The following is a 72,089-nucleotide window of genomic DNA, read 5'->3' on the forward strand; positions in this document are numbered from 1 at the left end:
TTCCCCATAGGTGAAAGGCTATAGTGTGGAATAGAACTCAAAGTAGAAATTTGAAACCAATAGCTTGACTGATGCAGTGGACATGAAACAAGCCTTAATTTTCTTCCTGAAAATAGATTATACCTGTTTGTCACATTATATTTGTTACAGATCTATGACGAATATGGTAATGGGGTATAAAAGAAGTGGCTTTGAGACGTTATCTTTGAGTGATTGATACAAGTGCATAAATATATGAATAGGTAAGCAGAGTGTTAAAAACTAGGCATTTGAAAACATAACTGGCTTTTAACATGATTTAGGGGATTAACTTGCCCTAGGGCATGCAGGACATTTAACTGGAATTGCCTGAAGTATGTAACAGTTGAAAGCTCAGGAAAAACTCCTTGATGGCTTATCCATGGCCTAAGGAAACTGTTCAGTCGTAAGGTAAGTGACTTCCATCCTTAGTAATTGAAGAGGAATTAACAAATTATATTTTTAGTTTTCAAGGAAATACACTTTAAAAATAAACTTAAATCCAGGGATAGGACAGACTTCTGTAAAGTGCGTGCATGAGAATGATAATGCTTTCAGCAAATCATTATTAAAACAAGTTATGGTTTGACTGTCCTCAGGACTTAGGGATGGCAGTGAGCTGTTTTTAGTTTTCCTATGGAAAAGCAACTGCCTGGTTGGAGGCTGATTCCTAAGCACTTGGCAAGTGCTGGGATGTCATGTATGATACAAATACCAAAAGCATCCTTCCTTCAGCTGCTGAGGAAGAAGAGTTGGCTTCCGATTTTGGTGTAGTCGCACAGAGGGAAGCAATATGTTGTGGTCTGTGTCTTTGCAGAGTTTTATGAATAAGGTTTTTTGAATATTCAGGGAAAAAAACCCTTTAGAAGATGGTGTTAGCTTGTAGCAATAAGTTCATAACAGATTGGTTGTCTTTGTTTTATGTGTATTGGAAAGTCCATAAGAAAGCAAGAAGAATGACTGTACATACAGGCAGTTTGTCTTAAAACATGACTTCAGATGTGTTAGTGCAGGAATGCTTCTGCAGGAACATTGTTTATCTCCTCAGGACAGCACTGTGGAGTCTTCCAGGAGAATAAGAGTGTTCTGACATGTGACAACAGTGTCATTTGAGCTCTGAATGTGATGCTGTGAAAGTGTGGCTGATACATCAGTGGCCCCTGTAAGCAAGTAAATGTGTAGGCTTAAAATTGCTGTGCAAAAGTTCCAGAAATTACAGTGGAGGGGGAAGAGCTGGAAACTACTGGAAACTACTTATTTAAGATGAGCGGCTGAGCAATTTGCACAAGTCTTTGCATATTGAGACTTCAAGGTTGAATGTCATGGTGATTTTACCAAAAAGAAAAGCATTCCTGGAAGAGAATATTAAGATGATGAAAACCTTCAGCTGTGTATAGCCTGAATGCAGAGAAAGAACAGGGCAAATGGGTCAGCAGATGAAAATATTTTTATCCCCCAAATTTTTCAATTTATTTTTTCATTTTGTTGTACACTTGTACTGGAAACTTCTCATGGAGAAATTATTTATCTAATTTGATTAAGCGCAGGAGATTATTTGACAAGGGAACATATTCCTCTACAAGTGGTTACAGTGACATCCTTGGAAGGCTGATACTTAAGATATGACTGAAACTACTCTTTAGAATTTAAATCTTAAAGTATACTGAATTAGGTTTGTATTGTGAACTATTTTTTTCTTTTTCGTTAAGACTGTTTTTGTGCTTTAGGTAAAGGCACTGAAAGAGAAGATTGAATCAGAAAGAGGAAAAGATGCCTTTCCAATAGCTGGCCAAAAACTAATTTATGCAGGTAATGGATATTCTGAAAATACCTTATATGGATCTGCCTTATTTTATGTTGTTCTTTGACTTTGATGTGAATTAAGTTTGCTAAAGGTTATAAGAATTGAAATGTAGACAGGTTAAAAAACCCCACAAACTCAAAAGCAAACTCATTGTCAAAGGGCACTCTTAATTTTGAATTAGAATTTTTCAGATTTTATTACATGTGCGTCTGTTATCTTTACTCGTATAGCATGATGTCTTGGGGGTAAGCTCGGTGAAGAAGAAATAACTTTTGTTACAGGAAATCAGGATTTAAGCAGATCAAATCACCTGTTCTGGGTTAATTCTTTTGTTTTGTTCAATTTATTATGTGTATAGCTGAAGCATTTCTGTATATACCTCAGAGAATTAAAAATCAGATTATTTCTTTTGTGTTGACAGAAGAAACTCACCACGAAATCATTGCTGTACAAAGGTACTTCCAGTACTCTTAAGCTCTGTCACTAGAAATGAGTATTATTTACTAGGAAAAATCAGGATGTCAGAAAAAACCCCAAACATGAAATTAACTTTATTTGAGCTTTAATTGACCTGGTGTATTCATTCTACCAGTTATACAGAAATCCATTTTTATTCCTTACTTCATATCAGAACTTAAGTTCTATTCCAGTACTCCCTCTAGTGTTTTTTTCTTCTAAAACCAAGCTTGAAAGAAGCTTTGCTGTTCTTTTCACCTCCTTAATGTACTGCTTTGTAACTAGTGTTGTTTTTCCACTTCTAATAAGTCACTAATTTCAGTAGAGAGAGGGTAATGGCAGAGAAGTTGTCTCTCTTTGTTTGTACAACTCCTCAGGACTATGTTTCTGAGCAAGTTTTATGTCCCTTATACTTCAGTGAAGGGAATGCATACCAAGAACATGAAGGTAGAAGTTGAATGTATAATCAAGAAATGTGAACAAGGCAGAAGGCTTTATGAGATATGTATAACACTCTTAATATTTTGTTTCTATAATTGCAAAAATCAAGGGCTGCATAAGATTGTATGACATGAGTGTTTTCTAAAGCCAGAATGTATTTGCAGTATTATATAATCCTCTCAAGGAGGACATACAGGAAGTAAGATGTAGAATAGAAGCCTACCCAAAGATTGACTGTAATTTTTTTTTCCCTGGAGAAGAGTTACAAGGGTATATTGATGACGTTTTTCCTTTTGTTAAAATGAGCTATAGAACTTTCACAGTTTGGTAAAGCAAAGTGATACCCCAAGTGGACCTGATTAGAGAGGCAGATCTGCTGTGTTGTCCTCTGTATTAGGGTAAAGTCTAGACACCCTGAGGATGCCTCTATATATTTAATATATATATATAAAAATCTATTATATGCACAGGATAGATAGATACACACACATACATTTATGGAAGCCTTCCCCAAAATGCCTATAAACCAGAAATCTGTAAGTAAACCTGTCTAGTTGTGAGTCAGATGCTACAGGTGTTGCTGTAACTGCAGTACATGTAATACTTCCTTGCATCTTTGACTATGCAGGACTGGTGGAACCAGTAGGGAGTAGGACAGTGCCACCACCTCTTTTGTGTTCCGGGTACCATAATTTGTATGTATTGCTTGATTTCCTTGCAATCATCAGGATATAGCTATCTTGCTAGTTATAGCCAAAGGGTGTGTTCCGCCCTCATTGAGAAAGGTTATGAAAATGTGTATTTTCCTCCTGAAGTAGAGAAGTGGTCTGTGGCACATCTTCAAAAAATGAATCAATTTAAATTGTAAAATATTTTCTGAAAATTCTGTAGTAGAAGTAGATTATATGTATCTTGCAGAAACACTTTTCTGATTTGTGGTACTGCCTCTAAACCAGCTTATCCTAACAAAAAAAGGCAAAAAAAGCACATGGCTTACTTTGTTTCTGGGTTGTTGTAGACATGATGCAAATCTGCTTTGTCACAGTACCACCTCTGCTTGTGAAACATCAAAAGTGGTAGGATAACAAATGTTTCTGGGTTTGTCTGATGGCTTTTTTATCCTTCTGGCAAGGTAGCAAGTTATGGAATGGTTCCAGCTTTTCTAATGTTTTAGCCTTCTTTTAAGAGCAAATTGTTAAAGTTGCAAGGTCACAAATTTGTTTATTTCAGGTGGGTAATGTTCTTATCTGAAGGCCAAACAGAAGATAAGCAGAAAGGAGTTTTCTTACTGTGACTTGAGTGTGTAAGCAGGCATAAGTTATTCAGTCAAGCTTTTTATATGCTATGGCCTTTTTTCTACATTACTTTTATCTGTGTTAAGGGTCCAGTAAATCTTACAAGATTTAACACTTCTATTTTAAATGTTCTGAAGCATCTTCAACACTTAGGGCAACAGCCTTCAAGCTGATTAGTAGTGTGGACATCACAGGAGGAAAACTGTAGCTCCACTGCCAAAGGTTAATAGCCAAAACACTTTTTGTAGGATTATTTAATATTTATAAATCTGCATAAAACATGTTTTCATGGGGTCTTTGGAATTGTTTTTATGAGGAAATCCCAAGATTATCTGTTGATCTGCTAAGTAACTTCTTAGTTTCTGTCTGTTCAATTTGCCAGGTAAAATCCTTAATGATGAGACTGCTCTTAAAGAATACAAAATAGATGAGAAGAACTTTGTGGTGGTTATGGTGACAAAAGTGAGTAATCATTATTTTTTTAATAGGAAACTTCATTAATTTCATTTTGTTTTTCTTTGTGCTAAGTGATTGTCTATGCTCATCCTTAAAACCAGTGAAATTGGATCATGTGCAAGTTTTGGTCAACAAAACTTTACCTGTTTTTGCAAATAGATAAAAAATACTGCTTCACAGCCCTAGTTTGCCTAGGCTTACTGTTGTTGCTGTTCTGTGCTGAATGTTTATGTCAAAGAAAAAATATCCTAATGGCTGGTCTTACTGTTCATTCTTTCTCTCTGTTATTTTTACACTTACATTATTAACAGGAAGAGGGGAACCTAGGTAGTTTATTGTTAAATCCACTGAATGGAGCTCTTCCAGTCTTGCCATGCTGCTTTTCATAACTCATGGTGGTTTCTTTTGTCAAGCTCAACAGCATAAACCAGTAGAGGCAGGATACATATGCCAATCAACAAACCTGTGAGTTTTGAAAGACTGCAGTGGCAATTTATAGGGAAAGGCTGTGACATGTATTTGAAGCATTTCTTCTCTGAACCAGTTGCCAGATTGCTTCCAGGAATCAAGCCATTGATTTTTTTTAGGCATTCCAGAGCCTTGTGATCTGAATAAAATTTGCTTCATCTCTGTCTTGAGATACGAAGTTAATTTTGGAGTTAGAGGTTCTCCTTCTGACAAAGAGAAACCTTTATATGAGTTTTGCCTGCCCTTTACTTCTGTCTGGTATTGGCTTATTGAATGTAATTGTTGCTGTCTTCTTGAATAAACAGCTTTATAGGCTGTGTTTTGCCTCAGAGGCATTTATCAGTACAGGAAAATAGGTGCAGATGGATTTCAGAGTCCAGTTTTCATTTTGTTGATAGCAGAAGACTCCAGGGAAGTTGTGCAATTGCCATTCCTGGAAGTGTTCAAAAAAATGTGTGGCTGTGGCATTCGGGGACGTGGTCTAGTGGTGGGCTCAGCAGTGCTGGGTTAAGAGTTAGATTCAACCATCTTAGAGGTCTTTTTCAACCTAAACAATTCCATGATTCTAAGCACAGACCTCTGTGAGAAACTGCTAAATGCAATACTTTCTGATCTAAAGGACCTATGTTTTGGGCATTTCTTCAGCCTTACAGTCTTTTTGCAAGTCTTTAAGCTCAGTTTCCCTTTTCTGATTCTATTGTGGATAAGACATGACTAGTCATGTATGCACAACCAACTATGTCTGATGCTCAAAACGTTTTTGTGTTAAGAGTATCAGAATCTAGCAGAAAATAAAGCCACTTACATTCCAACTGTAAGTGTTTTTCTATGAATGCTTATTAAAATGTTACTTGTTGTGCTTGTCATGTTGGAAGCTGTTCATTCTCAACCTCACCTCTCCTTTCAGACAAAAAGAGGAAATAAATGTTTCCTACTTCAAGAAAGCATTGTCTGAAAGTGTTACACCTTGAATAAGTAGTTGTCTTTTGTTAAAGTTCAGCTATTTTGTCTTGGAAAGGCAGGGACTGAGGTCAGTTTTGTCAGCTCTTAGGGATATTCACGGGTAAGGAACTACAGTGAAAATGTAGTTCCATCTCTTATCTGGAAGTTACATACATTGTCAAGAGCTGAATTTCTGAATAATGGGATTAATACTGCATCCAAGCAAAATTCATGTTTCCATTAGAGATGTGAAGATTGAATCACAATTGCATACAAGTATTAACTGCTCTAAATTTGTTGCTGTAGATTTGGTACTCTGTGATTCTGCTGAATCCTTGCTGCTCACTACAGAACTTCTGAAGTAAATTTCTGAAGTATGTGAAATGATATTTATTGTAGTGCTTTGAATGTAAAGACTGCATAACTAAAACTTGTTGCAGGCGAAGTTTTGGGGTTTTTTAATCTCATTTTCCATCAAACAGCATTCATAATGAAATGTGATTTCTCTCTTTATCACTTTTTTCCAAACCTGAGTGGTGAGAAAACCTTATGCTTGTTACACCTGTCAGATGTTTTTTGACAGTGCTCTTGGTTTCTTCTTGAAAATGTGCTTTTGTAAAACACAAGATTGTTTTCACATTTAGAGTATTGTGGTCTATAAATATTTAGATCTTATCTTTGTATTTCGCTTTATACTCAGAGTGTGAATCCTTAGGTGTCTAAATAAGTACTTCAGTGGTGCTCCTAGATGCTTACCAATGAAATTCTGTTTAAATTGCATTACAGATTTAATGTCCTGCAATGTTTTAATGTTATGCTTGATGTCGAGGCAGCAATATCAAACACAAATGGTCTTAACAGAACCTAATCAGTGTGTTGCCTGCAGAGAGCAGGGGTTTGGGAGTTTTGTGCTGTGTCTGAACTCTTTTCCTCCTGTAGCCCAAAGCAGCAACTGGAGTCACTCAGCAATCAAATGCCACCTCCACTGTTGGCTCAACAACTGCAGCTCCTACACCAGTTGCTGCACCAGCCCCTGCTCCTGCCCCTGTGCCAGCCCCTGTGCCAGCTCCTGTCTCTCCACCACCAGCACCAGATGAGGCTGCCTGTGAATCTGCACCTGTGAGTGCCCCTCGAGAAGAGAAGTCAGAAGAAAAACCACCTGAGGCAGCAGCTGCTGTCAGTCCATCATCAACTGACAGGTATGAATGAGCCTCCAAAAGTGAGGCTGCTGCTTCTAGTTTTGATTTGAAGTTTCCATTACAGTGTTAGTCTAGTCATTCTCTCAAATCTACATAATTTTTCTCCTTTCTTGACTGTAATTTCAGTCTCTGACTCAAGTATAACATTACTGATCGATCCTAAGAAGCACCCCTCCCTGCTTACACCTTCTCCCATGGGAATTGTGGTCTTGGGAATAAACCCGTGGAGTGGAGAGCTAAATGACACAGGACTTGTGCTCCCATTAGGCATTTCAGAGTTACTATCACACAAGTTTCTTTTCAGACTGAGGATATTCACCTGTGTGGGAATATAATTTTCATGAAGCTCTTAAAGGCATAAGAGGAATGTGTCCTGTCCTGTTCATAAACCTCTTTGTTTTGAAACATGTTGGCTAGATTTGAACCATAACTTCCTTATTGCTCTATGAGTTTCTTAATTTCTGGAAAGAGCTTTTTCTTCCAAAATATAGGATATGGTATTGCTCCTTAATCATGTAATGCCTTAAAGCTACAAGTTTATTTTTGGCCCATCTGCAGATAGTTGGGGGAATTGGAATAACTTTTAACCACAATTCACTACATTCAAGAAAATCAAATGGAAGTTAAGTTACAGGTTTCATTCGTGTTATATGCTGTGGCCTTTTTTTGATCACTTTAAGTTGCTTAAGTTTTGCATGGGATAAAAATGCTAACTGGAATTTCGTGGCCCTTGAAGTGCTGCATAGCATCAAATCTTCATTTTTCATACACTGGTTTTTAGTTATTAGTGTGTTATTTATGTGAATACCGGTGCATAAGACATTAATTTTTGAAATGGTTATATTTAAACACCATCAGTTGGTGTTTAAACCTTGATTTGACAAGGAAGCAAAACTTGCAATTGCTTATATCTTGAAAATGTCATCATAAGTTTTTTGCACTAAATACGCCAATTGGTTATTTAATTTTGCAATTATGATAAACGGATATCTCTTAGAAATGGAACACAAATGAAGCTGCCTTTATCAGTCAACTTAATTTTTTAAAAATTTTAATAAGTGAGTTTCTTCTCATTTTTTTCTGCTCAGTTAGTCCAGTGGGTTCAAAGATTAATCTTTGATACCAAAATAGTGTTTTCCCTGTACGGATTGCAGTGTTTTAAACTGCAAAGGGAGCCTCAGTGTACTAAACAGGAATCAAAAAAATAATTTAATACGACTATTAAGATTATCACCTGCCTTGATTTCAGTGAGTACTGCTTGTTTCTGATTTGCTTTAGAAGTCAGATAACTAAGGCTGGTGAAGATTTATTGAGCCATGGCCAGGCAAGCTGGTGTCCTGTTTTGCCTTTGGTCTTTTTTGGTTGTTAATCTCACTACTGACAGATGCTAGCGAAGCATTCCTGTTGGAACAAATTTTTTCTTGCATAAAAACACTGATCTCTTAAATGCCTTGTTAGATTTTTTTTTTTTTTTTTTTAAGTGGCATCTTCTGAAAACTCATTCAGATTAATCTGATGATCTTTCACTTGCTGATAGGAGTTGCCAGCTCCGGCAGCCTGATAAAAGTGAAGCTGGTGCTTCATGTCCCCAACTCTATCACATATCAAGACTGAATATGAATTTCCAAAATACACACACAGTATGTATATTCCTGTATATATGGCTGGCTGCTTAGGTCAACTCAGGCAGGAAAAAGACCATCACTCAAGTAAGATACAACACCAGCAGCTTCATCCTGTTCCCCTCTGACTATTTTAGGACAAAGCCCACTCCTGCAAGATACATATGTACTAACATAAAAGTGAACAATATTAATTTCTCCAGCAGCTGGCATTAGAGAGACTGTTTCGGTAGCAGGCCCCTGGAGTTTGCTACGTTTTTGGCACCTGGGCATGTGATTGCCTTGAGCCCTGCAAGGCTGTTGCAGGCCCTGATACTCAGATTCCCTTTGACCTGCATGTAGCCAACCCCCCATTGGGAAAAGTAGTTAGAAATGGAATTTAATAAGGAAGGAGGATGGACTGGGGATGAGGTTCAGGCCACGGCCAGGCGAGTGTGTTTATATATGAATCGGCCCTTTTTCTCTTTTTTTTTTTTTTTAAAACTCTCTTGACCCATGCATTTCATCTGCAGGGTGCCTTGATGCTTTCCTTTCCCTACCTTTGGTTTTTCCCCTAGATTTCCCTTAGTAAATCTCACACAGTCTCTTTTTCCCGGCACCCCATGGTGGGTTGCACTACCCTGTAGGCAGTACTGCCAGAAGGAGTCCTGTTGACCCATCAGGGGTGTCACCCTGAGACCAAGGGGCTGATGCTTTGAGTTTGCGGCCCTGGGATAAGTCAGGAAAAGGGCACCCTTGGCTCTGACTGAGTTAACTGGGATTCTTCTGCCTGGTGGTGTTGCCTCTGTGTTCCTCGCTATTGATGGATGTGAGCCTTGTAATGTAACAGCTTTGATAACTTAAGATGGAGTAATTGCAAATGTTAGCAGTTTATATTCCTGGGAAAGCAGGATACTGAGATTTTAATAAGTGCTTGGCACTGACCCACTTGGAGGTCAGACCGGTGACTGTGGGGAAGCAGTTAGTGAGACTGCTGTGTGCTTTTGAAAATCCACCTTGTTCCCCCACCCTTTAAAGCATTCAAGAAAGCAGATGGCTAATCCCTGAGCAGATGGGCAAGAGCCAAACTACTAGGGGTAGCAGGGGGGAGGTTGGCCTTGTGTTAAAAATGGTAGCATTGTAAGTTTGTAAAATCTGGTCTCACTATAGGACCAAAAGAGAACTCTTTGGAAAGCTTTGTTGGTTTTTTAGAAACAAAAGGGGCTATTAGAGTTACAGCTGCTGCTGCCTTTTTTTTTTTTTTAACAGGAAATTTTTCAAAGTTTTGTAATTACCATTGCACTTGTCTTCATCTTACAGTACAACAGGTGATACATCTCGATCAAATCTTTTTGAGGATGCTATAAGTGCACTTGGTAAGTGGAATGTTTTTTTTAATGTAGACATTATTTTGGTGCAGCAGAGACATGACAGATTAGCAGATGTTGACATTTTCTTCTATATCTGTCATTGTTAAAATTATAATTAAAGTACCCCTCCGTAAGACCTGATATCTTGGAAGCAGCTTCAGGAGCTTCTTTACTGAAGAATACTTCCCTCCATATATTTTTATTGTGTAAAAGGAAGATCCTTATCATCCCTGTTTTTCCCCCATTTGCCTTAATTTCTCTTCTAACTATTCACTTTGAAGTGGCTTGAATAGAGGACCACATGTAAATAGATATATGCTTTTCACTTTTGCTCCCCAGAGTGTAGGTTGGATAAAATGGCTGCCTATATAATTCACTTGTTCCAGCTTTGAAAGTACTTTATCTTTTGACACATTTAGATTAGATAAATTCACCAGATCTGCTGCTATCTGGGCTAAGGAATGAATGCCTCCCTGTACCTACAGTTAATTCACTTTTATTTTGACAGTTTAAATGTCCTTGTTTCTCAGTAGAACAGACAGAATAAAAACAATGGGAGGGTCTGCTCCTCATTCATGCTGATTCTGGTTGCTAGGAAATTTAGGCAAACCCACAACTCCTTACTCCTACTTAAATTTTTGGATTGTTTTAGAGTGTAGCAAATTAAGGTACAGAAATGAGGAGGAGGTGTCTTTTGTTTGTTTGTTTTGTCTTATGTCTGTAAATATGAAGCTGCAATTTGGTACCAAAGAGTTTAAGAAAAGAGTTTTACTTACATTTTTGTGTATGGTTATGTGGGTATATTGGATGCAGGTGTTGTGATTAAGCAGCTCAGAGTGATCTAGGTCAGTAGTAATGTTTTACGTCTATTAGTGATAGTGACTAGATTCAGTCTGTCTAACTGCAGCTTAGGTGATATGTTGTTTTAGAGCTGAAATAGCTGATAGATACTGTAGGAGACAACCAGTTGAGTTCTGTTACATTTTTGAAGTGACTGCTGCTACCAAAGGTGCCTCATTAACCATTTGTTGTACCTTGGTGGCCAAAGTGTGGTCATCACAAATACTCATATTAACAGTATTGATCAACAAGTTAAATTAAGGTGGTGGTCTTGATTCAGGTCTCATCAGAAATTAAAAAAAAAATCCCATATCAAGAGTGTTGCCTCACTGTCTATTTTATGTGGAAGTTCTGTGATTGTTGTCTGGTTGTAAAACCATGTGTCCCTGACAGTTTGGAAATAACAGGCATTGAGTGTAATTTTCTGGGTAAGCAAGCTGGTAGTGTTATAGGCCAAAAAATTTTCAAAGGCAATAGGCGTGAACTGTGTCATCCTTTTTCTTCAGAAACTGTCCTAAAAGGAATATGCATAAATTCATGTTGTATGTTTTCACATCCAGAGTTGGATCCTAGACATATTCTAACTGTGGCTTCTCAATTACATTGTCTGAAGTTAATTGACTTTGCTTTGAAAACAGAGATTGCTTTCTACTGATTTGATTTTGTTTAGATTCTGAAAACTGATGTGGCTTTCTATGCTTCGTGAAGATCTACATGTTTTGCAGTTCTTGTGCAACTATATCTTTCACTGGAGCAGCCTGAGCTTTCTTTAGGGCATGGGATGAGAATTATTGTGAGGAGTGTGATGAACTGGATTTGAGAGTTAATCCAGCTTTAAAATGTTATTTGAAAGACAAAAGCAAGGAGCAGAATCAGTTCAGCACTGACCTCAAACATTTCCACTAGCACTGTGTAGAGATAGGCCTGACTCTCTATCATGACATTGCTGGTGTGCAACTTCTGAATTATTATTCTTGATCTTACTTTTGCCCAGCTTGTGTAAGTAGTGTGTATATGGAGTACACATGTCTAAATTAGCAGTGATTCTGTTTCCTCCTTTGGCTTTTAATTGTGGCTTATGTAGCAGTCTGTGCAGAGCAAGTCAACCTTTTTGCATCTTTTTTTCCTGTATCAAATCTCTTATACTGGTTCTAGTCTCTACCTAGCTTATATTGAAAAAGCCCTACAGAAGTGTTAAGTAGTAACTACCTATATCAACAGGTGTTCTGTCTGCTGTTGGTTTTCTGTCTGCTTGATTAGTTTGTTAGCAATAGTAAGGGTAAACAAACTAGTCCTGCATAAGAAAGAATGTGAGCAGAAGTTCAGCAGAATCATTGTGTTGGAACAATTGTTGGCTGAACTTTTTTTGCATCTCTAGGTCAAAGTTTAGATGATAGGGTTTTTGGGGGTTTGGTGTCAATTTTTTTTAATATCTGAAAAAATGAAGGTAGGTGTAAAGTAGTTCTATACGAAGACATGAACTTACCATTCCTTAAACTTAGGCTGGCACTATTACTTTGAAGCCCAAATAACAAATACTCAGATTAGTCAAGGGTTGTAAATCCTTTATTTATGGATAATGCACAAGTGTCCATGGGCTAGGGCTTTTCTTATTGTTTGTTCTTGAGCATAGTGCCCTAAGCCATACATCCACTGATTATTTAGAAGCATTTGTTAAAAACCAGGCCAGTGGCATTGTGTTAATGTTGCCTTGAGTTGAACACCCTCTCCCTAAGGGAATAAAACTTGATGGTTTTGTTGGTTCTTTTAATGGTGACTTACTTGTATTAACAGAGTAGCTCTAGCAGTATTTGTTTTCTCTGTGTTTTTTAATTAATCAGTTGTTTTTTATGACTGTAATTATTTTACTCTCTTACCACTAACTTGCTAGTTGGAGTCAGTCAGTAGTAATATTCCACTGAGATCAGGAATACCTTTATCCAGGGAAGGAGATAGTATTTTAATGTCTGGGTTTGTTTTTTTCTTTTAAGGAAGGAAAATTAAATGGATTATGAAAAGAGATAATAATCTTCCCTACAGTGAGATTAGTGTAGTGATCAGTTGCCCTTAAATTGCTCATGTATAGTGTGGGTACCCATTTGTCTTAATGGCTGCAGGTATGGGACAGTTCTTGTCCGTGTACGAGACGGGGGGTTTGATGTGATGGATGTCTAGTCAAATAATAAATTGAATGAGATATGAATTAAATTAGGTAGCTTAGTCTCACTGAGGTCTTGAGTGGCTTTCCTAGATACAACTTTAAAGTCTTCTGGCTGACTTGAGTTGGTCCGTGTTAAGTTGATTAGAGTACTTTGGTCATCATCACCAGCATGTAGCAATGTATAGTTGTAACTTGGTCATCACTGTCATCAATCTAACAATAGCATAGCAGAAAGTCTTTATTTGGGAAAACCTCAATGGCTAACAGTTTAACAGGCAGGTTTCTGCCTCAAAAGTTTTGATTTCCAATTTTATGCTGCAGGAGGCTTTTCTTGATTACATGAGGAATTATTAGCTGTGATGATGCCCTTGACCTTAGGTGAAAATTTGGAGAGAGAGCATTATTTCAATTACAAGTACAGAAGTATCACAAGTGCTGCTTTTGTCAATAGAGGTTTACACTGTGTTCATTACCCTCTCCTATTTCCAGTCAAATTCATAATGAAACCACCAGAATATATTTGGAATTAAAGCCACATGGCATATTTAATGTGAGCTTCTCTTTACTTTTCAGTGAATGACTCAAATTTGGGTAGAAATGAGGTTTATCAATTGAAACATTTTTGTGATTTTTTTTTTTTTTTTTGGTCTTATTCCCCTAAAATTGTGGTCATGTGACTTCTAGTGACAGGTCAGTCCTATGAGAATATGGTGACTGAGATCATGTCAATGGGCTACGAACGAGAGCAAGTGATTGCGGCACTGAGGGCCAGTTTCAACAACCCTGACAGAGCGGTGGAATACCTCTTGATGGTGAGCAGCTGCTTTACCAACACCTTGTTCTTTCTGATTTTATGTTTTCCACATAGCTTTCACTTTGATTTACATGTTATTTTGAATATTAACCAATCAGTGAGAGTAATATGTTTTCACAGAGGAACAACTTCTCCAGGCAGAGCATCTGGAAGGATGAGATTCAGACTTTGGGGGACATGATGTGTTATAGAAAACACCAAAGTCATCCCTAACCACCTCTTTGCTTTTACTATTTGTTATATGGATATGTATGTAAATTGTGTTCTGTTGCAGTGATAGTTCTAAATGCCAATGGCTGACTCAATGATTTTGCATCACATCTTAGTGACATGTGTTAGTTGATCAGTTGTACTTTTAGATTAGTATCTATAGCATCACCTAGGCATTTTTTAAGTTCCAGTTCACTGTTTTTGCTAATAATGCACAGTGTTCTTAATATACTTTCCAAACAGCAAATTTTGAGAGTTTTTTTAAGTGTGCTTAATTTAACCGATGTTTTAATTTAAGCAGTGTTCTAGAGAAGAAACAATTTTTGTTTGATAAATACAGTTTGAAGGGTGAAATGAACTTCACTGATGTGAGAGGAAATAGAAGAGTAACTTCACTTTAAGGGAAACCATGTGTGTTGTTTTAGGGCTTTTTTGGATTATTTCTCATTGTATACCTCAATCTGACAGGTGAATTGTAACCACCGTAGAATCTGTCTGTGATCTTGTTACTTGGTCAGTATTTCCAGTGCATTTAGTTTTCACTCTAGCATATCATTCTTTTCCCTGATGTGGTTTTTCCTTTTTTCTGGACAATCTGAACTTTATTAGAATTGGAAATCAGATATCTTGGACAAGTCCTTGCAAAATATCTGTGGATTGAATTTCTAATCGATTGATGAGAAAACCAGCATCTTTACCTCCAGTTATAAAACTTTGCTTTCGTTAATGAAGTTTTTCTTCAGTAGCTACAACTACAAGTCACTGGCATGCTTACTACTTACATGAGGGTACTCAAGACTTTGTACCCTTCAGATTTTAAACTGACAACAAATGTTTTGAGTACAAGAATGTACAATTCTCATCTAGCATTAGGCCACAAGGGTGAATGGAGTAGCTCCCAACTATCTGCCGTAAGTCTGCAACCTCAAATTTTTGTTTTTCATGTCATAAAAATGTTGATTTTAGTGTTCATCTAGTCTGTACATACACTATAAATTTGGTGTCTCCCCTAAGTGTTGGGTTTGCTGTGTGTGTGCGCAGTTCTTGTACACTCAGTCTGATATTTCCCTCCTCTGTCTTATTTCTGTTCAGGAAGTCAAGAATAGAAACAAAACATCGCTATGATGGAGTTCAACATGTCACATCTGCCAAATAGATTTTCTGACTGGCCTGAGCAGTTAATTTCTGCTCCTTCAGTAGGTTCTGTGTATACAATAAGTTCTTCTCTTACATAAGGTGGTCCCTTTATGTTTCATGTTGTCCTCTACTGAGAATACCTTTTCTCTGTTCTTCCTCTTCTTCCTACTGGAAAAGGAAGTGGGGAGGAACAGTGTTGCTCTTGGAGACCATATTAGCTGACCTACTTCTGTTCCCCTTCTAGGAGAATCATGTTGCTATAAATGGTCTTTCTAACTGTTCTTGATCTGCTGTGTTCTAAACATGTTGCTTACTGTCCTGCTGCATTAAAAAAAGCTTATTTTTGGTTAATACAGGTCCATTAGTGACACTGTTCTTTGATACTCTGTTACCTGCCTCCAAACTATCATCAGTGTTATCTTTGTTATAATCTGCAGAATAGGATTTAGGGTGTTGAGGTCTCTAAGTGTATACAATTGTCCAGGTTTAAAGAACAAGTACGCCAAAGGTACCTTAGAGTGTTGGAAAGAAAACATCAAGAGACTCCCTGTGCTTAAAGCATAGCTGTTCCTCAGGTGAGCCCTGAAGATTCTGCTTATTGTCCACAGTTCAGGTGACAAGCTGTTCTGTTTTCATGGCTTCATCATTGAGGATCTAGGTGTAATCCTGTGTCTGAGTGTGGTCATGGAAGGAGGTCTCAATTCCAAAAGACGCTCTTTCTATACGCCAGACTCATCTCTGGAGGCATTTACATTCAGATTTCTTTGACCCCAGGATTTTCTAACCCCTAATTGGGAAGGAGTCCTGTCATCTCATCAACGACCAGACCACTGCTTGCAGCCTCTTAGTTTGGAAATTTTTAGGAACCATTTTTCTGTGAGGATAGTCACACACTGAACATGTTCGCTGGAGAGATGGCCAGTATCCTGTGCCTGTCAGTGTCTCAGAGGGGTTTGAACAATGCCCTTTACAGGCTTTAACTTTTGGTCAGCCGTGAATTGGTCAGGCAGTTTGACTAAATGATCACTGTAGGTACCTTCCAACTGGAACTGTTCTGTTCTTCATTCTGCTCAGGGGCCAGACCTGCTGTGATTGTTACCCTTTGGAGAGCAATGTCAGCTAAAAACTGCTGTAGTGCTCAGTTAAACAGTAAACAATTATTTCATCCACTGTAAGGCACCCCTGGACTTTTTTGCTGCCCAAGAAATGTGTATATTCAATATGACTTGTGTGTGAATTGATACCACATTTTATTCTTTGGGTAGATGCATGAACAAGGTCCACATGCCTCACTAGTCTTGTCTGATTACAGCTGTACACAGTCTCTGTTATCTGGAGAGTGACACCTCAGGCTTGTATTTAACAGTTAAGGTGATGTTCAAGATGACAAATAATTTCTAAGTGAATTTGTTTGAACTAGTTTACATAGTGCTTCTACTCAAGAGCAAACTTAGGGTTTGAACAAGCACATTGTTTGATCTGAGCGCAGATTACAGACTTAGGCCTGTGAATAGGTGAAATCAGCTAATAGTTTCATAAGATTAACCCAAGTTGTTACATTATACTTAGTTTCCCAGAAATGACTGATTTGATGGGAAGTTATTTAAGCGGTGCTCTGTAAGCCACTGATAAGAAAGAATTACCTCAGAATTACACTGTGAATGGAATTTTCCTTCCTGTCTGTGGAGGGAGGAATGTATAGCAAGGTTACTGAACCATATAAAGGTAATGAATGAAGTGTGTGACAGGGAAAACTTGCATTTATTCCTCTGAGTGGCTTAAACATGTATGTGATGATTAGGTGATTTATACCTTGCTGTGCTTCTTATCATACAAGTAAGGCAAAGTTTTGCCTGGAGTGCACTGTCCATTTCTCCCTTTCTAGATGCACCTTCCATATTAGCTGTATATTTGTCCTTTTTGTTCAGCTGTAGTGTTGAACGTACCATGTTGCAGCAGGATTTTTAATCTGCCTTACCTACCAGGCTCGTGTTGCCTAAAAGACCGCAGAGAAAAAAGTCTCCAGCCAATTCAGTGTATAAGATAAGATAAAGAGACCAGGTCCTTTAATCTCAGGCCTAAGGCCCAGGGAATACATACCACGTGCACACCCTCAGACAGTGGTTCTATGATTTTATAATAAGGCCGAGGTTCTGCTCCCTGACATGTCCCTTCAGGAATTGGGTCTGGGGGCGTTTGGGACCCCTTCTTCCTCATCCTCATCTTCTTCATAGCGCGCACAGTCCTTGGAGTTCTTCCAAAGTTCTGGGCTTCAAGGTTGCTGTGTCTGTGTGATATCTTCTGGCCCAGGCCTTAAGGTATTTTTCTACAATTCTACCTTGAAAAGAAGACCAAACAAGCTAACGGAATTTTAGAGGGATCGATATGAAATGGGATAATACGGTTGGGAATGTGTAAACATTATGCTACAGGGTAAGAGATATAATACAGCTACATTCACTACACATCTACTTCTAAAATCTATAAAAGTTTAAAAATCAAAAAAAAAGCTCTGAGGCATCAGTCTCCCCTTTAGAGATGGACAAAACTCAATCTTGTCCAAACTCTACCACTTCCACCTAGCATTATACCAAAGGGATGACCAACATCTGCAGCATCGGGTCATGCAATGAGCTATTATACAAACTCTGTGTACATCACTAATATAAACAGTTCTTTTAGCCAGTTCCAGTTTGGTAACCATGAAGTAAGTTTGTGGAGATATCCCTGTAAACCTAATGAGACATCTTCAGGAATTGTCCAATGTAGGATTTAAACTTGATGCCAAATTTTAGTGGAATCCATAGTGCAAATCCAGCACTCACTTTCATGAAGAATATTGGGTGCATTTTACTAAAGCCAAATGTAAATTTTGGTTCTAAACCCGAATCATAGTTACTGACTTTACAGATAACATATAGAGAAGAAACAGTCTAGGCCACATCCTCTTCATCAGTGTCAGGCTCTGATTTGCTAGTAGTTCCAGGAACTGAAGCTTTCTTAACTCTGGAGTAATGAAACCAGGGTCCTTTGCCAGCAATTTCAACTGCACTGAGGGAAGTCAGCAGGACTTGAAATGGTCCTCTCCACTTGGCTTGCAATGGGTTACTGTCCCACCATTTAACATAGACCCAGTCTCCAGGCTGGAATTGATGAGCAGGGGCGTCCAATCCTATGGGTCTGGATAACTTGATGAATCTCTGGAGTTTCTGTAAAGTAGAGCCTAGAGCCACTAAAGACTTCTGTAGATCAACTTTCCCCCTCGTGTGAATGTCCCCTGGAATGTGCAGAGCTTGATATGATCTCCCATATAATATTTCATAAGGACTTACATTATCTCTCCACCTTGGTTGCTCCACCTTGAATTCTGAGCAGAGCTAGAGGCAAAGCCTGAACCCATGACATGGATGTTTCCTGACAAATTTTACCAATTTGCATTTTAAGAGTACCATTAATACGTTCTACTTTCCTGCCTGCCTGAGGTCTGTAGGGAATATGCAGGTCCCAGACAATTCCCAGGATGTGACAAACCTCCTTCGCTATTGTTGCAATGAAATGTGTCCCTCTACCTGATGATGTTCTTAGAGGAACCCCAAACCTTGGAATTACATGGTTGAGCAAAGCTTTTACCACTTCCCTTGCTGTGTTAGTGCGACAGGGGTAAGCTTCAGGCCATCCACTAAAAGTGTCAACCAGTACCAGTATGTACTTATATCTCTCCCTGGGTGGTAACTCAGCAAAATCTATTTGCCAGTAATCTCTGGGAAGGTCCCTGGCCTTTGTTACCCCTAGCACCACTCTCTTGCTTGTATCAGGATTGTTTTGCCTGCAGATTTCACATTTACTTACAATGGATTGCTCAGCTCTGGTCATACCTGTCCCTATTACTACCTTCTTCAAATGTTTTAGAAGGTTTTCTGTTCCCCAGTGGGTAGCCTAATGTTCCCGCAGAACTATCTCCCTAAGGAGTGGGGGTGTGACCACAACCTGTCCTGTAGGTGTAACAGCCCATCCACTTTTTGATTTCAGTGTTAAGGGACTTAATTAACTGGTAGTCTTTCTCATGATATTTTGGGGTGAACCCTGTCAGATCGATTTACTTCTGTGGTATTACTGTTAGGATACTATTTCTGCAGCCTCTTTTGCTGCCTGGTTGGCAAAATGATTTCCCAGTTCGGGAGTTGTTTTCCCCTTTTGATGTTAACGTGGTCAATTAGGTATAGGGGTTGGCCACTACTGGATGTATATCCTCTGTTATTTTGTTGACTGCCCTTAGATCCTGCACCAATCGATAGCTCTTACCATCAGCCTTTTTTACTGGTAGGACTGGGGGTATTGTATTTGGATTCACATTCTACCAATAACCCAAATTTAATCCTTTACAACTTTCTAGCTTCAAAGGGTATTTACTGGTTTGGTCTTACCAGTGTTGCTCCTGGTTTGAATGTGATCCTTACAGGTTCTGCTTGCTTGGACCTCCCAGGACAATTGCTAGCCCACACTATAGGGATGACAGCATTCTCAACCTCTGCAGGGATCTCTCCGTGGTTCTCCTGTATGCAAAAGGCAGCTGCCTTGATATATTTAGTGTCAGAAATTATGACTTTTATTCCACGCCCCTTGCAGAATTTAATTTTGGCTTCAAATTTCTCCAATAGATCCCTACCCAGTAAAGGCTTGGGAGAGTTTGGCATATAGAGGAATTGATGAGTTACCCTGTGCTTTCCCAATTTAAATCTCAAAGGTTTAAAGAAAGGCTTTGTTTTGCTTACCCCTGTAGCACCAACCACCATTACAGTATGATGACTCAGTTTCCCTTCCAAAGTGTTTACACAGAATATGCTGCCCCTGTATCAACCAAGAATTCCACTTCTTCCCCTCCCAGCTTAGCTACAACGAGAGGTTCTGCTGGGGAAGAATCTTCCAGTCCCTTTCAGACACCCTGTCCGTCCTGGTCCACAGCCAGTTGAGGGACTGGGTTTCCACTTCTCTTCAAATCTGGACAATCCCTTCTCCAGTGCCCTTTCTTTTTGCAGAAAGAACACCGATCATTCCCCTTATTATGCTGGCAGTTGCATTTACAACACTTGCAGTGGGCATTGTGCTTGTGGCGTCCCTGGCAGTTACTGCATTTGTGGGGTGTGTGGCAGTCATCTGCCTCCACCTCCAGCACTTTTGCCTTGCCTTTCTGATCCCTATTCCAATACACTGTCCAAGCTATATCCAATATCTCACTGATCTCTTTCTTCTCACCTGCCTTTTGCAACTTTTTCCTTATATCATCTGCAGACTGACCTATGAACAAATAGATCAAATGTTTTTTCCCAAGGTTTGAACTGATGTCCACATCTTTATACTTTCGTAGGACATCTTTCAGCCTATTCAAGAAGTCTGTTGGGGATTCATTCTTGTCTTGCTTCACCTCATACATTTTTGTCCAATTTACTGCTTTTGGAATACCATGTCTTAAACCATACCCCACCCAATCCTGATAGTGTTTCAATGCTTCCCTCTTTTCTGGTGAATTGGGATCCCATTTTGGGTCCTCTGGGGGGGAATATATCCTTAAGTTCCCCTGTGAGTTTTCCAGATGCTAGTAGTAGCTCAATCCCAGACCAGGCAGCTTGCTTAACCATTTTCTTCTCCATACTATTATGCAATGTATCCATCATGACTTTGAGGTCATACTAGTCCGGATTTTGTGTTCTTACTGCTTTTTCTACATAATTAGCCATTTTTTCTGTGTTTTCTCTATATACCTCCACTGAGCCCTTCCATTGTTGTAACTCAACCAGAGAAAAAGGAATTTTTATCAAAACTGGTCCTTGGTTACCCATGGCCTGTCTCAGGGGAGTCTCTATGACAGTTTTCTCCTTTCTTGTTCTTGTTCTCCTAGCCATCGGGCTTGGATCCGACACAGCCTCACACACCCTTCTCCCACTTCCCTTCGCAGTTGCCGAGGAAACCTTCGCCTTTGTTTTTGGTTTTACTACGGGAGCTTTTTCCTCCTCCGAGGTACTGACTGATTCGTCATCAGAGGCTTCTGTACCTGTGTCAGTGAGATCATTATCTCTAGTTTTTAATTTCATGCTCGAGGGGTCAAAGAGGGGGAAAACCTTGCCTTTTCCTCCTGTCGGGGGCCAAGAACGATCTGCTCTTCTTTGGTGGAGCCGTTCGCTGATGATATGGGGTAAAAGCTGGAAACGCCCCTGGGCTGCTCTTTTAGAATGGGAAACCCTGCATACCAAGGGGGGGCAGTCGGGAATGACCGCGCCCCCCCGAGTACCCCGTGGGAGGGTAAGGACCATAAGGGACTGGGAGCGCTAAAGGACAAGAGGCGGCTCCAGCTCCGCCCACAATGGTGTCGATTGGGGCAGTGACCCCGGCTGCAGGCACCGCCTCCATTCCTCCTCCTCCCACAGCTCCGGCGGGAATTTTGCCTGTAGCTGCTGAGGTATCGTGGGCAGCCGTGTCTGGGCCGGTCGCAGCCGGGGGCGCTGTGCCTGCGCGCTGCCGCCCGTCCGTCAGCCGCGCCTCCCTGCTGTCGCGTCCCGCTCCCCGCGTGTACCCGACTGTGGCAGCTCCCGGCCCGCAAGCGCCCGTCTGTTTCCGGCGCCGCCGCCTCCCCCGAGCCTGGCCCGAGGCCTCTGCGCCTCCCCCGCTTCCGAGTCGTGTCATCCCGCCGGCGCCGCGAATCGCGCGTCCCCCGCCAGTCACAGCCGCTGCTCGCGCATCCCCAGCGTACGCTGGCCAGCGCCGGGGGCAGCTACGTCCACTGCAACCCCTCGGCCGTCTACCAGCGTGCAACCACCCCGCCGTCTTCGCCCGGCCCGGTGACTCGCCCGCTGCGCCTTGGCGGTCTCGCCGCTGTCCCGCAGAGCCGGCCGCACCCGCTCCAGCAGGAGTGGCTCCTGGGTTTCCCCCTTGCAAATTGGGGGCCGTTAAAAGATCTAAATCCTCGTCTATCGGGCTTTTAACGTAAATTTGACTGATGGGATCACCTTTACCACGATCTTTCTTCTCTCCTCTCTCTAAAACCATTTCTGAGAGCTCTGCCTCTGCAGGGGCTTTATCTAACTTATACTCTCTCTTCCATTCTGGTTGGTTTAAAAAGGCCAAAAACAATTCAGCATACACTACTTCGTTCCATCGCTCCTCCTTATGAAGGTTTGACATAAGCTGTAACACTGTATTCATTTGAAAAGAGCCAAACTTCGGCCAAGTCTCCCCTTTGAGCAGCCTGTGCAAAGGCCACATATTTATAGAGAACCTGCATAACTCTTGCCTCTTTAAAGATGTTTCAGGGCCAGTCAAATGCCTCCAGTGCTGCAAAACCAAGGCTAAAGGAGATCCTTTTGGGATCTCCTCCTCTTGGGACTCGACACAACCCATGATGACAACTACCAGGCAGGAAAAAGCTTCCCAGCACCAGATTTGAACTCGCGACCTCAGGATTACCCCACGAGCTCCCTCTCTGAACACCACCACCAACTTCAAGCCAGGGCAGGCAGGGTATTTTAATGCAGAGAAAGGCATCCCTTTCCTTCTGGCTATACCAAGCCAATGCAAAGCCCCTGAGTAACCACAGTGGTAGGCTTCACTGTCCCTGCCCTGCCTTTATCGAAGCTGCAAGGGGGGGTTCCTCCACCCACTTCCCTTTAATTGTCCTGGTCTTCTGCCCACAGACTGGAAAACCAGCAATTTATGCAACAACACGGGCCCAAAGTCTCACTTCCTGGCCTACCATATTCCCCTGTTTCCAGGAAAAACCCCTTTGCAACTTTAGCAAAATTACCCAAAGGAGCTGCTCTTTTATCTCACCTCTGTGTGTGTGGTTGAGGAGCTGGGCTTCCCAAGATTGGTGCGGGAATTCTCCAAAATATGCTGGCAGAAGAATAATTTCCTGCAGGATTATGTTTCCTGATCCGGAGGAGTTACAGGTCCCACTTTTCCGCCTTTCAGAGTGCCAAAACTGTTACCTAAAAGACTGCAGGGAAAAAATACTCCAGGCCAGTTTAGTGTATAAGACAAAGGGAGCAGGTCTGTAATCTCAGGCCTAAGGCCCAGGGAATACATACCATGTGAGCTCACCCAGACAGTGGTTCTATGATTTTATAATAAGGTCCATCCAATCCCAGATCTGTCCAGCCTCAGTTCTGCCCAGTTCTACCCCCTGACACGCCCCCTGAGGAATTGGGTCTTGGGAGTGTTTGGGACCCCTTCTTCCTCATCCTCGTCTTCTTCACAGCATGCACAGTCCTTGATGTTCTTCCAAAGTTCTGGGCTTGAAGGTCACTGTGTCTGTGTGATATTTTCTGGTCCAGGCCTTAGGGTGTTTTTCTACAATTCTACTTTGAAAAGAAGACTAAACACACTAATGGAATTTTAGAGGGATTGATATGAAATGGGGTAGTAGGGTTGGGTATGTGTAAGCATAATGCTACAGGGCAAGAGATATAATACAGCTACATTAAAATCTACATTCACTACACATCTACTTCTAAAATCTATAAAAGTTTAAAATTCAAAAAAAAGCTCTGAGGCATCACTTGACAAACCTCTTTGTTGTCTGGCTAAACTGAAATTTTGTAATATTTCCATCCGCCCCATTCCTTATGTTTTGTGCTTCCCAAACTGAAGGATGGCCTTCTTTTGGGTAACTTCTCTGGGCTTGTTGTCATACAGGATTCTTTCCTGGTGTCTCTCCCCTGGCAAGCTGTCTGAGTTTCCAGGATTCAGGGAGAAAGGCTGAAAGGACAAATTTGGTGCAGGAGTTCAGTGACAGTGGGGAAGGCAAGGCTAGGGTAGGAAGTCTGAAGGATTCCCATGCAGGAGTAAGGTAGTAGAGTAAGGTGTGTCTTGGTTGTATAACCCACATTCTAATTCACTATGATTGTTCTTTTTAGCTTTGTCTATTTCACCCCCCTGAGCAATCAGTTCCTTTATAAAGTTTTTTGCATGGAATATAAACAAAAAGCAAGTTAAGTTTTGTTGGTTTTTTTTTAACTGCTAACACTTGACGACATAAAGACCTTTTCACACTTGAGATACAGTAAAGGACAGTTTTGCATTGAGGAAGGAGGTCCCAGGAGCAGTGCTCTTACATCTCTTCACAGTTTCCTCCCAAATTGTATGCCATTGATAATCTCAGTTAGCATTGTGTACTGCAATTCTGTTGCTGTAATGTAACTTCTTTTGCATAACACTATAACATATTGTAACTATATTTGGGTTAACTTTTTCACTCATATGAAATATCTTGGAGCAGAATTCAAAGCAAGTACTTTTTATGGAGTAAAACATGTTTTTAAACTGATGCAGTGAATGCTTTACTACCTTGGTGTACAAACCACACATTTTTCTCATTTTTTTTCTCAAAAAATAAAATTGCTCTTTTCACAGTGTTCTTTCTTCAGTTGTAAGTGCATACCTATCACAGTATCTTGCTTTGTATTTGCAGTGAAAGCATTAAAGGGTTTTTTGTTCCCTTCATTCTGGAAAGCAAATATTACATGCAGTTGAAACAAATATTTTGTAGCATTCTGTAGGTAATTGTGTGAACTGTGGCTTTAGGGTATACCTGGAGATAATCAGGCTGTGGCTGAACCCCCTCAAACACCAAGCAGTGGTGCCTCTCAGTCTTCAGCAGTGGCAGCAGCAGTAGCAACTATACCAACGACTACTAGCTCATTAGGAGGTAAGAAAGGTTATGTTTGAGAGGATGCGATAAAAACATTGCGCTTAATCAGTCTCTTCTTCAGTCAGTTTTAAATTCCTGGTGCTTGTGAACTGATCAATGGAGCTGGGTAAGAGCTGCATCATGGAAATTCCAAATGTGGTACTTCCTTGGAACATGCAGCTTGATATGTGTTGATACATCTGCAGTGAGGTTTCAAAAAATGCAGTGAACTCACACAACTCCTTTGATTCAGTATTCTGAATTTAAGTGTAAGACCACAAATGTGGGTGGGGTTGTGTTTTCTTATACATAAACTTTGGCTTTCTGCTCTGTGGATAACTGGGCACTGTTGTCCATGGCTGTACTTATGTATCTACCTCTTGGAATCTGGAATATCAAGAGAGAAACCTGCAATTAGTCATGAAGTATAGCACCTAAGAGACTTGTAAATGACCTGGGACTCCTCACGGAGCACAGGGACAGTGGTTGGTGCCTGCTGAAGAGAACTCTGTCTTAAAGGGAGATAAATACATGAAAGGAGCATTATGAAGGGGAAGGGAAGCTCTGTTTTAGGCTGTGGCAGAGATGGAGTTCAAGATACAAGGTTTGATAAGAAACCAGAGCATTAAACATACAGATTGTAGTGACAGGCACACATGACATAATCCATAAAGAGGTAGTGGGGGATGGGGTGTTTCAGAGTGGTTCAGACACAGTTCAAGGCAGTAAATAATATAGGTTGTATGGGAAGGAAAGACTCCCTTGAGTCAGAACTGACCCATTGCAGTAGATAGGGAGCTCTGTTGTAGATGCAGAGACAAGGCAGTAGACTGGGTAGATGTCTCTGAATGAGGTTACTCAGAGATGAGACAAAGAGAAAAATGCTGGAAATAAAAGACACAAGGCTGTTGGATCTTAAAATTGGGTGGAAAGAAAATGCATTGTTTAACCTTGCTTAAACTAGAGTAAGTCAGTGTGAGGAAGCAAGCTTTTCTGTCCTTCAGTGAGGAATGTATAGCCCTATTTCTGTCTAAAATTGCAGTGTAGGTATGTATTTTATTAAGATTCTTAGTAACATCTTTAAAAACCATGTTACCCCTTTTGATTTTTCAGGACATCCCCTTGAGTTTTTACGAAATCAGCCTCAGTTCCAGCAGATGAGACAAATTATCCAGCAAAATCCTTCTCTGCTACCGGCATTGCTACAGCAGATTGGACGGGAAAACCCTCAACTACTGCAGGTGAAGCTAAAAAGAAGAAAATAATGCTTGCTAATTCTGATTTAGCCTTACAAGAGAGGCATATGTTGATGTTACCTGGGATAATGTGTTACTGGCAGTTACAATATCCTATTGTTGACTTTTCAGTAGTTGTTGCTGTACAGAACATATTTTCTATGACATTAGAAATGAGTCTGAGACTCTTACTAAGAGGGTGCACCGGGGTCAGGAAGAGGAAATGATCACTGCAGTTGAACTGAAACATGAAATTGTGTTTCTTATGGTTAGATGTAATGATTTTTCTTGATGCACTTTTTACACATTCCTTTGACTACTTGCTTCCCTGAAAACATTTTTACTTGTCTGTTGGCAGGCTTAAACATGAGTTATTTAAATATGTGTGTTTTCTTTTATTGTTCCATGCATCACAGCAAATAAGCCAGCACCAGGAACACTTTATTCATATGCTGAACGAGCCAGTTCTAGAGTCTCGCCAAGGCTTAAGTGGGAGTGATGATGGTGCCAGCACTGGAGAAGTAGCAGATGCTGGAAATGGTCATATGAACTACATTCAAGTAACACCACAGGAAAAAGAAGCTATAGAAAGGGTGAGCCTTTCTTCTTTGAAGTGTTTCTTGGCTGTTGGTGTAGGGTGTTGACTCTAGTGCGTGCTTAAGACATAACTTAAACTTTTCTTATGCTGAGCAGTTCTGCTTCATATTTGATATTTTTATACTTGGTATTTCATAGCTGTTGTAGTCCTGTTTCAAACTACATCTTTTCCTGCTTTATAGCAATTAAGTCTAAAATGTCTTAAATCTGCCTTACTAGGAAGATGCAGAGCCTTTTAAGTGATCAGAGACTGTTTGTAGTAATTAATGACTGAATTGTTTTCCCTCAGGAATGGGAACTCAGGCAGAAATTCCTCTTGCAAAAGCCTCAGCCATTGGTGTTCTAGATCATTCTGTGTTAGGTGTCCAGGTGCAAAGATCTGTCTGCATGAGCACTGTTTGCAAAGTGCTTGGATAGTAAGAAGGCTCATAGTTAAGTAGATTAGTTCAAGTCAAAACTTCACCCACATATTTGTCTATCCATGGGAATTATTTAATTATAGCTTTCTAAAAACAACAGGTAAACATGTCTATAAAAATACTCTTGGGGGTGGTATATTGCATCATAACTACTGTGTGTAACATTGACTAAATATGGCTTTATATAGATGGCAACACCACTGAGATCTTTTTCTTAGGAAAAATTGCAAGACTTCTGTCATACTGTGGTAGTGGTTTTGTGTCTCAAAGACAATGGTTTTTTTCCAGCTGGCAAAGCCAAAGGTTATGTAAGGATCATCGGAAAATAACTGTTTAAATATAGGTGTCAATTCTCTAGATCTCAAGGAAGTTAACAATTAATAGGATTAGTCTGATAAAATTGTTTGTCCATGTACTTCACAGATCATGCTCTCTAATCTGTTGCCTGTCCTTTTAAAGCCATTTTATGCAGTAGAGCATTACTACCTCTACAGTCTGTTCTAAAACCCAGCAGAGACCTGTACACTTCTTCCCCTTACCGTGAAACACACCTCAGAATTTTAGGAACCTAGTATTGCAGCTAATGCAGTCATGCTGTTTGTGGCAGAAAATAAAATCTAAGAATGGTTGGCGAGGGGTAATAGGATACAGTTTCTCACAGTTATTTGGTCTGCCCTATATGTGAAATGCAGGTGGTATGAGGATTTTAAGAAAAATCTCCAGATAGTTGTATGTACTTGCCTTTGGCTAAAATAAGGTTTCATTTGCTGACTGCCTTTAAGTGCAGGCTAAACCCATTCCCCTTGACACAGTAATAACTTCTACCCTGGTGTTCTCATGCCCTGCTGTCACTGTGTCCCAGACATTAATTAGTTTCTTGGCTTCTTCCTCTCAACTTACTTCTATTGGCTGCAGTGTGCAGTCAACATTTTTTTTTTAATGTGAAAATCCCAGTATAAACAATTGAAAGTATGGCTTAATGTGATGTCTTGAACTATCTACTAGAGATCCCAGCCTGGAAGCTCTTGTTCCAGACAGCTTTCGTTAAAAGTTCTTTGGAGCTTTGTATAATTGTTTGAAATGGGCATTGTTTGAAGGGGTTTTTTTCTGCATCAGTGCCGTGTGCTTTTACTTCCTGACATTACTGTGACCCAGGTCTGTTTTAGTGACTTACTATGTCACTAAAGAAGTGACATAGTTTTTTGGTGCTTCATTAGACTCACTCATCATTTTTTCAAGTGAGAATTCTGTTTATTCAAGGCAGAGACAACACCTTATTTTTTGCTCACTAGAGGCTGCATTGGCCTAGGCAGCAATGTAGTTTTCAAGAAGGCAGTAATTGCTTAAGTGACACCTCAAGACAACTAAACATACAAGAAGCTTAATATAAAAAAATGTACTTTCTAAATGTGTTTCTTTTCTTCAGTTAAAGGCATTAGGGTTCCCTGAAGGACTTGTGATACAGGCGTATTTTGCTTGTGAGAAGAACGAAAACTTGGCTGCCAACTTTCTTCTACAACAGAACTTCGACGAGGATTGAGAGAACTTTTTCTATTTCACACCTCACGCCAGTGCATTACACTACCTTTGTTCACTGGATTGTCTGGGATATTTGGGCTTATATTCATAATGCTTGATGTAATGGTATATAGGGGGTGGGTGGAAGGGAGAACATAGGAAACAAAGCAAAGGAAGCAACAACTATGTCTGCTTTAAATTAGCAGATGCAGAAAATCGCACAGTGTAAAAAAAAAACCAACCAAAAATCAGCTTCTGCAGATAATTAGTTCCTTCTGTAAACTGTAGCTTAACTTTTTCTAGATTTTTCACTCTTATTGTACTAGTTCCAGACATGTAGTGTAATGCACTGCTTCATATTCCTTTCCACTTAGCGCTGGTATTGGAAGTAGGTTGTGCTACGTAGATCCTACAGTCTGTATTTCGTGGCAACACTGGGGAGCAGCTTTGTGAAATCTTAGAAGATCTGAGCATATATAATCCTGAATGCCAAAATAAGGATATTTGGGGTTCTCTTTTCAGCTGTTTGAAAGTAGTGCAAGAAGCACAGTATTTTTGTCTAATGCTGAGTTAAAACAGTGTTGGCTTTTTTCCCAAATGAAAACCCATTTCAGTTAAAAGTGTCTTGATTATTGAGAAACTCCACCCCCTTTTTTCCCCTCTCAAATTATCTGAGAAGCTGTATACATACAGATAAAATTATTATCCTGTTTACATATTTTCTTTTGGGGAAAAAAATATAAATATCTAATTACTGTTCTCTCTATGTTGCAGTAAAAGTTTTAAAACCAATAGGTTGCATGTTTGGTTTTGTTATATGCACTCTAGTGAATTGAATATTCTTTTTCTGCCAACAAACCAATTGCAAGCTTCATTTTTGTCTGCTGCAATGAGACTTTATCAAATCAAATTTCACTGTCACAACTTTGTTGAACCAGCTTTTACAGTACAGCTATAAGTGTTCTGTTGCTCTTGAGTAGATTGTAATGTTCCAGCTATTTCTGTTAAGTAAGGACTTTTGGGGATTTATTCACTTTATAAGGAAGAGAAGTCCATAACTTGAGATTCCAAGTGAGCTATCAGTTTATTCCAACCCGAAACAATCGGCACTGAAACCTTTCTATTGAAAATAAGCTCTGATTATAGAGTTTTGAATCTTACTTCTAGGCACCTACTTGTCATTTATTTTGTTTAGTCATAAAGTGTTAACAATCTTTTTTTTAATGCACATTTCCTTTTAGAGATAATTCTGCCCATCATTGCAATACTAGGAATGAAATTAAATGCTAATGTAATCTAAAGATGTTGCGTGCAACATTTCCTGAACACAGCTTGGGGATAGTTTGATTTTTCTACTGTTGTAGTCTAGTTAGCTGGATTACAAATTTACCTCTACAAATAACCAGGAAAATCTTATTACTGGTACAGCACTGAATTCCTGTACCACTAATGATATTAATGATTTAGTGGTACAACTAAAAAATTATTTTCTGCTTAGGTTGTCTATTAGTGGATTAACTACCTAACTACTACTTAAGCTCAAAGTACAAATCAAGTGTCTTGGAAAAAAGGAGTGAAAAAGACTGAAACACTTTTATTTTGTTTCTTCATTGATTGGCTATAGTCTGTAAAAATATTACCTGCACAAAACAATTAAATGCATTAAAGTCTTTTGCTTTTTTTCCTATTCCTTATTTCTATTTTCATCTGTGATATTTTTCCAGATAGTGTGTATTGTAATTATTCAGATTTTATTCTTCTAAAATTTCATAGGTGTATGTCATCTAAATTATCAGTAACGCAACTCAAATCTATCAGTAGGATATGTGATACTGCTAAATAAAAAATAAGTCTTTCATAATGTGTTCATTTTAGAGAAGTTAATGTCAATGCCTGAGACAGCCAGTAGACTTCATCTAAATAAGATTCTCAGTTTGTATATGGACTGAGATGGAATTTGATTTAACACTGCAGGCCAAAAGGGGCTGTTTGTTATCTGTAAAAGGACTAGCTGTCAGGTACTTGAAAAAATGCCAAATTGATACAAGGACTTCTTGAATGTACTTTACTATATAGCTAATACCTAACTGAGGCAAAAGCTTTTAGTCTGTGGGAGTCTTCTGTATTGATCAAACTGCTATCAGAAGTAACCATTCCTTCTTTAGGAGGGTGGAGAGTAAAGCAAAAATGTCTGGGTGTTTCAGTCCACTCCCTACAATTTTGATTTCTGAAATGTTTACTTATTATAAGTGTATTTGAATTAAAGTCTGTTGAGCTTGTTCTTTGTTTAAAAAAAAAAAAAAAAGCTTTATTCATTTGTAACTTTGTATGCTGAGTGACTGAGAGGGTTTATGGCTGCTCTGTTTGAAGCCTTATGAGTAATGCTGTTCCCATTTTTCCAGCAGTGAAACAGTGTTTTTGTGACTTCTGATGAACAACAGGTGTCTGACCTTAACTTGCTAGCAAAACCTGTTACCTGTCCAATAGCAGGATACTTGCCAGGGAGAACCGTGTGTCTCTCTTTTTAGTTGCTGCCAAAAGGGAAGAATACATGGAATTCCTGTGGTGTTGAGAAGGTGTGACCTGAGCAAGCTTTCTGGGTATGTTGTGCCTCGCTTTCTTACCAAGTACTACCGGGAGCTGTCTGCACAGAGTGCTTTTCCTGCTTCTTTGCTGCAGACCCTCTTAGGGATTTGGGGATCAGTTTCCTCAGGGCTTTCTGAACAGTAGCTAAGAAAATAAAGTATTTCTTCCTAAGTTTTGGTATTGGAGTCCTTACCTTTGTTGTAAAACTTCTGAATATCTGCTTAGTCAAAAGCTATTTATGATGCACTTTTAATTGGGATTAAAAAATTACTCTGAAGTCATACTAATTCTGTAGTTGTCTATTCTTAAGTCCTCTGTGCACATTTTAATGCTGTGGTTCATTGACCTTGTCGAGTGTCATCTGATGAATCCAGCTACAGCCCAAGCAGTTTGATTGATTATATGCTTTGTTCTTACCCCACACTAACAGAACTTTTTTGAAGGCAAACTGTGACTCACATTTTGAAACATCAGATTGAGCATGCATTCATTCAAGAATGCATGAATGAATGAAACTGAGACACACAGTCCTCAAATAATATACACAGACCTCACACCTGGATATTTCATTTGGTTTTACAGATATTTGGAGGCATCCACATTAATGTTTAAATTTTTATTCTCTGATTTCTCTTAAGTCCAGCGCATTGTACAAAACTAACCCAGAATTTCTGCGCTTGAAAATACTCTGTGGGTCAATGGAAACAATGTGGCGTGAGTTGAGAGAACATCTTTGTCAGTTATATTTTTAGTTTTTCCTTGCCTGATTTGGGTTGCCAACAGTGTTCTACACACTCTCTTCTGAAAACATTATTTTGAACCTACAGCTATGTGATTATGAAGCCACAAGTTACAAAATTTTGTGACTTCACTGATCTATCCAGAAAAGTAGGCTTATTTCATCTGTGATTAAATGGTATATGGGAATAATTTAATTACTCAATTACCACAAAATACATGATGGATCAGCATTGCTGCAGGCTGTAGCTGATGTTGCTGACTGGTCGAGTGCCAGTGCTGTATTTATATATTTATTTATAGAAGATGTGACCTGTGAGGGAGAGAACAGGATGTGAAACTTCTTGGTTCTGGTCAGCACTTAACATCCTCATAGTGACAAATACTTACTGGCTAGGCAAGAGACATAAATATTAAGAACACACCCAATTTAACTCCAGTTCTAATCAAAGCACATTTTATGAAGACACTGGCATCTGTGGTGTTTCCTACTACAGTAGAATTAAGGAAGACACACACATGTTCTTCAGTAATGGTAATAGTCTAGAAAAGGAATAGTAGACTCTGAAGATATCTACCTCCACTTCATCCCTTTGCTTTGGCGTTTTCCTTTGTGAGCTCTTACAAAGCAGTATCTGCCTTATACTTTCACTTCCTGAAAGTCTAGTACTAAAAATAGGATTTAATGTGTTTTGTTTTGTGTGTACCTATGCAGTTTGTGCCTAGAGACCTAGAGTGCAAAGTTTCTTTCAAAACAGTTGTCTATTTTTATATGGCTTAACACACTAATGTGAATACTCCGTGGTGCTGAGGGCAAGGAGCAACATCCTTGAAATTCTTGTTGCCTGAGATAAGAGATTTTAGATGTGACAGTCTAGGAGTAACCAGATATTCCAGCAAGCAGCCGTTTGCCATCCCAGGGGAAAGGTTGGTTGCTGTCCTTGTAATGTGAAGCATTTGACTTCAAATATGCAGCAACCAAAGATGAGAAAATAAGGCAACGTCTCCCAAGTGTCTGTATATGTAGAATTGGTCAAGGTCTTGTACAATCAGACACATTCTTAATTATATCTTTGAATTAAGCATTCTTCTTCCCACACCTTTGTCATTACCCTAAATCTTTGGTTTTTTTCTTTTATTATTGGAGAAAGTATGCAAGTTGCAAAGGTAGTGATATCACCCTCTGTTAGAGAATGGAAGAAAAAGATTTCAGAATAGAAAAAGGAATAGGAAATGGTCTGTCTTCGGGGTGAGATGTGAAATAGGACAATGAAGTGCTGAACACCTGGGACAGAGATCTCTTCTGTAGGGAGGCTGAAGTGAGGAGTCCACACCTGGAAGAGGCAGCAGTGTGTGTGAAAGGGCATGCCTGGAAGAGTTAGAAGTGTATTAAAGGAATGGATGGTGTGACAGGACCAAATAGAGAGTCAGCTGATGTTCATTATCTGGTGGGACTTTGTATGTACAAATATGGGTTAGGTCGATAGAAAATTTGGGAGCAGAACTAATATTTAAGGAGACTTCAGAGAAATTATCAGGGTTTTCTTCAGCCAGTAGCTTTTGTGTAGTGCTTTGCTTCTAAAACCAGCTCTGAGAGAGGTGACAGAGATTATAAAACAACGAGGGCAGTGAAAAGAAACAAACTAGTTTGTAGCTTTGCAGGTACCTGACAGACAGTATGTAGTCTGGGGCAGTCCATCTGCACTGAGGTGCTCCTGCTTAAAAGTAGAGGAAAAAAAGTAATTTGATTTTTATTTCAAGTTACATTTACATTGTTAAGACCTGATATGCTCTTTGAGTCTCTTGAGGAGCCTTTGTTGCTTAAAGTGAGAGGAATGGCTGATCCTCCTGAAGTGTGCATTTCATAGTAGCACTTTACATGGAGGCTTCCTCTGCCTCCATGTAAAATATCAAATTTTCCTTTGGCAAAGGGCAGGACTATGCAGTACATTACTGGAACACTGCTGCAGAGTTCATTTGGACAACTGTTTCTGATGCGATTATGCCTCTTTGAGTGTGATTCATGATCCATGAGTTTGTGTCTTGGACTGTAAACTGTGTCCTGTGGAAAGCTTCCACAAAAATTGGGAATACTCAATCTCAGAAGAGCAGCAGGGTTAAGATGAGAAGCTATTAGAATATATTAAATATGAGCGTAAATAACAAATCTGCATAAATAACGTATAACATAACTATAAATAACAAATCAAGAGCTATTTTTTGTTCAGCTGCAGTAAGAAATTAAATTGTTACTAAATGAGTACATAGCTATATTGCTTTTCACATTTCATGGAATTTGCAGTAACTGCCTCACTGGTACACAAATATAAAGGAAACAGAATACACAAAAGGCCGTTTTCTACATCTGGTTAAGTGTCCATTCAGTGCCTATGTTCCCTTTGAAATCTGTGGCAAATTGCCCTTCCTAAAGCACTGAACCTCAGTTTGCCATGAACAAGAGTTGATTTTGCTCACATGCAGGACAGCAGGATGGAGAGCTTGATATTGCTGAAATCAACTGTTTGCTGTGACCATCTGTGGGAGAGGTATTTAAATTGGTACATTACTGTTGGCAGGGGGAACCTGGTGATCCAAATACAGAATTTCCTTTGCTTCAGAGGTGTTGGAAAGGATCTGTTGCTCTGCAAGGTTGTTAAACTGCCAAGTTTGTCACTTGTGAATTGTATATCCTACCCTGCTTAAAGGGAAGGCTAATTGAAAGCTAAGAATGCAAGTGAGGAGCAGGGAGAAGTCACTGATGAGGTGGTAAGACCTTGACCTGTTTTTGGGAACAGTCACATTACTTAAGCATTCTTATGCAAAGTGAGGCTGGATTTGAAGTCATGCATTTGTTGCAGCCGTATCTGGTGTTGATGCTGTCAGGCAGCAGACACAAAGTGGTGTTTTTAGAGGGAGAAATACCCTGTTGCCAGGCAGGGTGGCAAGAAAAATAGGTTTACTAATGGGGCTGCTTCTAGTGCATCTTCTCTGTATTTAGATTTTGAAATTGAGGACTCTGATGCTGCAGTTTTGTTTCATGGCTGCACTGCTGGAGGTTGTGGTGTCTTTAGAATGCTGTGTTATGCCTTAATAGGTGCTATCATGCCTTAATACTACCTTTTGTGTGCCTTATAGCTCAGTGATCAGGCCTGTGCCTACATTTGCATGATTATGGTTTGTGGGTGGAGAAGATGCAAGCCTGTCATCAGATTACTCGTTCCAGCTGAAAAAATTCCCTCTACGTGGCTGTCACATCATCTTCATGGCTTGCATGGAAAAATTAGTGTTATTTTGCAAGTGACTGGATTTTTGTCCCTCTTCTTCTCCTCGGGAATTTTGCTTTATGGTAAGTGTGCTGGTTTTGGCTGGGATAGAGTTAATTTTCCTCACGGTGAGAAAATTACAGTATGGGGCTATAATTTGGATTTGTGCTGAAAGCAGTGCTGATAATAACATATTGAAGCTTTAGTTATTGCTGAGCAGGGCTTGCACAGCACAAAGGCCTTTTCTGCTCCTTACTACAAGGGGGCTGAGGGTGCAAAAGGAGATGGGAAATGTCACAGCCAGGACAGCTGATCCCAACTGACCAAAAGGATATTCAGGCTCAGCATAGAAAGTTGGGGGAAGATGAAGGGAGAGGGGGAGACATTTGGAATAATGTAATTTTGTCTTCCCAAGTCACCACTACATGTGATGGAGCCCAGCTTTCCTGGGGACGGCCAAACACCTGCCTGCCCATGGGAAGTGGGAATGAATTCCTTGTTTTGCTTTGCTTGTGTGCAGGGCTTTTGCTGTTCCTATTAAACTGTCTTTCTCTCAACCCACAAATTTTCTAGTTTTCACAATTTGCCAGTCTGGTTTTCTCCCCCATCCCACTGCTGAGGGAGTGAGTGAGCAGCTTTGTAGGCTTAGTTGCTGGCTGGGACTAAACCATGGAAGTGAGAAGAAACATGTAATTTAGAACACTGAGACAAAATAAGTTTTCTATAGGCTTCTATTTTACTAGATTCTGCTATTATCCAGCCCTGTGTGTTTCTAGACACTCCTGTGCTCTGAAAAGGGCTGCAATTTTTTCTTTGGTAGAAACAGTAGCAGGGTCATCACTATGCAATAGCTTTAATCAGGTGGAAGTATCATCATCATCATGGCCAGGCTTCGCTAACGAAGATTTGGGAAGGGCTCTACCCACGTTTGTTGCAAGCATGTTGGTGGCTAAAAAGGCCAATACAAGATAGGCATGTCCGGTTGCAAAAGGTACAGCAGAAAGACTCCTTAGGTGGTATATTCTGCAAGGCACGATTCTTTCTGTGTTGCCTTTTCTCCTCAAGGCTGATACTGCGTGCTTTCTCAAAAGCATCCGCAGCGTTATAGATGGTGTGTCTCCAGATCTCCCAGTTTGAGGCCAGAGTTGATCAATATGGCCAAGGCTGAGATGTTGCTTCAGGGAGTCCTTGTATCTCCTCTTCGGGGCTCCTCTCATGCAGCAGCCAGTGGCAAGTTCACCATAAAGCAGGATCATAGGGAGGCGGTGGTCCTTCATCCTTGAGACGTGTCCTGCCCAACGCAGCTGTGTTCTCAGTAACATGGCCTCAATACTTGTAACTGCTGCTTGCTCAAGAACAGATGTATTGGTCACATAATCTGACCAGTGGATGTTTAGGATTGTATGGAGGCAGCGTTGATGGAAGCGTTCTGGGAGTTGCAGGTGGTGGCGGTAGATGACCCATGATTCAGATCCATATAAGAGAGTAGACAGCACTATGGCTCTGTAAACACTGATCTTTGTACTTTTCTTCAGGTGTTTATTTCACCAAACTCTTTTATGAAGCTTTCCAAAAGCACTATATGCCTTTGCTAACCTGTTGTCTATCTCTCCATCAATCTTACCATCCGAGGAGATGAGGCTACCCAGGTAATTAAATTGCTGGACTGATTTGAGCCCTGATTCGCCAATGGTGACGTGGGGATGATGGAAGACTTCCTGAGGTGCAGGTTGATAGAGAACTTCAGTCTTCTTTAAGCTGACTTCCAGCCCAAAGAGCTCAGCAGCATCTGCAAAGCAGGATGTTAAACGCTGCAGAGCTGCTTCTGTGTGGGCAACAAGGGCGGCGTCATCAGCATAAAGCAGCTCCCGGACAAGATGGTTTAAGGTCTTGGTGTGGGCCTTCAGTCGCCTCAGGTTGAAAAGGCTTCCATCAGTACGGTATCGAATGTAGATACTGTCCTGATCATCGAGGTCTGCAGTGGCCCTCTGGAGCATCATGCTGAAAAAGACTGTGAATAGGGTAGGAGCGAGAACGCAGCCTTGTTTCACGCCATTCTTAATTAAAAAGGGCTCAGAAAGTGTGTTACCATAACTGACTTGGCCCTGCTGATCCTTGTGGAGTGAGATGATCATTTTGAGGAACTTGGGGGGATAACCTAAACATTCCAAAATCTGCCACAGACCTTTCCTGCTCACAGTATCAAAAGCCTTGGTGAGGTCAACAAAGGTTACACAGAGACCTTTGTTCTGTTCCCTGCACTTCTCTTGCAGTTATCTGAGAACAAACACCATGTCTGTGGTTTTCCTGTTGGCTCTGAAACCACATTGGCTTTCAGGTCGAATTCCTTCTGCTATAGTGGGTATTAGTCTGTTCAAAAGTATTCTTGCCAGGATTTTGCCTGCAATGGAGAGCAGAGTAATACCATGGTAATTTGAGCAATCTGATTTAATTCCTTTCTTCTTACACAAAGTGATGATGACTGCATCATGAAGGTCTGATGGTAGTTTGCCGAGTTCCCAACGGCGCACCACAAACTCATGAAATTTAGCATGTAGTGCAAGGCCCCCATGTTTCCAGACTTCAGGTGGAATTCCATCAATCCCAGCTGCCTTGCCAATTTTCACCTGCTGTATGGCCTTGAGGGTTTCTCCTAAAGTGGGGGCAGTATCCAATTCATACTTTACTGGTTGTCGTGTGATGGACTGAATTGTTGAGTCTTGGACTACACGGTTGGTACTGAAGAGAGTCTGAAAGTGTTCAGACCAATGACTCAGAATGGAGGTTTTATCTGTCAGAAGTGTTTGACCATCAGCGCTGAGTAGAGAGCTTTGGACTTGGTACGTAGGCCCGTATGCTGTTTTCAAGGCCTCATAGAATCCTTTGTGATCACCTGTATCTGTACATAACTTAGTTTTTACAGCTAGATCGATCCACCACTTGTTCTGGATGTCGTGGAGTTTCACTGTTGGTGGAAGTATGGGTTGCTTAGTTTTAATCCTGCTGATTAAAACTGACCCCAGCCACTGTGTTGGTTGTCCTCATGTGTTAACACTCAGATTTTGTAATTGTGAATTAGACTACACTTGGGAGATGAAGAATAAACAGTTCAGCTGTCAAATTAAATTAGCACCTACAGAAGTGTAGATAAGAGATCACACAAAGCTGACCAGGTATCTTGTATGGTTGGCTTATAGGGTAACTGGGAAAGGGTGGAAAGGGACAAAGTGATTCATTCTGTGTTTGTGGCAAGAGAAGGTGAAATGTTTGCCATGTTTTCTGTGGAGCTCTGTTGGGACTCTAGCATTGGAAAGTCCAGGTTAGAGAGCCCAACAACATGTAAATGAGGTGTCTGAAGGAGGTAGATTTCTGAAGAAACCTTGAGGGTTTTTATAGGCATACAAAAATATATGTGACTTGCAGTAACAGGGTAGATTTAAGTTGCTATTTCTACTCAAAATTGTGTCACTTCTGTTATGCAGTGTGTGACCTCACAGTGCCAGATTGTATGCCTCTTTCTTAATGGAGACTGTTATCCCAAATCAGAAAGCAAATAAAACTTCAGAGAGCTTCACAGGAGAGGTGGGAAACACAGCCATTTGACTTTGTCTAAGAGAAGAGACTACAGTTTGGTCCTTGCTTGATCAGAGTGGTCCATTCATCAGATCTGAGCAGTTTAAATATATTAAGGACTAGCAATTTCACTCAGAAAAAGTAGTGACTATGAAGGAGATAGTATGAGGGCTTTGGAAATATTAGCCATTCTGGTACATTTTAGAACCAACTGTAAGTCTTATTTATGCCCTTTATTATAAGATCCTCTGATGTGTTATTTTTAACTTTTCAGCTTTAAAAGACCTGGAAGGAAACTTCCCATGCTTGGTGTCTGCCTGTGACTTCCCCCCCCCCCCCCCCCAAGTGTTTCAGATAATAACCAATTCTGCTGTTTTAGAAAACAGAATTGGGGGTAAGGAGAAAGCATTATTTTTTCAAATTTCAAATTCTTTTCACTAAGCAGAAGCACTATATATCTAGATGTTATTGAATGTGATTTCTTTTTTTTTCCAACCTGTGTGCCTGGTCAGAAAGAATAAAAATTATGAGGGTTTTGGGGTGGTTTTTGGTTTGGTTTGGTTTTGGTTGTGTTTGGGTTTTTTTTGTTCTTGGCTGCTGTGATAAGTTTGAGCATAAGCAGTCTGTAGGCTTGACATTTGGACAGGACCAGTGGAAAGTAGGAGAACACAGGAAGTTGGACTTTGGCTAAAAGAAGCAGAGTTTTTGAGCTACTTGGGCCTAAACCAAAAGCAAATGAAAATATATTGTGCTGCTTTACAAATCTGTAAAACTTGAGGTCTCTGTTGACGGCATTTTTATTGATTTTATTTTTTTCCTCACTTTTTGCTTATGTATCATTTTGAGATGTTCCATTTCTGTTTGGCAGCAGTTTATGGGCCTGCTTGCAGATAACTGTGCAGATCACAGGGGTATGAATCACCAAGCTGTGGTACTTTAAACTCTGGAACTTCTGAGAATCTGGAACATCATGTTCTGTGCTATCAGCAAATACCTGTGAAGGCCACTAACAGAGTTTCTGTCTTTTGTTCTCAGAGCTGTTCTACTTGAAGGCTAATGTCCTGTAGCAGTTATAAGGCTGCTGTTTTAGATGAAGTGGAAAGGCTTTGTGGTTTTGACCACCATCTGTGAGACACGAAGGGGTGGGATTTCCTATGGGCATCCCAAACTTCACGATCAGGTTGGCAATGGATGCACTGCTCACACAGAATCAGTTCAGGTTTCAGGATCACTTGTGTCCAGGCTTATTTGAGTAATGGTGGTCATTGTTATTAATGAAATAAGATTTGAGTTAAATGTTTAAACAGGCTGTGCTGTCTCCATCTTTCAGAGGTTTCCAAGTCCAGACTGGTTGAAGCCCTGAGCATTCAGGTATGATCCTGTGGCTTATCCTATTTTGAGCAGAAGGTTGGCCTAAAGATCTCCATAGGTCCCTGACTGATCTAGGTCCTCATTGTAATTATTTTTGTCATGGAGCCTTACCATTCTGGTGGGGATTTATTTTCTATGAAGGCTTAGCCTCAATTTCCATTTCCTGTCCTTTTTTTTTTGGGAGGAGCAGGGAGGGTTTGTTTGGTTTTGAGGTTGTTTTTTTTTTAAGTGTACAGGCTGCCTAAACACCATTTGAATACTGAATTCTGCCACCTTCATCCTGTGTCTCTTCATATTTTCAGCAGACCTGTGGAAATCAACAAAGCAATCTTGGCTGACACTGTTAGTTCTTTAAAAGATTCATCAGTGATGTCAACCCAAGTTAAATTAGGCTTAAATTTATTTCTTTCTTAGGTTGTGATATGTGAAGATAAGAAGTTGCAGAATCTAGTAGAGTTAGCTCTGACCATACCATAAATTGGAAAGAAGGATTTTTTAATGTCATATAATATAAATGCCCTGTATTATTTACTGTAAAAACGTCCAGACTCCTCTACTGGTATGGAAGCAACTGCCTATTAGTTTATTTTCGAAAACACTGCTTCCACAGTGGGCCTTATTTCCCACCTCGACTCCTCCAGATAACAGTATATATTGGTGCTTCTGAAAAATTTCCAAGAGGCTAAAGTCCTTCCAAAAGACCTGTGGCTTTTTTTTTTTAAACAGGTCATACAGATGAAAAAGCATATGGATTTTTTAAAAGTGTAGACTGAATAGAAAATGCCAGTAGAAAGCCCTTACTATTTTCAGATCAGCCACACAGCTCAGTGATCTTGTTCCCTGTGCCTAAGCTGGGAAAAAGTGAGTAGAATAAATCATAAATACAGATTTCAGTGACCTGGACTCCTTGACTTGCCTTGAAGAGAAAACCAGCTGAGTCCCTTGGGTGAGTTGTTAGACAGTGGAAGAAATTGCACAGTAACTCCCTGGAGGCTGCAACAGGGAGCACTTAATCATGCTGAGATGTGTTCTGCTGGGAGAAACAGGGAATTCTTTCACAGTGTGCCAGAGAGTTGGGTTTTCCAACTATTCCAGTAGGCGTACAACAAAGGATATGCACAAACCAATATGCATCTTCTTTTCTTGATTTGCATCTAGCTGGATGCTATTTCTTTTGATGTTCTCTGGCTCTGGGACTGTCATGGTGGATCACTGGGATGGGTTTATTTACTTTGTTGGGATGTCTTTCCTAGGATATCTTTAAGTTCAGCTGGTTACATTGCTGATTAAGGGGAAAGTGGCACAGTGGTATTTCTAGACAGAATTAAGTTTGTTTGTCATCGAGTTATTTCTTTATAAAGAAAGGGAGGATGTTGGGCTGAGGTGGAAATCTCTCCTCCTGCTTGTAACAGCTGGTACTGAAAATTTAGGAGCAAAACCTGTCTTTCACCAATTACAGCTGACTCTTTCTGTCACATCTTCTCAGGTTTTTATACTTTAGAACTTACACATTCTAGCTGTCTGAAATGAAAAATGAGGGTCTTGTTACTCTGAATCAGTCTGTCAGTCCAGGAGGTGTAAAGAAGCGTAAGTGTTTATCAGGACTACAAGGTCAAGGAGCCAGAAGGTCAAGGCTTCCTTTCATCTGTGAAAGTAATGCATTTGGTTCTTGAGAGATGCTTGCTAAAATGTCCCCTAATCCTTCAAGGTTGAGCAGCTTTGGTCTCCATTCCACCAAAGCACTTAGTTCAATGATAAATGACAATATGAAAAGGAATGTCCACATGGAAGCTTCTCTGAGGATTTGCCACCTGATAATCTCTGAACAATTAGAAGCATTTCAAGGGTGGGAGTAGGAATTCCTGTTCTGGAATGACAAGGCAGGAGACAGTACCAAATGAGGTATCATAACTATCTGTCTACTATTTCACTTTAAAGGAGTCCCTCATTATCAGTCCTGAAATTACCAGGCACCTTTCTATTGAGAAAATAGAGGGATAGAAGAAAGCATTTCCATCTCAAGCCTGTCTCTCTCCTAATGCACAGTCCAAGCCTGCAAAATCTTGAGCTCATTTCAGAGCACTGAAAATGTCTTGACAAACCAATAAACAGAACTTACTGCAGTCAATGTAGAAATATTCAGGCCAAGAGAGCACTCTGCTGTGTTCCTGAATGAAGGTCTGTGTTTTGACTACCTGCTTACCCAGCATTTGTCCTAATTTCAGCATGAGTAGGCTGAGGAAGAGGCAGTAACACGGAAACAAGCCACACACCAGATGGGTGCTTGCTCAGTGCAAACAACAGAACCATCACTGAGCAGACCGTGTCATATTGGACAGTGTTCTCTGGCATAAAAACAGGTAGTGATGGTGCTGCTGTTTGTGGGGCTGTGAAGGACTCCAGGCACGCTCTGACAGTACAGGAATATACCTTTCACACCATTAGGTTACTCCTATTGATGCCAGTCTGAAAGCCTGACAATGATCTTGCCTGCTCTGTGGACTTTCATACACTATAAAGCAGTGGCTTGTTTGCATGGTGCCTGTTTTCTGCACAGCTCTTTGATTGTATTAGCAAATTAAGAAACTTGTAACCACTTTCCCTTTTTCCACCCTGGACTCAGTGTTGGAGAAATTAATCTGACAATAAACAGAGGCTCTGTGGTGACTTGAAGGTGTAACTGATGTAAAGAGGCAAGAAGGAAGTTTTTCTCAGTTTTTCTCCCTGCCCAGAATAACCCAGGTGTACCCCAAATCACCTCTCTGTTGCATTGTGGTCTTACCTTATGAAAAAGATAGTGGTGCCTGCATAAAAATGGAACTACGACTCACATCCGTTGATCCAAGACAGTGTAAAGGACATTGCTGTGTTAGGGCTCCTCTTGTCCCTGCAAGTCTCCTGTGATCATAGTGGAAATCTTGCTCACATGATGAACAAGCTGCTTCTGCACCTGAAAAAGGGAGGATTACCTGTGCAATACCAAGCCAAGTGGGGCTTTTTGTGAGACACTTGAATTGAACATCTCAGCTTGAAGTAAGTTTGAGCATTATATTTCATACAAAGTAGAGGGCTTTCAGTGACCAAATGACAGCACATCCCCACAGTCTTCGTGGGGATCTTGGTGGGAGTTTGGTTTCTTCAGAAAGTTTTCCGTTCTCTGGAGACATTTTTTGAAAGTGGGACCCTCAGGTATTTTTGACAACTGGGTCATTTGTCATCACCTCAGCCCTGGTGGCTTTAATCACTTATGGCAAGACAAAATTTAGAAAAAGTGTATTTAGAAATCAGCTTTATGGGAGTTCCGAGTAAGTAGAGGGAAGAACAAGATCACTTGCAAAGAACAGATCAACTGATGGGTGGCCCAATCTGTACCCGTATAACTGGTTTAACCTGCATCATCTCTACTCTTGTCTGAAGCTGCCAGCAGTGCTGCTTTAAATCTAGTGTGGACTGATAATTGCCCTTCTCAGAAGACACTGCAGCCTGGGTTGAGAATCTGCTTATCATGTGAACATGAATGTGTCTTACTTCGAAAAGCTGAGCTGTGTGATCTGGTAAGTTGCGTGCACACACTGCAGTAAAACAGTGAACTGGGGAAGTAGGTGTTACTTGTCTAAATAACAAAAAAGCAAAACAACCCCTGTGAAGTAGTCCCTAGAGTGCCAAAAAAATAATAAATGCTTCGTTACATGTGGCTGTGTGGCTCTTAATATACATTGAGCTCTCACAGAACTTTTCCCTGTGTTGAGATTTTTATAAAATTTTTCCTCGTGAATTTTTTTATTCCTAACTGTTTATGTATGAATTTGCCTAGCAGTCTGCTTTTCTGCAGCACGATGAATTTGCCTTTGGCTGCTTAACCTCCTAGAAGTGCTGAACCTCCGTCCCAGTCACATTTGTTGAATAGGTTTGGGGAAGGAGTGGAGGTGGCTAAATGGATGTATATGAGCACAATATACCTGAATATATCAATCGCATTGATACAACTTCTTAGTCAAGGTTCTCTTCAAAAACTTGGCAAAAAACCCACAAACCCTAAAACTGAGCCCTAAATCCTCAGTGGCATAGCAACTTGTCACCATCTGTTCCCTGTGTGCTATTTTGAACATCTTCCTCCACCCTGAATGCCTGAGCCCATCTAAAATGTTTAGATTAATGGCCATGATTGAGCTGTTCTTTTATTCGTTGATAGATATCTAAGCTACTCCAGTTTTCCCAAGTACCTTTCCATGTAGGCCTTAAATTTTAAGTGGCCTTTATTATTTTTAAAGTGATAAAGATGCTGTGATGTTCAAGCTCGAGCAGGGAATGATCTGTGCTGCATAATTACATTTCAGATTTTTATTTTTTTTAATGTTTTGGAGTTTCCCAGAGTTGGAACAAGATGATCTTTAAGGTCCCTTCCAACTGAAACCATTCTCTGATTCTATGATTCAGTCACCTTCACAACAACATGGTGGCTGCTGCTTGAGTTTCAGATGATGATGGTTTTTTCCAGTCCTTCTGCATAACAGGAGGAACTGAAACAGAGACTGTGAAGCTCTCTCTTGGAAATTCTACTTCTCTTGGTGGCCTCTTTCCAAAGCCAGAGCACTATAAGAAAGACTAAGTGTAAATAAGATTCAGGCAGAGTGCAGAGGAGTGCAGAGGGCTGGCAAATGGAGCCATTGATTTTCTTTTTGCAATAGAGCAGCAAAAGAAATTGCAAGGGCCGGAGCATCTGCTGGTGTAAATTACCATACTTTTTCTGGTCATGGGATTCATATCCCTTTAACCCAGCTCGGAGTGTGTCCTTGAGTGATAGTTTAATGATTTACACCATCAACAGTGAGGGAGATGAAAAAGCAACATTAAAAAAAGCTATATGCTTAGGTCAATATATAGGGCATTAAAGGCCTACATTAAAAAAAAATGTAATTAGAAAGAGCTTTTACCTTGTTGTTAATTTGGAAATGGTGTTCTAGTCACTGTTCTTACAACTAGTGTGATTGTATGGTCAGGTGGCCTTGTTAAATGTGAAGCTTTTTGTAACTCCAGGCTTTACAGACAAAATTCAGTTAAAACTCCCACAAATTAGTGCCCTGCTCTTGCAAATGCTCAGGTATTCTTATAAGTAGGTCCTTAGACTTCAAAAGGGTTACTTACATGATCACAATAAAATGCAGAATTGATGGTTTTTTCATTCTCTGTCTCCTCAGTTGTTTTCTCCTAGTGTAACTTAGGCTGCTTCATTTTGAAAGCCAGACTAAGGTGTAATCTCATGACCTGCTAATAAACAGCTTCCCCCCCCCCTTTATTTTTCTTTCTTCCCCTCTTCTCTCACTCCTTCCCTCCACATAGGAGAGTACTTTGGTTTGCATTGCTTCCTGGGCATTAGTGAAAGGCTGAAATTAACTTCTAGCTGTTGATGCTCTTGCCAGAACACACAGCCTGGTCAGTCATCAGACAAAAACATGACCTATATTGCTCATCTCATCCTGGAATAGCACCTGTTATAGGTGCAGGAGACATTCCTGGTCCCAGGATATTCTTCTCTGGAGAAGGCCAGGATAGCACAGCCAAGGCTGCAGGGTGTCTCTGCTGCTGAATTTGACAGGGATCTTTCACCTCTCTGACTCTGCTGGTTTTCTCCCACTGATATACTCCAGCCCAGTTGCATGGGGAGTGGAAGGAGGAGAGGTCAGTAAAATTGTAGCATTTGGCAGCTAACCAAACCTGGCTGGCACTCAGTTGTTTGTACAGCTTTGTTACTGCTGAGTTTTATATTCAGAAGACCAATAATGGCTTTGAGAGGAGGGACATTGTAGCTTGGCTGATTGAGCCCAATTAGTCCTGAAGATTAAAAAAAAAAAAAAAAAAAAAAAGAGGCATTAGATTCCACCAGACCTATGAGGGGAATGTTGCTTGTTACTTCTGTTACTTCCCATAGAAGTTTTGTCTGTAACTTTATATGCCCTGTTGAGGGTGTAGCGTTCTGCTTTTTACAGCAGATTAGAGATTGTGTTCTTGTGCCTTCCATGTGCAGGGAGCCCCTCTTTCTGTCTGATTCTTACACTCCCCAGGCCTATGTGCAGGTTTGCATCCATGCCTCTTGCTTTGCAAAGGTGCAGGCAAACAAGTCCTTCATCTGTCTTCCACTTAAGTTAATGAGAGTCTTTCTGCTCACTTCAATGGCAGTTGGAGCAAGTCTTATCTTTCCTACTTAAAAACTGGTTAGTCAAGGTCCCTTTTTGTTCTTCTTGTTCTGGCCTTTGTCCCCATCATCTCTGAGCACTTCAGTCAGCACTAGATTGCACTGTCTTGTTCTAGTATTCTTATTCTCTGGTGGGGAATAATAGTGTCTGCAGTGTTCTGCATGTCCCCATCTTTAACTGAGGCTAAGTGGCAAAGATGAAAGGCCAGATTTTCAAGATGTAAATGACAGTCTGCTGTGATTTTTTTTCAAAGATATTTAGAAGCTTCATAAACCATCACTTTGTTCCTGTTTCTTTAAGACCGTAACTGCCCTGAAAAGATACAGTGTTAAACAGGTTGGAAAAGGTCACAGGGAAAGGGAGGGGACCTCAAGAACCATCAGTTCTACATCTGGCTCTGAATGTTCCCTCTTCTGAAATATGGACACCTCTCAACTTTAGGCTTCACCACACATTGCTTCTACAGGCAAAATGTCAGCAGCAATACCAGAGAGAGGAACCCTGCGTGGAAAAGCCACACCTCTGCAGCATATGATGGTGACTGTGGGCTTATTTAAGCATTTGAAGGCTTCTCTGTCTTTCCTTAGTTACCAGTTTTCATTTCAGGGAGCTGGTTCTGTGATTTAAGGAAGTCCAAACAGACTAATATTTGCAAGGCTCAAACCATTATGTGACTGACTAAGCTTTCAGAGGTAAAGTGCAACCCCAGTCACTTGTTCCTTTCATACAGCAATGATACAGGAGATGCAAGGATGTGACAGATGCAAACAAAACAAAACAAACCCCAACAGATCTGCAAGGTACTTTCTAAGTCCTACTGCCTGTTGACATAACACAGCTTAGCCCTCCAGGTCTCAGCTTACCCAGAAAATTGTCTGCTCTGAGGTGCTCAGATATGCAACTGTAGCAATTAGCTATGCCAGCAATTAGTTGTACCTCCAAAAATGGAGTCCTTCATTAAGGCCTGGCCCAAAATATCAAGACCTAGCATTTCACTTGGAATCTCTGAAGTCTTTGCATGTTGAAAGTCTGATATTAATAATAATATATAAACACATAAATGCTTCCTGAGTATGTCACAACCACATGAAGGGCACACTAAAGCATGGTGAGAATGCAAGAAGCAACAGGACAAATGATGATACCGACTGCCCATCTTCACAATAAACATCATAATTTTAACAGAAAATGTGTCCCTTTGACCACATTTTCTTCTTGGTTACACTGATGCATGTTCAGGGCACTTGGTAGCCTGACTCACTAAGACTATAGAGCAGGGCTGGTGTTCCCTGAGGCAGGCAAGTGACTGGAGAGCTAATGATACCCCTCTATGAAAATGTTACTGAATGAATTGCTTGGAAGTTCATGCAATTATATCCTTGCAATCTTGGCTGACAGGTAGGAGGAGACCATTAAAATAATTTCTGCACTATGGCAATGACCAGACATTTCTTCAGGAACTGTTATGTTAGAAAAGAGATTGAAAGTTTAAAAAACAGGAACTGCTATCATTCAAGGAGAGTTCAAGGCCAAAGAATATTTTGAGCCAACAGAGTATAAGTAGGAAGACAACTTTCCCAGTTGAAAGTAGACAACTGAGCCTTAAGCCATCTGCAAAAGGTGCTGTGCCCATTGTCAAATGATACAGAAGTGGCACCGTACAGAAGTAAAGTTTTGAGCCTTCCGAAAAGAAACTCTTGGAAGCTGCCAATCCACAAGTACTGCTAGCTGGCAAATTTTAATGGCCCTTCAAGATGGGGACAATATGGTTGTCATACAGAGCTGAGACCAAAATGATGCTTAATGACGTATGGCAAGCAGCTGTGATGTGATCTCCTTTCCATATGCTTCTTGTTTGTTGAATTTGATGGACGAGGGAGTAGAGGAATGGGAAGGGAATATAGGGTCTTAATGCTAGGTAAATAACCAAGTCTTTTCAGAAGGAAAGTCAGAGCAGAAAGTTTTTATCCAAAAAGGTTCTCTTTTCTTTCTCCCTACAAGAGCTCAGAAGCAGAGGGAACAAAAAACGCATGTGAATATGGTCTTGACTGCTGTTCTCTGGTGTCTTGTGCAATACCACAAAGATGCTCAGAGGGCTGGAGCACCTATGCTCTGGAGATAGGCTGTTCAGCCTGGACAAGAGAAGGTCTCCAGGGAGACCTTAGAGCAGCCTCCAGTACCTAGAGTGGCTCCAAGAGAGCTGGAGAGGGATTTTTTTATGAGAATATGTAGGGACAGGCTAAGGGGAAATGGCTTTGAACTGAAAGAGGGCTGTTTTAGACCAGATGTTAAGAAGAAATTCTTGACCATGACAGTGGTGAGGCACTGGAACCCAGAGAAGCTGTGGCTGCCCCACCCCTGGGAGTGTTCAAGGCCAGGCTGGACAGGGCTTGGAGCAACCTGGTGTAGTGGAAGGAGTCCCTGCCTATGGCAGGGGATTGGAATGAGGTGATCTTTAATGTCCCTTCCAACCCAGACCATTCTATGATTCACACATAATTCAGGTGCAGAAGTTGGGTGCTGAGTGCAGAAGCAGAGGACAAGTTGACTCCCCGAAGCTGAGAGTTGGGATTAATCCCTGGAGTAAACCTCCCTAGTGAGGAGGTCTGTCTGTCCTTACGTTCTCGGAGCTGCTGTCAAAATGAAACCTCTCCATGCACTGCTGGACTCGCAGCCTCTCCCAGGTGACAAGCCAGGCTGCTTTGGAGCGTCACTGGAGTTTGAAGTTTGTGTTGAACACACAGTATTCAAGGAGCTGTTGAGATTAGAAGGCAAGGTATTGGTTCAGTGCAGGGGAAATATCAATGCTTACCTTCACCCCTGGATGGCTGTGCATTTTGGGGTAAGTCCTTTGCCTTTTTAGTGCAAGGACTGATATTGTGTTCCTGAGCCCGGGGTGAATTCCTTTTAAGTGAAGAGTGAAGTGTTGTGTGAGACATAATCCTCCAAAGAGTGAACAGTCCTGTGCTTATTGCCCAGTGGCCGTTAAGGTCTCCAGATAATTACAAAGCTGAATAGCAAATGCAGTCTGTGAGTTGTGTGGGTTCCGGAGCTGAGCCAGGGAAACATTTCCAGATAGCCTGAGATTATTTTTTTCCTGTGTGTTTCCAGGGATTACTCTGAGCACAGAAATCCAAACTTCTGTGACCTGCTTGATGGGTAGAGGTTTCTGGGAGGATTGCACTCCCCATGAAAGTCTGAAAACTTTTTTATTTAAAAAAAGAGACATCCTAAATACATTAGTTTGCAATCTATAGTTGGAGGTTACAGTTTAAAGCATATGAAGGGAAGGTGGACAGCATATTGCATGACAGGGTGAAGTTAGTATGTAAGAATTTAGTGGGCCATATTTTCAGTATGGAGCAGAAATATAGAAAATTGTTTGGATGAACTTTAGCAGGAGGTACCATATTTCTAGAAAATCTGAGACTGCTTGTATTTAATTTCTTGAAAATCAATCATTACTTTTGAAAATGTAAGCTTAGGGCTTCTGGGCTGTTTGGAATCTCCAGGCCCACCTGTCATTCAGGTTCTGTTGCAAAGGTCTTCAGAACCGGAAATCAGAGAAACTGATCAGCATTACAATAAGATACTCCCTGCTGTCCTGCCACGAGTTTTAGGCTAAGCAAAGGTATTAGCCTTCTCAAGAAGATGAATTATGCCAAATACAGATGATGAAGACTCAGGTGCTTGATTTCTGAGACTTGGCCACTGGATCCTTGCTAGCAATCCATGTGATTTATTGCAGAGGTCAAACACCCCACATGCTGTGTCCATGCCAACCTGATCTGTAGGGAAGTAATTTCTTCTTCACATCTATATCACCCCACAGTCTACAGGGTTTTATTGACTTCTCAAAATATAATGAGGGCATATGTCTTGTCAGCACCAAGTCCTGGCTGGTGTTAATGTCATCTGTGCTTACCTGAACTCAAGCACTAAATGCTTGTTTAAAAATTGGAAGGTGTATAAGGAAATTTTGGGCATTTTTTTCAGAATTCCAGGGTAAAATAGGCCAGGATATATAGCTGACAACATCCAAATCTATAGCCCCTATGTTAAGAATTGCCCAGTTTTGAGTACTAGCTATTTCAGCAGCTGTCCCTGTTGTCAAGCACAAGATGTTTTACAGCATTTGGTACCTCTTTCATGTGCCAGTACCTGGGCTGAGATGTGTCTCAGTCAGAGTAGTCCCTTCCTCCCTCTGTGCCTTTTCCCCCTAGCTTTTCTTGAACTCAGAAGCCCTCTTGGCTCATCTTCCTTTGTTGTTTGACCTCCTTGGAGTGTGGATGGACATGGATTAGCTACAAGGAGACACAGGACAGCATCCCACCCTGCCTTGCACTCTTGTGTCCAGAGATGGCATCTAATGTTTTTGTTGTCTTGTGATCATTAACTGGTTGTTTCAGCTCATCCTGTAAAAATGACCCATCCTCCTTAGGTTTTACTGTCCTGTCGCCTCTGAGTCATCCCTGAGTCTGCCTGCAAAGGTTTGGTGCCCTTGTCTAGATAGTAGGCAGTCAAACAAAACAATGTTGCAGCAAGGATCCCTTCTGGGGCCGTTGGTAAAACAGACCCACACATTTCTCATATTCTCATTAGCAACCACAGAATTCGGAAGACCTGTCACTGGGGGAGAGTGTTTATTCATATCACATCTATCCTCTTAAACTTACATAACACAACAGACTTGCAACAGACTGTGAGGTAAAACACCTTGGAAACTTCGAGTATATCAAGTCAACACAGGAACCTCATTGAAATAAAAGGTTTATTTCATCAGATGTGCTGACTGGTTTTAATTTTATCAGTTAGGCTCCGCCAGGTTGTCCCAGACACTTTGCTCCCTGAAGGAGGCATTGGTCTGGAGGCAGTGTTCTGGAAAAGGGTTTTTGCAGATTCTTACAGAATTAGAAAATGTTTGTAATTCCTTTCAAACACGAGGCAACTCCTTTCTGCTGCAGGTGCCCTTAGATCAGCTACAGCTGAGTGGTGAAGGAGAGCATCCCCTCCTGTCCCAGCACCCTTTTTCTCTGGTGGTCACTCATGCCAGCACTGTGTCCACTCAGAGCTCTTGGGCTCTAGCCTCGTGCCTGCTGCAGTGAGAAGGGCCTCGGCATGTGTGTGTGCAGGTTGCATCTAGGGAATGTGTGAGATTATCAGTGACAGGCTCTGTAGAGCATCTCCCTGTATGTCTGGAGCAGGGCTGGAGGAGTTGGCTGTGTAACTGCTGTCTGTGGGTTCTCAGGGTAGTGTGCAAGGTCACAGGAGGTGCTAAACCCTGCTTAATGCTGTCAGTGTTGCCACATTTGAAATTCACAGAGCAAACGGACTCCAGGCTCCTCTGCTGTGTGTGTTGGATTTGCTTTTGTGCTGCTTTGTTTTCCATTTTCCTCCAACTTTAATTTTCTCCTGCCAGCTCCACTGTAGGGAAAAAAAGTTGAAATGTGATTCATAGCTAATGGTTACTGAACCTCTTTTACAGCCTGTGAGATATCTAAACATGAAATATATCAATTAGGCGAACTACAGAGAGAAAGAAGCCTGATTAACTTAAATGAGTGCTTTCTTCAGAGTTCCTTTAACTCATAATGACCCTTCATCAAAGCAGGTGACTAAGGGCAAAGGTGGTGATATCCAAGGACTCCCAGTATCTTCTTAATGGCTGATTGCAGAGATCAGCATTTTGCAACACCTTAGGCCAAATCCTCCCAGGATCTTAGCTCCTTGGAAAACCAAAGTGCTTATTTAGATGCAAAGTCGTTTTAAAACTGGTTTCCTAAGGAAATCAGGGATCAGGCATTCCCCTGGCCTGTCCCTCTCTGACTGTCTCTCTCTTTGAGGGCTCACCCCTGAATAACTCCTGAATCCATTTGCTAACCACAGGTGACCCAGCAGCAAACAGCCTCAGAGCATGTGAACTCTGTATGATAACTGGCTTTTCACACCAGGAGGTGGAAGGGCCGGTGAAACAGCCTCTTACCCACTGTTCAGGCAACAGTCAACCTGTAATTCAACCCCTGGTGTGAATCAGCCACTGTTTGCTTAACCCAAGGGGTAAAGACTGTAAAGAAGGGGGTGGTGTCACAGCAAAAGGGAGCTAGAGACAGGGAAGGAATCCAGAGATGCTTAGGAGATTCAAAAAAGAAAGGGAGAAGAGAAGATTGTGTGCAGAGTTGTAGGGGAATCACTTCAATGCATGTGTTCCCATGATAGCATCTTTGCTTGGGTTTCTGCTCCTGGGATGACTCTATGGATGCGGGCCTGAGTTAAGGCATATCTCAGGAACAGCTGAGCTGAGAGGGCTGTCAAAATAATTTCTTGTACTCCTGTGGGGTTTAAGTAATGAAGGGTATAAGAAAATGAACTAAAACAGCTGGGGATCTTTTCCTCATCAGGCACTCTCATGGTATCAACCAGCAGAGCAAGTGGTCAGAAGCCTACCACAAAGACTAGTTCTGCCTCCCTCTGCCATGTGGAGGGCTGGATGAGCCACTGTGCTGCCCAGGAGTTTGCACCATCCCCACTGTGACCTGGGGCAAGGAGTTGGTAGGGCACTGGGATCACACAGCAAGCACAGCAGTGGTGGCTGTTCTAGCACAAGCTGGGTTGGGAAGGATGTCCTTGGCTCCCCGACTTGCTTCTCCTTGTTCACCAGCTTAAGCAGGAGCAAGCTTTGTTCAGAGTGTGGTTTAGGAAGGCAAAATCATTTAGCTCAGCTCAGCCCATCCCCTCAGTCTGATATTTGGTCCATGGCTAATGTGCTGGTGGGGACTTTAACACCCTCAGCAGTGGGGAGAACCTAGAAGCAGTAGCCCACAATGGTAAAGGGATGTCTTTAGGATCTTCACATCTCCCCATGTAACAGCAGACACAGATGCTCGAGCTGTGACAGTGAAGCGTGATCTACACTAGGAGGAACATCAAGAGACTGTATGGGATGGGTCAAAGCTTCTGCTAAGTCCTGCTCCCTTAACTGAGATTACTGTTCTTAAGCTTCACTGAGCACGTATGTGGTTAAACTACATATTTTAAGTTGAATAAACTTGATCCTATGCCTTTGTAGAGAAAGCAAGAATTCAGTCAAAGCTGTAAAAATACAAATTTACCTTTTTTTCTTTGAATATTCAAAAGATGCAACTGAAGAAAAGGAGCTTTGGATTCTGGTGCCACATCTGGTACTCATGTGGCTTTTGATGTGTTTACTGGTAATAGGTCTGATAATCCCCAAGGAGTGTCTTACTGTAAGCCAAGCTTAGGACAGTGAGGTAGCTTTACTCCTGTCCTAATACTGCCATCTCAGTCTCTGCTTATTTCACTGTCCTTACATTCCCTGTGTACCTTCCCCAAGTATCTGTCCCCATGTGATCCCAGGAGCAGGCAGGAGAACAAATATGGTCACACAAGAGAAAGCCACCTTGTGTCAATGACAGAGGGAGTGTTAAAGAAAAGCTGCTCAGGCAGGTTGTGGATGTGTTGGATTGGAGAGGATCACAGGAGTCAATATTTAGTGGCTGTGTGGTCTCTGCTGGGGTCTGTGCCAGAGCAGCCAGCTCACCTCCAAGCCAGCCTGCCCAAATCTCCTCACAACCAGGTGCAACCTCCAGCATTTAGGTGGGTCACTGGTGAGTGGTGGGCTCACCTCTGCCCAAGGGGTGCTGGGTATGGATTGACTCTGTGGGGATAGAGCTTATCCCAAACTGATGGGAGTACCCTCAGCTTGCTTATTTCCAAAATCATGTCCCTGTCTGTACGTGCTGGACGTGGAAAAGGCCAGCATAAATCTCATCAATGCCATATATCAGGGAGGGGGTCTCCCCATACCATGTGTAAATGCAGGGGAATTTCAGTGTTTCCTAAGAGGCAAGCTCCTTGTGCACCAGTGTTGGGAAATATTACCTAGTGGGCAGGCAGTCTGCTCTACCAGCTGAACAAATAGCATTGCTCTACAGATTTTGCCATCAAAGAGCATTTCTTGATCTCTTATTTCCACATGCTCTCACAGATCCTGTCCCTCTACCCCCATGCCAGCTCTAGTACTTTGTCGCTGACTCTTTTTTCTAGCTGTGCTATGTGTGATCCATGGTAGTATAAAGGTTGCCTTACTTGGCATCCCTGACAAAATCCCAAATATTTGCAAGTGGTATCCAGTCCAGCCTCCTACACTCAGCTCCATGTGCATGAGGAGTCACTTAACACATGTTCTACTTTCTACTTGCTGGATGCAGCCAGCACTGCTGCAAGTCATCTCACATCCCTGATTGCAGTTTCTGTAGGGGGGTTGTTACCTTAACCCTGCAGCTGAGTCAGAAGGAGAGCCCCAACATTGTTGTTTGCCTAAATTTCAGCTGAGGTCTGATGGTTCAGTACCACCTTGTTCAGTGGTGGTGCATCTACAGCTGATCAGCCGTGTGTCTGGGACAAACATTAAATTACTGCTTGTGGCATTCAACTGCAAAAATTCAAAAAAAGGCAGCACAAAGGTGAAGTCTTCAAATCTCCTGTGTCAAAAAACTGCTGAACAGGCTGCTGGATGTACTCATTCATTGCTTCCTCTGTGGATGTCCTGTCAGGTGGTGTTTATGGTCTCATGCATCAGTCACTTATGGCAGGCACTGGCAAATTACTGTTTCCAAATCTTGTGGAAAAGTGTGCACTAGCAAACACTTTCTCTGTACTGATTTGCTTTTGCATCTCAGCTTGGCTTATTGATTATCTGTGAAGAAAAGTCAACTCCTGTGACAGTGCCTGACTGGGAAACATATCTTTTCTTGTGACTTCAACAGGGACTTTCACCCAGAGGAGTTAACAGAGCTAAAGAGCAAGGCCCAAGGACTCATATCATGTGTGTGGCAAAAAAATAAATAAAAACAGAATGCCACAGCAGCCAACTGTGCTTTTATGTGGTCATAACAACCTGGAGTGTGATCCAGGAGCTTGGTCCTGGGTGGCAACTGTGCCATTACTGTGAAGGACCTGAATCAATTTTCTTCATACATGTGTGAGAGGCAAAGGGATGTCCTCCCAGAGAAGGAATGGTGAAATAATTCTGTTTTTTCAGTGCCAACAGACAATTCTACTTCAGTTAAGCTCACCTGAGCTTTCCTTGAAGGAACAAGGTCATGCACGGCTCCAGCCAGGGATATGTAACACACACCACTCCCAGATCCTCCAAAGTCATGCCAGCTTCTCTTCCATGGAGTACATTGGTTGCAACAAAAAAGCAACACATGGAGTGGAGATCCAGCTGAAGGGTAAACTGAAAAAGTAAGGGAAGAGAGAGGATATGCTTTGAATACAGATCGTCTTTTCAGTGAATTTGGAACAGAGGACCAGCAGGTCTTCTGGCCCTGATCTTCATCACCAGCTATCCCGCAGCTGCTAATATGTTCAGATCAATAATTACACCTTCTTGCCTGGCATAATGTGAGCATGTCAAGGGGCAGTGGCTCTGTGGCTTCCCTCCAGCCATCCTAGTAAAAGGGCAGTCCTCATTCCCAGTTCGAATGCGTCCACTTCCACCTTTCAACTCCTTCAGTTCCTCCTATGCCTTTCTCTGTTAGATGTTAAACACTGTGGCATGCTCTTCTTTTTCAAATGTGTCCTTTCTGCATTATGCTCTAGTGTGGATGCCCAAAGACTCTAAATGATCAAAGTTGGGTTTCAGAGAAGTCAAAATAAAACAGCATATGCCTCTCTTTTGAAGCAGATGGTGATGGTCACTGTGGAAGAAAGCACATAGGGAATGACATGCACTTTTGGGTTGATTCATTCTTGTGTGCTGGCTTGTTTTTTCCCAATCACTGCCTTGCAATGTAATTAATTAGTACTTTTCTCTGTCTTGGTGTCTTGGCTGTAGGACTGGAATCAGTGATTTTTCCTCAAAACATGGGAGTGTTGAGACTTTACAGTGACATCCTTAAGTGTCAAGTTAAGGATGTCACCCTTAAGTGACTTACTTAATCCCTTTTGCTCCGTATTTCCAAAAATGTAACATAAAATGCTGTGGCTTGCCACAACAGCAGTGAGAACCCTGAAGTGGTCTATTGCTTTTGCTTTAAATTACCATTGTGCAATGTGAATTACATGGCTTGACTTTCCTCAGGTTTTCATTGCCCCGCTTTCCACACCATGTGACTCCATCAGCACCATAGATCTTGTGTTGTACAGTAGGAGAACGAGCTTGGTTTCTGTCTGGCCCACTAGAGAAATGCTGTCCATGAGACTCTCTCTCCGGCTTTGTGTCCCGCATAGCGAAAAAAGGAACCTGGACCTCTCATAAGAATGCTTAGGCTTGTCTGCTGTTGTATTTGCCTTGGTCCATGCTCTGTGGCCTCTTGATGGCTTTTTGTCTCATCCATTCTGAGTACTTTGGTGATTGTTTCCTCTTGAAGACTTCTTATTTGTAGGAAGCACATGCAAGTCTTTGTGAAATTGCATCCTCCAGTGAACGGGGATCTGCACAGAAACAGACACTCAAACATCTTCCAGTGGCCTGAGACTTGGGAAAACCAACTTGGGCCATTTTGTTGCTCTATAGTGGAGTGTCATGAACAATCTCAGAGAAGATGTAGGCACCACCTCTGTGTTAACTCTGGCTATGGCAAGGGTTGGTGGTGTTACAGGAGCTTTGCACGAGGCCACAACTGCTCTCCAAGTCCCCCGAGAGAGCGAAGTTTGAAGGTAAACAAGATACAAGCCCCATGTTGAATCTCTTCTGAGCCAGGAGAGGAATAGCAAGTGATATCATCGCTGCTGGCCCAGCAGCCTTCCTTGGGGCTTGTGGCAGCACAGTCTTGACATCCAGGGAGGATGGAGGGGATAATCCTGGTGCAGCACTTGCTCTAAGCTCCCACTACAGAGACATTTCCCTCCACCCACAGGCTGGAAGGGTAGGTGATCCAAGCCTAGGAAACTCAAGAATGGATCCTAAAGAAATAAAAATGGTAGTCCTAAAAAGCAAATAAGAAACAAGTTCCTTTCCTCTTCACCACACCTTTTACAGGATGGATCAGAAGTAAAGCATGGTGAGCCACCACTGTGAAGACTAAAAGCAGTGAACACCATTTTGATGCATTTCTACATAGGCTTCCTTGAGTAGAGGTTGTTATATGTGAGGATTTAATCAATGTATGCATAACAACAGAACAGTGACAAAGAACAGCAAACCAGCAGAGCAACTTGCTTACCACTAAATGTTATCTGCCTGTGTTTATCTGTACTCACACACTGTGTGTTGCTGAGTCTCAGCATGCATCATGTTTGGTGCTCATGCTGGCTTAACATCCATCTGCCAGCTCTCCCATGAGGGCAGCACTAGCAGCCCAAGCTCACATGGTTGCATGCCATATTTTACTGTGAAACACTTGGCTGTTTTTGTTTATAGATGCTGGATACAAATTTCAGATAAGTCTAATGAAATAGTGGGTCTGTTTTGTTTTGTTGTGCTTCTCCCATATGCTAAGCAACATGCTGGAAAATGCTCAAGCATTTAGTAAAAAGAGCCATCTGGGAGGTATTTAGTTTCACAGCCAAATATGAACCTTGCTTGAATCAAATTCCAGGATGCAGACCTTTGGGATCAAATCTAGAACCAAAAGCTGAATTCCAGACTTCTGTAAGGTACATGGAAAACAAACAGCTGAAGCCACTCATCACAATTGTCAAGGAGTAATCCTTTAAAATTCATGGGGTTTTTTTGGTAGAGCTGAGAAAAGCCAGCCAGACTTAGGGCAGTGGGTCCCATCTTTCCTGTCCTTTTCAGGTGCTCAGAACAGAAAATGCTATGATGGCAGTCTGAGCATCCTCCTAAATGAGGAGCCTGCGATCAATATTCACTATGAGAAGGAAGAGTTGGAACTTGGAAGGCAAGTCTCTGCTGAGATCCTGGTAGAAGGACCACCACCCCAGTGCATTTGTCCATTGCACAAGGTCGCTACAACATCCCTAGCTCAGTGTCACAGCATGTGCAGCAAAATGTGCTGTGCTACTTCATACATAAGCATAGTTATTTTCACAGCATTTAATATTATAGCTTCTAAACTACAGGGAAAAACCCCCATGGAGGTCCTGGTGTGAGTTTTAGCCATGGGGCTGGTTAATTCATGGCTTCATTTCTCACAGAGGCTGCTCGTGATTTGGAGAGGTCAGAAGAATGGTGTGATGGCTGCTGATAGGGGGCTGTGATTTTACCTTTTTTGTTCTTGAGTTCATTATCATAGGACTGATTTGGTCTTCTCTTGCTGCCTTGTGCCATATCAAGATTTTAAAAATAATTAGTTTCTGCCACTGCTTTGTGAGCAAGTCAGTTATCCTGCCAAAGCTGAAATTTGAGAAGAAGTTCCATAAGTTCAGGACACTTGTTACCAGCAGTTGCTGGTTGTTCTGTTGTTGCAAAGCTTGAGTAAAAGGGGCTTGGAAAAAAAGACAGGTCTGTAGTATTCAGGGGTGTAGTATAACAGTCTGGTGTAGTATACTACTGGTGTAGTATACCAGTCTGAGGTGTAGTGCTGCTGCACTGGGATTTGTTCTCAGCCTCACTGTTAAATTTGGCAGGCATCACTCCATGCCTCTCACACTGAGTCCTAAGGCCTTGGAGTCAGTGGCAGAGTCTCCCCATGGGGCTATATGCAGGGGAAAGGTATGTCTGAGGCCACTTGGCAATATGTTTGTGTGATGATGTGACACAGCGCTCAGGTTTCACAGAGTTTCACCCCTCTGGAGGCACCACGCTGTGTGGCTGAGTGCACTCACCAGATGGCCAGAGTGAACTGGCCCTGTATTCCCTTTGGGAATGACCCAGTGCCACCCACCAGTGCCCTTTGGGTCTGATAGCACTCAACTCCGACCGGCTCTGTTGGAGGACTGGGCTTCTCACATTTCATCCTGGCTCAAGGGTGGAAGAGCTGCTTCCCGCCCACACCACAAGCTGGGAAGTCTTCTCTGTGGCTCAAAAATAGTTTTTAATTTACCTAAAACAGGAGAAACCAGGGGTGAGCACAAATGCTGTGCTCCTGCACGGGGTGCAGCATAGGCAGGCTGATGTCAAAACCTGGGGCTTTGAGCCATGTCACTGCTGCTGATGGAAAGTGTTGGGATTTGAAATGAACCAAAGCTGGTTCATTTGGTTGGGAGTTGGTTGGGTTTTACTTTTTCAAGGTGCCAAATTTGTTGCTGCATCAGACATGTGCCATAGCGGATGCCTTGTGAAGTGTCTGCTTGGTTTCATCAGCTTGCTTTTCATGCAGCCTTCAGACTCCTCATGACTTAAGGGAAGGGAAGGTTTGTGTGTAAACAAAAGTTTACTGCACATGTTAAAAACGTGTCACGGACACACACAATGAATCACAAACCTCCTCACAAATGTGGCAACTCAAACCCAAATATTCTAAGCAGGGCTCCCATGCTGACACTTTGGTTTTGTTTTGTCTGGGATCTGGAGAGAAAAATTTCTCTTTCAATTCTGGTGTGGCTTGTCACATTTCCAAGAGAGGAATATAAAGTGTTTTGGTTGTTTTAAGATGGGGCAGGAGCTAATCTAAATAAAAGCAGAGACTGTTGGGAACAGGAACCTGTAATGGCATTTTTTCATTCTCAGAAAGTGTTAACCTTCTTCTCACCTTTTAAAGCAAAGTAATAAGAACAATCAGCTGACCCTTAAGGGAGAAATGACAAGGGTGAGTCACTGCTGCACAGTTGTTTTTTGCCTTTCTAGAACAAGCAGAAGTCAGAGGCAATGAGGTTTTAGATGTCTGTCTACTGGCTATCTAATCATCAGCTAGTCATGCCAGTAATCAGAATGTCTTGTCCAGGAGCTGAGGAACTGAAGTCATCTTTCTGCATCTAAAATTATCTCTAGGTTCCTGGAGATTTACTCCTTGTACCAAAATATAAAAGCTGTTGTTTCAAATGGCTTGGGATTTGGGAATTCTGTTCACTTGATCTTCCTGAAGCATCTCTTAAGAAGTGTAAGATTTGCTGATCTTACTGATCTAACTGAGGTTGTCGAGGGGGCTGTTTCACATACACCAGAAGAGGATTTCCCAGAAGAGGTGAAACTTTCAGAGCATTTAGGCTCAGCATCTCTTCCTGGCACACTTTTTGCCAAATGCATTTGCAAACCTCATGAGGGTCTTGGCGAGCCTGCCTGGATCAGGCATGTCTAATTATGCACACAGTGCAGCATCCAAAACAGGCCAACCCCTCCTGGCATGGGGCTACCCAGCACTGAGAGCACATTGGGGCTGTTCCACTGCAGCCAGACTGGTACTGGTTTCCTTTGATTAACAGCCCTCCTGCGATTTTCCTACAGAAATCTGTGCTGCAGCAGGCATGAGGCGGTAATTTGGTGCAAGACCTCTGCTCTAGGGCTTAGTATTTATTACCCTAACAGCTCTCTATTACAAGTGATTTTGGATCACTGGACGGGGCTTACATAAGTTCATCCTTTCTTGGTTGGCATGTCCATGTTCTGGAAATAGCAGGCACGCCCTGAAACAGCCACAGGTCTAACTGGGCTGCTGCTTCTAGTTCAGCTGTGGGGTACCCAAACCATTCTTGCCCTCTTGGCAGTTGTCTGAACCCCATCCACAGGTTGTCACGCTCTGGTGAAAAGGTGCATTTTGCCCTCAAGCCAGGTAGAAGTTCCCTAAGCAGGGGGGTGATGTAACCCACTCATGACCCCAAAGCTTAGCAGTCCTCTGTCTTGTCACTGAGGCTGTGTTTTAACTAAGCCAACAAGAGAAAACAAAGTTTGGATAGTTCCTCCTTGTTAATCCTTCTGTGTAATTGTGACAGTAGTGGCTGAGGCTCCTCAGAAACCTCAGTACAGTAAGAGATTTTAGTGGCACCTCTCCAGTATTTCAGGGGTCTCTCAGCCGTGGGGCAGCCCCCAGCTCCCTATGATGGAGCAAGGAACTCCCACTCAGTACTGGGATTACACACACCCCCAGCCTTGTTTTTATCTAGAAGTGCTGCAAGAAGCTCTCCTTGGAACATCATCTTCATTTGACAGCAAGAATGATGAACAGACTCACTTTTCAACTTCTGTGGTGTCTCAAATGAGCAAAATGGGATAATCCTTCCATGGACTGGATCTGCGCATGGGCTGGATCATTAGATGCTACACAACCCAAAAGCTGCCAGCATCTGAAAGCACATAACATTATCTACAGTTCTCTCCTTTTCTTTATAGTGGTAGCTCTAATAAAAACCGTGTAAAGTGACACATGACAAAGCTGGAGTGCCTTGCTTAGAGGAAAGATGATGGACCAGCACCTCCTGGTGCAAAGGCACTGTTGGCAGGCAAGAGCAAACAAGTAGCTGACAGAACATGAAATTCCACCTTGAAAAGTGAGTTCTGCAAAGAGGAATCTGATTTTCATGAGGTGAGACTGCTGCTGGATTACATTAGTTTAGGCTTTTGTCATGACTGGTTCTAATTCAATCTGAACTCATGCATTTATATATCAGCAAATTAAAAAAAAAAACAAAACAAAACAAAACAAGCAAACCAAGATTTTTTTAAAAAAAATCTCTAGATTGTATCTGATAGCGCATCTAAACATAAAGGAAGAAAGACCAGGACAGATCTGCAGCTGGCATGGCGAGCTAGCTAAAGACAACGAGGAGCAGAAGAATTAGCAGCAGCTGTGGGTGTTTCCATTCCAGCTCTTGCGGTTAGGCTTGGAGACAGCCCATATGCACTTCCAGCTGCTATTCCACCAGTCCTCTGAAGGTGGTAGTGTTCCCTTCTTGAAACTTCCAGGTCTCGCTCCAAATGAGAAAGTCAAATACCCTCCTTGCTGCAGGGATCCGGAAGAGACGAGCAGGTGGGAGGAAAGCCAGGGGAGGGCAACCCTTGTGGAGGTTAATCTGCACTGTGCTGGTGAGCTGAAAAATGTCCAGCTCATCCTAGTGAAGGAGAATCTCCGCTGTTCAGGGCTGAAGGCTCCTTCTCCCAGGGTGTTAACTCCTTTATTGCTTTTTGGAGCAAAAGAAGGGAGAAATACAAAGATGCACAGGGCACTTGCTGTTGCTCCAAGGAGTGGTGCAGAAAGGAGATCCTTCTGCTTGGGCCTGCCCATGTCCCAGGGAGGGGTAATGGAAAAATAAAGATGCAATGCAAAGGTGTTTAGAGCATCTGCACTGTCTAATTCTCATTATGGTGACTCATTTAGGGACCTAAACACCGTATTTTATGGAGGGAATTAGAAATGCATTTTATTTATGTGACCTAAACACTTACGCACGACAACTTCATTCTGCATTTGTAAATGTCAGGTCTTGTTCAGAATAATCTTCCCTGGATCCACTAGTATTCCACCAGCTGAGATGCATCAACCTGCAGTTATGGGTTCTGCAAGCTGCCTTGTCCATTTAGCCTATTGGATGTAATTTGCCTTAAAAAAGAAAAAAAACCCAACCAAACAAACCCCAGACCCAACTGGCCAACCTTTAGATAGGCAAGGAACCAAAGGAATCAGGGAATCAAAGATCCAAGTTCATTAGCAGGGCAGTACTTCAACTGGGTTTTTGAGGACCTGAGTTTTGTACATATCCCTACTCAGTCAGGATGAAAAGCAAAAAGTTTCTGTGAGTTGGTAATACCCTGTGTCTGGTATTTTGTTGAGAAACAAAATCCTTGGTGACACTTAAAGGCCATCTGCCATATGAAAACCAGGCTGTGCTGTGTATGGCAGGAGGGACTGCATCCCAGCTGACCTGGGATAACTTACTGTAAAACAATGAGGCACAGAATAGCTAAAGCTCTTTAAATCTCTGTGTGGTGGTTTGTGACTGTAATGCTTTGGGAGGCCACAAAAAGGACCAGATCTCTGATGTGGGCAGGGGCATGGCCTCCATGGTTGATGAATGTCTGGATACTCATGTTCCATGCTAATATTTGCAGAAACATCACTTAGTAGAGGAAGACCTTTCCAGACCTGAATTCATGTTTCTTCATGTGCACAGAATTTTCTTTAAAACTTTTCCTGAGTTGCACAGAACATGAAGTTACTCCTTTACTAACAAGCCTCCTGCTGTGTATACTGGTCCATGTTACCAACAGCTGGTCACAGACATGGTCTGACAGCAACATCCCTTCAAAGCACATGGTTCTGTGGATGCTGAAATGCCAAATAAAGCTGGGCTGAGGTTACTTGCATTTTGTTTTGGAAGAAGCAGCAGGGCAGGGAAAAAAAGCCCAAGTATCTCAATGCTAAAGTGCTTCAGGGTGCTGCAGATGGGGCAAAACCCCCCCCCCCCAAACCCTGTCCTTGTGATGAGATGTGGGCTGAAAGTTTGTTGGTTGAAGTGATGTTTCCCCTGTTAATTATCCATTGCTAAAGGATGTCAGTTTATGAGAGGACAGCAAGCATTGCAAGGAGAGAATACACTTTACTAACAATTATTCACTTGCCATCTTTTTTTAAAAGAAGGCAATATACAAAATTTATCTGGAAGATAGGTTGTTAGGGTAAGTCTAAGATAATGCCAGACACAAAACAGGTTTCCACATCTTTGCTCACCACCTCAGTCATTGATCTGAAAACAAACAAAACCAAAGCCTTATGATGCTGGCCTCTAAATGTTTCTCCAGGAAGCAGCTTGAGATAGAGACAGGAATTTAACTTAGTCATATTCAGAAAACAAAGAGGCAGAAATTACAGCATCACTGGAGTCACTGAGGTATTCCAAATTGCCTTCTCAAAGTCTTAATAAAAGATGAATAAACAGGTTCCAAAAATATGTGAAACCACCACACCTAAACCCTAGCCCATTCCTAGCATTAAAATGTTAAATTACATGAAATGTTTTCAAAGGCTTTGAAATGTTTGGTGGTTATTTATATGATGGTTGGGCCTTCAAGCCCAGACAAAATCAAGGCCCCACTGACCATGCATACTGAAACAGTCGGGGCTGCACTTCCAAAAATGCCATGTACTGCACGTTTTAAAGCTGGGCTGACTGCAGTGACATGAGAAGGCATCAGAGGACCACTTTGGGGACCCTGCTTTGTCCCTACTGGGGCTGGCAGCACTGCTGTACCTCTGGCACTGCTTCAGCCCAGAGCACAGCCTGGGTTTTAAGGCTCCCACCGCACCTAAAAAGCACCCGTGATTATGGATAAAGACGGGTTATGCCTCCAGAGGCTGCAAGACCTCTGGTCTATTTCCAAAGAGTAAGCTATCGCCACTCCCCCAAGTCCTAGGAACCGGGGCTGAATTTTTTTGCATGCTCCTCAGAGCACACTGGGTCTGAAACAGGAGTTTGACACTCCCCACCAAGCACTGTCTGAGGGACAGCTTTCAGTCCATGTGCCTCCGACATTCATTCATTGTGGGGTGGCTGTGAACTGCCAGGCTTTGCTGGCGTGATTACTTGTAAAATGTTGTCATCTATGGGGGGAAGGGAACTGCCTGAGCACCGGCTGATGGAATTCCAAGCTGTGTACCTCCACCAGGCAGTTCAGCAGTGACCTGTGGTGCAGGGGGAGGGCTGTTCATTGTTTTCCCTCCTGTGCCACTCTGCTGTGGTCCCTGACAGGACACAGCAGCTATGCAGGAGAAGCAGCCTGGCCCTGGCATCTCTGTGACCCCAACAGCCAACAAACGCTGGGCTTTTTGAACCTTTGCACATCATCTACCTTTCTGACTTTCCCCATGAAGATAATCCTCAAACCACATAAAACAGCCAGCACATGGGGAAATTTTGTGCCCAGAAATTTTGTAGATGCAATAAGGGTAAAATAAATGACTGATTAGATTCACTTTACCCACTTAGCTCGAATGTGGGGACAAAGGTTACTTTGCCACAAGTGTTTATCTTGCTGGTTATGATTCAGTTTGCCAACTGCTGCTGTATGACCAGAACAAATTTATCCTCATAACTACAGAAGCATTAATAATCGTTTTATCAGACAGATGTCTAAAAATTTTGTTTGCTGTTCCAATGCACATCCCCAGCATGGAGGGCTGCTGAATTGAATGCCCTGTTTGCTTTCTGTTTCTCCCGTGGACTTTTTAACTTCCTCTTCAGAAGAGCTAAACAAACTGCTCGACACATTTAATGCCCTAAAATCAAAAACCTGGTTCAGAGGGTGAGTAGTTTGTTAAATGTCCTGGAGGGCCTCGGTTGTGCTCATTGTCTGTGACCGTCAGGCTGGAGCCGTGCATATGCACCTGAGGCTTAAATAACCCGGGTCTCACCGAGGCTGTCTCTGGTAACTGGTTTGCATATTCAGGTTGCTGTGTGCCCGGCAGAGCCCTGGTGCATCCACTGTCCGGGCAGGAGGAGGGCCTGGACCCGGAGGAGTGACCTGCAGATGCCTAACTTCAACCCTGAGCTTCTCACAGCAGCCTCTGCCCTGACAAATGTCAGCCCTGGCCCAGGGCAGCCTGGAGTGCCAGCAGGAGCTGGGCTCTATTTTAATTTCAAACAGTCTCCCAGAAATAAATAAATAAACTTTAAAGAAAATGCCATCAGAAACCATCCCAGAAAAAGATAGCGAAAAGTTTTCTTCCTGATTCATGCAAAAGTCAATTAGCGTGCTAATAAATACATGCTGGGAGACATCATCATAATAGGAACAATCAGACCATTTGAATAGCCAAATATGCTTTTATGCCACATTTGTTTACCTTGTAGAGTGTATCCGCGATATGCATGTAAATGCCAAAGTCTATTCCCTGTTAAGCACAGTAATCCCTCCTGCCCTCAGCTATCACTGCGGTTCCTTGTTTGTACCTGTCAAGGGCTGCTGAAACTTACAACTGTTGGTTTAGGCAAATGCACAAGCCCTTTGCCAACAGGAATATCCTGTTTAGGGGAGCGCTGGAAGGTGCCAGTTATATAAACTTAGCTGTGCATTGTCACAACAGACCATTCCATGGAAAAAAATGAGAAGGCATTACAAGTATGGGAGACCCTCATGAGAAACCTCACCATCTGCCTAAGCAGAAACCCTGATTTTTCTCCAGTAACACAGGCTGTGAATTATTAATTCCCAGTTATCTGCTGGCAGTGGAGAAAGTCTCTTTCTAAGGTATGACAGCATCCGAGTACAAACAAAGACAGCCAAACATGAGGCCTCCAACAAGTCTGGTTCTCACTCAAGCTGTAGTTTATCAGGGGAACAGGCCAGTGCTTAAGCACAGTCCGGGTAACTACACTCAGTACTAAACAGTCTGCAGCCAAAGCATGCAAAGTGAGTGGGAATAGGGAAGTGATCTTTGTTCCTCTTCTAGGTGTAGGAAGCTGAAATGCAAGGAAAGTTCTGGCACTGTTTCAGCAAGGTGCTTAAGCCTGTATTTAATTTTTGAGCTCTGAAATGCGTGGGTGGGAGCTGGCTCCATCAAGTCAAAGGCAAAACTCACATGAAGTAGGATTTTGCCTTCTCTGACTATGAAAGTGTTTTAGGAGGGAAATAGCTTGCCTCCACACACTGGGAGTCTGTGGTAGAGCTGGGAACTGGCGCCAGGTCTCAGGAGTCCCAAAGTAGTGCCTTAACCTGTTTTTAACTTACTGCACCCTTCCTCCCAAAACATCATTGGGCGTACTTAGATACACCAGATATGCCCACCTGACTGTCAGCCTGTCACTTGTTTTGGCCAGCTTTGATGGCCAGTAAGATGAAATATACAGCTTTTATTTCATCTTCTCAGTGATGTTTAAATATGACACCAACAAACAAACAAACCAACCTGGATACATGCTTATGGAGGACTGCAGTACATTATGTACATCCTTGCAGAACCACTGTTTTGATGCATCAGTGAAGCACATAGCTGAAAGACAAGAGCTATGGCATGGCACTGGCTTATGTGGGTATGCTGTTGCTCTGCTGAGCTGCTTCCCTAGGTTTTCAAAGCAGAAAATCATAGCTGAGCTGGGATTGCTCTGAGAACAGCTTCAGCACCAGCGTTTCCATGCAGCCACTCCATGGATCAATTTATTTACTTTAAACTGGTGCTGCCAGCCTAAACTCCTGGCGAAGTTTACCCTCCACTTCATCAGATGAATAAGCAATGGCCAGTGGGGCTAATGGCGCCTGCCCTGGCAGAGGGACAGGTGCCAAAATTCCCTGGACACTTTGGCACGGACACGGGCTCCCATCCCACAAGGAAAGCCCAGGACAAACCGGAGAGATCCCTGTCTCTCCGGGCCTGCGGCTGTGCCCACCAGGAAGATCTCCATCCCTCGGGGTTCTGCTTCTGTGCGCACCGGGGAGACTCCCCGGACTCCAGCACCGGCTCTGAGGTGTCTCCCGGCTGTTAATTAGGACCATCCCGCCCGGTGGAGCAGGCAGTCCTCATGGTGGCACTAGAAAACAATTATTCACGGCTCGACAGGACCATCTGCTGCCACTGCTGCCACTGGTGCTTCTCGGCAAGCTCAATGTGCGCTCTGATCGCACCGCCTTCCCCTGTCAGCGGCCGGAGATCCTAAGCGTATAGTCTGCACCCGCTCTAAAACCCACTTAAAACCTTCTGGAATATCTCACTATTCCTCAGCTAGACAGATGTGAATGTTCACTGATGCTGAATGTTGCTTGGCAAAAGGCTTTCTCATCCAGTCTCCAAACCCACCATCGAGTGGTACCTCATGTTAATGCCTTCCTTTATGCTCCAGCAGCAATACCTCACCTTGTTTCCTTATATAAAACACTAGCATTAAAAGGAAAGAAAAAAACCCCAACTAGACATAGCCCAACAACTCAAACATCTCAAAACATGATTATTCTCAGGATTCAGTCAGGACTATGGTTATTCACTCCTGAAAATCAGCATACAGGTTTTTCCCACCTAGGAGAAAAACAATAACCCTTCCTTATTTGTTGCTGGAGATTCAGACAAGCCAAATTCTGCTCATGTGGCCTTTAGAAATGAGGGACAACTGTGTCTCAGTAGGGCCTGATTCAGCCAAGTAATAAAACATGTGAGTAGTACCTGAGAGGTGATGAACAAACCCTCTGTTACATATGTGCCGGCCATTAACAGAGTGCAATGAGGAACACAGCCAAAGGTTTTCACAAGTGACTGAGGATGCAATGAGGTATGTGCAGGTGTGAGGGCAGTTGGTTAGTTCCACCTCTGAGGATCCAGGGCTCTTTACAAGATGCACTAAAGCAGTGCAGCTATAACTTCTTTTCTTTTTTCTTTTCTTTTTTCCTTTTCTTTTCTTTTTTCTTTCTTTTCTTTTCTTTCTTTTCTTTTTTCTTTTCTTTTCTTTTTTCTTTTCTTTTCTTTCTTTTCTCTTTTCTTTTCTTTTTTCTTTTCTTTTCTTTCTTTTCTCTTTTCTTTTTTTGTTTTCTTTTCTTTCTTTTCTCTTTTCTTTTCTTTTCTTTTCTTTTCTTTTCTTTTCTTTTCTTTTCTTTTCTTTTCTTTTCTTTTCTTTTCTTTTCTTTTCTTTTCTTTTCTTTTCTTTTCTTTTCTTTTCTTTTCTTTTCTTTTCTTTTCTTTTCTTTTCTTTTCTTTTCTTTTCTTTTCTTTTCTTTTCTTTTCTCTTTTCTTTTTCACTGTTTTTTGTTTTTGTTTTTTTGGGTTTTTTTGGAAATGGGAGAAACAAACTGCTCTCAAAAAGGGGAGGAATTAATTTCCTCCTATGTGTTTATGTTGGCTGCAGTTGGCACTGCCATAACACTCAGAGCACCATACACCTTAAAAATTCCTGCCAAAGAGGTGTATCGGTGGCAGGTTGTCTGTCAGTCTTGGGTGGGTAGATGACTTCTCTGCCGAAGGTAGGCAGTCTCTAAGAATCAACTCTTATTTTTAAACACCATCTCCTCTGTTCATCTGAGTATGAATATGGCTCCCCAGGTACTGCCATTCCAGGCATCACTCTGCTTGTCACTTATCTAAGCCAGGGAACATCTGCAGGACCGTCACTGTAGCTGGTGCACAGCCTGATCAGATCTGTTTGTGTTTTTATAAGAAACTTTTATAAGAGTTTTCCCTCACCTGGTGCTGTGGAAGGCCATGTATGCTGGCCTGAGACCTGTCAAAGTCAGGCTTCTGCTGAGACAGAACTGGCTGGTGTGACTGGCAGACCTTTTCTCCAACTTCCAGTGCTAAACTGTCCTGACACATTGTCACCTTGTCCTCACAGTCCTTCCTATTAGTTCTGCAGGGCACCCATGACTGTAGTATCAGATACCTGAAGGACATTTCCCTGCAAAATACTCCACAGAAGTGCAGGATACAGTTACTTTCCTTTAGAGGATGTGACACAAGCCACACACAGAGGGGAGGTGACTAGTCCCAGCTCATGCTTCTCAGAAAGATCCAGCCTCTCCCCAGCACTTGCTGCTTCTCCTCCTGCAATCCCTGGGGTGAAGGGATGTGCTGTCCTTTCCAGGAGCCCTGGCCATGCAGATGTAACAAAAATAGCAAGCTACCCTCTCAAAAAGAGTCTCAAGGGGACTTTTTACTTTGCCATTTAGGGTCGGTGTGTGTACATTAGCACCCTTTCAGCCCACTGCTAGTGGTGGTGCCTGCAGGTGGTGCCTGGATGAGTGGAGAAGGCAGAAGCAGAAGCCTCAGGGTCCCCAGTCACGTGTCAAGTCCAAACATGCCAGAAGTGCCCACTTCCCACCCATGGCCCTGTCAGGTGCCACAACCCCGTGCACCAGAGCACTGGGTATGTGGGCACAAAGCCTTAACAAGACTCTGTATTTCCTAACTCACATGTACATGGAAAGATACAGCCTTGCAAAAGCAGTGTTTAGTTGCAGGGCACAAATCCCTTCCAAAAGCAGTGTAACGTTCCCTGCCAAGAACATATGTATTTTGTATAGATTTAATTACGTGCCACAAGAAATTTGCCCAGATACTATGATGGTGAGCACCACAGAAATGCCTATAAATAAATAAAAACACAGAGCAAAACCAGACATCTTCAACACAGTATGAGGGGGGAAAATAACCCCAAACCCAAACCAACCCAAACAAACAAAAAAACTCTGTCTGCAGTTCTCTACTCACTCCCTCCTTTTAAAGAAAGAAGAGTTCACCACTACCTATTTCTGATACAGGACCCAGTGTTCATTTGGACTCTCGCCTTCTGTCAAGAATCACAAGGTGGGCACATCTTTATTTGCATTCTCCAGTGTCTCTTTCCTGCTGCTGCTCATCAGCTGCTCATCACCTGAGAACAATATTTGTGCATACTAAATAATGAGGATCGCTGGGAACCTCATGAACTTTTATGTCATTTGAATTTGGAGAAAAAACTGAGCTTTCACACACCTCCCATGTTGAAAACCCTGACCGTGTTATACATTTTTTCATTATAATAAAGGAAACAAGATGAAGCCCTACAGAGACTTGAATGGTGATATGTGACTTGCTTTTTCATTGCATCCAGCAGACATGAAGAGCACTTGCCAAGCCGCTGAGTGAGCTCCCTGGTCACTTGGTTTCTGATTCCTCTTATCATGTTTTTGAGCCTTTCATCTCAATTTCTCTGTTCAGCAAAGTGTTTTGTCATTTCACTCCCACCACAGGACTCCGAAGACTGGATCTTCATGAATGGCACCCAGCCGTAAATTGAGAGCTCCATCTCCCAAACAAAACTATTAGCTTGGCTCCACAGCACAATTGCAAATTCCCTTGCACTAAATTGTTGAGGTTAAATGCTGTCATTGCAATCACGGTGTGGCGGAGGGAGGGAGGAAGGGAGGGAAAGGTTGTATACAATGACCTCAGAGGTCTTTTCCAACATAAATGATTCTGTGAAAGAGAGAAAGCAAGAGAAAGAGAGAGAGAGAGAGACAAAGAGAGAGAGAGAGAAAGGGAGAGAAGGAGAAAAAGAGAGAAGAAAGGAAGGAAGGAAGACCTACAATACTGTCATCTGTTGCAGCTCAGAACAGCTCTGGGTATATGAAGGGGGGTGAAATCTGAGCAGCTGTCTGTTACTCTGTCTAGCACTGACGAGCCATTCCAGCTGTCTGCAAATTTTCCTCCTATCAGCTTCTCTCCTGTTTTCACATCCCTGTCTCAGGAGCCATGCAGGCAGTGACAGAGAGCACCCAGAGCCCTGTGTGCCTCTGAGTTCTGGCTGTTATTCTTCCCTGGGAAAAGAGAGACAATGGCACCAGCGCAGCATCAAGGCATTCATCCTGGGAGGTTTGTCCTTCTGCTGTCACCTTGCTCCCACTAGGCATACAGGCTACTGTTGCAAAGCAACAGGCAGTGAAAGACTGAAAAATCTGCAGAGTGACTTTCCTGGGCTGTAGGAAATTCATGCACCAAGTTTTATATACAGTGCACATCTGCAGAGGGAGAGATATCTGTCTCGTGCTTCTGTGCTGCCTAGTGGGATGCATTCATGAGCGGCCAGTATTTATTTAAATTACTGACTTGGGCAGAGTTATTAAATATAAACTGTGGCACCTTATGTTTAGCACAAAATAAAACACTGGGAGAAGCCAGTCAGAGAAAACATCTAACTTAACACAGTGGTTTGGCGAATGCTTAAATCGTTCCTCTGCTCTGTATTCTCCCATAACCCCTCTCCCCGTGCCTCCTTTCCCCCCTCCTTTGTGTCATTCACGCACAGCTTCCAGTGATGGGCCCTGAAGATTTAGATCTTAAACTTTTTCAAAGTGCTGCCTATTTATATAATGGTTTGGATTTGCTTATGCAGTTCATTTGCATAGCCCCAAATCAGCATAAGCCCTAACCTCATCTTACCAAGGGGATTTA

At 41.9% G+C, this 72,089-nt stretch overlaps 1 protein-coding gene across 1 annotated transcript; it reads left to right on the top strand.

The window, feature by feature from the left end:
• Positions 1-1,144: 1,144 nt before the first annotated feature.
• On the top strand, positions 1,145-31,528 carry RAD23B (RAD23 homolog B, nucleotide excision repair protein; the record flags this gene model as incomplete). Its single annotated transcript, XM_029959939.1, has 10 exons — positions 1,145-1,180; positions 1,746-1,827; positions 4,397-4,476; positions 6,820-7,079; positions 10,002-10,057; positions 13,737-13,864; positions 24,787-24,910; positions 26,006-26,133; positions 26,544-26,720; positions 28,570-31,528. Coding segments are annotated over 10 exons (1,185 nt in total), but the record flags the coding sequence as incomplete, so codon positions are not given.
• Between the last annotated feature and the right edge of the window lie 40,561 nt (positions 31,529-72,089).

The sequence above is a fragment of the Manacus vitellinus genome, unplaced genomic scaffold, assembly GCF_001715985.3.
Source record: "Manacus vitellinus isolate BGI_N305 unplaced genomic scaffold, ASM171598v3 scaffold_23_pilon, whole genome shotgun sequence".
NCBI lineage: Eukaryota > Metazoa > Chordata > Aves > Passeriformes > Pipridae > Manacus > Manacus vitellinus.